The sequence below is a fragment of the Pristiophorus japonicus genome, chromosome 27, assembly GCF_044704955.1.
Source record: "Pristiophorus japonicus isolate sPriJap1 chromosome 27, sPriJap1.hap1, whole genome shotgun sequence".
Lineage (NCBI taxonomy): Eukaryota > Metazoa > Chordata > Chondrichthyes > Pristiophoridae > Pristiophorus > Pristiophorus japonicus.
The window spans coordinates 16,717,541-16,789,077 of NC_092003.1; the positions used below are offsets into that span (position 1 = coordinate 16,717,541).

At 50.3% G+C, this 71,537-nt stretch overlaps 1 protein-coding gene across 1 annotated transcript; it reads right to left on the reverse strand.

The window, feature by feature from the left end:
* Positions 1 to 4,430: 4,430 nt before the first annotated feature.
* On the reverse strand, positions 4,431 to 38,613 carry LOC139239376 (cathepsin L-like). The gene is made up of 12 exons (XM_070868051.1): positions 38,589 to 38,613; positions 34,535 to 34,688; positions 27,645 to 27,711; positions 26,399 to 26,509; positions 20,661 to 20,824; positions 19,336 to 19,432; positions 19,118 to 19,198; positions 16,593 to 16,712; positions 12,464 to 12,528; positions 10,632 to 10,722; positions 8,874 to 8,932; positions 4,431 to 5,295 (listed from the first exon to the last, which is right to left on the reverse strand). The coding sequence occupies exons 2-12, from the start codon at positions 34,634 to 34,636 to the stop codon at positions 5,221 to 5,223; spliced, it is 1,032 nt and encodes a 343-aa protein (XP_070724152.1). The 5' UTR covers positions 34,637 to 34,688; positions 38,589 to 38,613; the 3' UTR covers positions 4,431 to 5,220.
* Between the last annotated feature and the right edge of the window lie 32,924 nt (positions 38,614 to 71,537).

The following is a 71,537-nucleotide window of genomic DNA, read 5'->3' on the forward strand; positions in this document are numbered from 1 at the left end:
GGGAGTCGTTCAGCCCGACTGCCTGCCTCTCTTCCGCGGTTACATCCGAGCCAGGGTGACCCCGGAGATGGAGCACGCGGTGTCCACCGGTACGCTCGCGGCCTTCCGCGAGAGGTGGGCGCCGGAGGGACTGGAGTGCATCATCACCCCCGGCAACCAAATTTTAATTTGATTTTTATGTTTAAAGTTTAATTAGTTATTGTGCTGGGTTTTAGTGTCCCCCTCCCTTTTTAGCTAGGGGCCACTTGTATAATTTGTGGTTTTAGTGCCCCAAAAAACCCACAAAAAAAAAAGGGCACTTGAACAGTGTTAGGAGTGTCCCACTCCCTCCACCGCCCCTTTTAATCAGGGGGCACTTGATTTCATTGCTTTTGTTTTGCAACAAAATAGCTGTAGAGCTGTGTGAATTATTTTTGTTCCCCACCACTTAAATGAGGGGGCATTTGATTTAATTGTTTTCTACAAAAATAGTTGTAGAGCTGTTGACTTTGGGCACCCTGTGCAGAGGGGAGCAGGCAGGTAGGAAGGCCTCCTCGTAGGACTGCTCCTGGGCATGGCCAAGGGGGCCATCAGCCGGTCCAGGCAGCGGGCGGTCGAGGGGGTCGTTCAGCCTGACTGCCTGCCTCTCTTCCGCGGTTACATCCGAGCCAGGGTGACCCTGGAGATGGAGCACGCGGTGTCCACCGGTACGCTCGCGGACTGGAGTGCATCACCCCCGGCAACAGAATTTTAATTTAATTTGGCAAAGTTCTCAGTTAATTTGTAAATTTGAGGGTTCTAGTGCCCTTACCAAAAGGGGGCACTTGATTTAAAGCTATTTTAAAATAGTTGTAGAGCTGTTGAGTTGGGAGTGGCTTAGCCAGTCACGTGATGTTGACTAGACTCAATAAAACCCCGGCCAGTTGGGTCCACGATGAGGCAGGTGGTTGTGAGCCTGGTGGATGAACTGGTAATGTGTAGTGTGATTGTTAAATCAACTAGTTCTTAATAGCAATGTGTTGCTGTGAATTATTAAGCAAAGAACCCATGAAGCAAATACATTATACATCCTTTATCGGCCCTTTCTTCAGACTGCAAACGTTCACCCATTCTAATCTTTTCTCCCAAATGCAATGGAATGAGTGTGGTCCAGACACATTTCATGGTGAGAGGTGTAGGTACATTGTCCCTTGGCATGAACTGTTCTGCGGGACTAGCAGAACCCCTTGAGGCCGGCCATGCAAGTTGCCTGAGTGGCTGACTTCAGACCGTGCTTCAGGGTCTGCAGAGGTTTCCCTTTGCATGGTGTCCCCCGTGGCTCAGTCAGTTTCTCTCCTGTCTTGCCTCTGAGTCACAAGGTCCCAGAATTGTGTCTCAGAAAAGGGAATCATTCCCAGAGGGAATTCCCTCATTTGGGATGAGCACCTGTTTGCATTGCAACAGGGTTACATAGAATTACATAAAAGTTACAGCACCAAAATGGCCATTTATGACCCAACTGGTCCATGCTCCACACGAGCCTCCTCCCACTCCTCTTCACTCTACCAGCATACCCTTCTATTCCTTTCTCCCTCATGTGTTTATCGAGCTTCCCCTTAAATGTATCTATGCTATTCACCTCACCCCCTCCCTGTGGTAACGAGTTACACATGTTGGGGAGGGCATCAAACAGGAAATTAGGGGTGCGTGCAATAAAGGTGCAGCAGTTATAATGGGTGACTTTAATATGCACATAGATTGGGCTGGAACTGGAAGCAATACGGTGGAGGAGGATTTCCTGGAGTACATAAGGGATGGTTTTCTAGACCAATATGTCGAGGAACCAACTAGGGGGGAGGCCATCTTAGACTGGGTGTTGTGTAATGAGAGAGGATTAATTAGCAATCTCGTTGTGTGAGGCCCCTTGGGGAAGAGTGACCATAATATGGTGGAATTCTGCATTAGGATGGAGAATGAAACAGTTAATTCAGAGACCATGGTCCAGAACTTAAAGAAGGGTAACATTGAAGGTATGAGGCGTGAATTGGCTAGGATAGATTGGCGAATGATACTTAAGGGGTTGACTGTGGATGGGCAATGGCAGACATTTAGAGACCGCATGGCTGAAATACAACAATTGTACATTCCTGTCTTGTCTAAAAATAAAAAAGGGAAGGTGGCTCAACCGTGGCTATCCAGGGAAATCAGGGATAGTATTAAAGCCAAGGAAGTGGCATACAAATTGGCCAGAAATAGCAGCGAACCCGGGGACTGGGAAAAATTTAGAACTCAGCAGAGGAGGACAAAGGGTTTGATTAGGGCAGGGAAAATGGAGTACGAGAAGAAGCTTGCAGGGAACATTAAGACAGATTGCAAAAGTTTCTATAGATATGTAAAGAGAAAAAGGTTAGTAAAGACAAACGTAGGTCCCCTGCAGTCAGAACCAGGGGCAGTCATAACGGGGAACAAAGAAATGGCAGACCAATTGAACAAGTACTTTGGTTCGGTATTCACTAAGGAGGACACAAACAACCTTCCGGATATAAAAGGGGTCAGAGGGTCTAGTAAGGAGGAGGAACTGAGGGAAATCCTTATTAGTCGGGAAATTGTGTTGGGGAAATTGATGGGATTGAAGGCCGATAAATCCCCAGGGCCTGATGGACTGCATCCCAGAGTACTTAAGGAGGTGGCCTTGGAAATAGCGGGTGAATTGACAGTCATTTTCCAACATTCCATTGACTCTGGATCAGTTCCTATCGAGTGGAGGGTAGCCAATGTAACCCCACTTTTAAAAAAAGCAGGGAGAGAGAAAACAGGGAATTATCGACCGGTAAGCCTGACATCGGTAGTGGGTAAGATGATGGAATCAATTATTAAGGATGCCATAGCAGTACTTTTGGAAAGAGTTGACATGATAGGTCCAAGTCAACATGGATTTGTGAAAGAGAAATCATGCTTGACAAATCTTCTGGAATTTTTTGAGGATGTTTCCAGTAGAGTGGACAAGGGAGAACCAGTTGATGTGGTATATTTGGACTTTCAGAAGGCTTTCGACAAGGTCCCACACAAAAGATTAATGTGCAAAGTTAAAGCACATGGGATTGGGGGTAGTGTGCTGACATGGATTGAGAACTGGTTGTCAGACAGGAAGCAAAGAGTAGGAGTAAATGGGTACTTTTCAGAATGGCAGGCAGTGACTAGTGGGGTACCGGAAGGTTCTGTGCTGGGGCCTCAGCTGTTTACACTTTACATTAATGATTTAGACGAGGGGATTAAATGTAGTATCTCCAAATTTGCGGATGATACTAAGTTGGGTGGCAGTGTGAGCTGCGAGGAGGATGTTATGAGGCTCCAGAGCGACTTGGATAGGTTAGGTGAGTGGGCAAATGCATGGCAGATGAAGTATAATGTGGATAAATGTGAGGTTATCCACTTTGGTGGTAAAAACAGAGAGACAGACTATTATCTGAATGGTGACAGATTAGGAAAAGGAGAGGTGCAACGAGACCTGGGTGTCATGGTACATCAGTCATTGAAGGTTGGCATGCAGGTACAGCAGGCGGTTAAGAAAGCAAATGGCATGTTGGCCTTCATAGCGAGGGGATTTGAGTACAGGGGCAGGGAGGTGTTGTTACAGTTGTACAGGGCCTTGGTGAGGCCACACCTGGAGTTTTGGTCTCCTAACTTGAGGAAGGGCATTCTTGCTATTGAGGGAGTGCAGCGAAGGTTCACCAGACTGATTCCCGGGATGGTGGGACTGACCTATCAAGAAAGACTGGATCAACTGGGCTTGTATTCACTGGAGTTCAGAAGAATGAGAGGGGACCTCATAGAAACATTTAAAATTCTGATGGGTTTAGACAGGTTAGATGCAGGAAGAATGTTCCCAATGTTGGGGAAGTCCAGAACCAGGGTTCACAGTCTAAAGATAAGGGGTAAGCCATTTAGGACCGAGATGAGGAGAAACTTCTTCACCCAGAGAGTAGTGAACCTGTGGAATTCTTTACCACAGAAAGTTGTTGAGGCCAATTCACTAAATATATTCAAAAAGGAGTTAGATGAAGTCCTTACTACTAGGGGGATCAAGGGGTATGGTGAGAAAGCAGGAAGGGGGTACTGAAGTTGCATGTTCAGCCATGAACTCATTGAATGGCGGTGCAGGCTAGAAGGGCCGAATGGCCTACTCCTGCACCTATTTTTCTATGCTTCATTCTCACCATGGTTTGGGTCTCTTGTTCCGGTTGTTAAAATTAATCCACTCTGTATCACAGGGAGTGGGGTAATGACCACTCCCATGGGCGATCCGGTGTCTTGCTCTGTACCACAGGTGGAGTGGGGTCCCAGGGGTTGTAACGGCTCAATTTCAGGTTTTTGTTTCATTTCCCCATTTCTAAAACTTGCTAAGTCATTAGACAGGGTCAGTTGCTGATGGGGCACCCTGAGATGGTGATCACAAAATACATCCAGTCACGTTGATGTTCATGTTGCTTTATTGTGCTATTGCTAAAGCTAAAAGCCATATCTGGTTGATACAGTCGAGATAAATTGGATAATAGCAATACAATGGAGCAATCCCTTACCAATGAAAAACATTCCAATGGACCAATCCCTTCCCATTGGCCAGTATTCAGATGGACCAATCCCTTCATACTGGGCAGAATTCCAATGGAACAATGCCTTCCTATTGGCTAGAATTGCAATGGACCAATCCCTTCCCATTGACCATGATTCCAATGGACCAGTATCTTCCTATTGGCCAGAATTCCATTGGACCAATCCCTTCTCATTGGCCAGAATTCCAATGGAGCGATCCCTTCCCAATGGAAAGCATTTCAGCCGACCAGTCCCTTTCCCATTTAACCGTAGGATCCTTGATTAAAATCTGGTGGTTAGCAGTAATGGTTAACTCCGTGAGTCAGATTAGCTGTGTGTTACACCACAATTGTTGGTCAACATTTCTGGCTGTACCTACTTGGATCGATGTGCTGATTGGATCAATCACTGGGCTACAGGACTAGTGACAAGTACATTAATCTGGCCTTTAGACAGAGGCTAATGGCGGTGTGACATCTCTCACCAAACTGACCAAGGAACAACATGGGAATGGAGCTGGGAAATGGTTTGGTGGGATCCGAAACATAGATGTTCCCTTCTGCACATGGGGGACTGCGTTAAGCTGCAAGCGTGAATGTCCTCCTGAACGGTAGATGCAGTTGGAGTGCCCAGGACTGCCTGTGTTCCACTGCACCGTTCCCAGCTCTTCTACTTGACCATAGCGGTGGTGGGAAACCTGTTCAACCCACACGCCTGCTCTCCTCGGTAGATGCGGAAGTATCCCTGCCGAATAATAGAGGGTGGAAAAAAAGACTTGCGTGAATATACCTTCTGCCCACTATATAGTGGGGTACCCCCACTGATAACAGGAAATCATATTTTTATATATATATATATATATATATATAGAGAGAGAGGGCACTGCAATCTCGCGCCCATTGGGCAGAATTCCAACGGTCCAATCCCTTCCCATTGGCCAGAATTCCAATGGACCAATCCCTTCCCATTGGGCAGAATTCCAACGGTCCAATCCCTTTCCATTCCACAGGATTCCAATGGTCCAATCCCTTCCCATTCTACAGGATTCTATTGGCCCAATCCTTTCCCAACTATTCCCATTGGATAGAAACAAAGAAAATAGGTGCAGGAGTAGGCCATTCGGCCCTTCGAGCCTGCACCACCATTTAATAAGATCATGGTTGATCATTAGAATTCCAATGGGCCAAACCCTTCCCATTAGTCAGAAATCCAATGGAGTAATCCCTTCCCCGTTTCCCCCTGTGCTTCGGGATTCAACTGGAGGGATTCTCAAAGCTCTGCGGGCTCACTGATTGTGTCCGTACGACCAAGGGTGCTCTCCTCATCAAAGGCTACACATACACTGACAGGAAATTACCGCACTCTTATCAACCAGAAGCACATCCAAGTGGATGCTCGTTCCCTGGGGAGTGACCAGTGTTTGTGTACCACCCCACCACTCTATCACAGAGAAGGCACTCTCTGGGGTGGCTCCCCTGAAACCAGAACTATCCTCTATAGTCAATGAGACCTGTGGAACTTCCTGGGACCAGAGTCATACAAATTTACAGGACTAGGGGGCAAGAGGGGGAAATGGTACTCATTGGCTCCATCTCTCAAAGAGCTGACAGAGTTACGATGGACTGAAAGGCCTCCTTCTGTGCTGGATGATTCTATGTACCTTTACCCTCCAGAGGTGCCACGCAGCAGACTATGGATGCTTTTCAGGTGGCCCAGTCGGTATCTCTCTCACCTCTCAGTCAGAGGGTCGTGGGTTCGAGGCCCACTCCAGAGACTTGAGCCCACAATCCAGGCCGACACTCCCAGTGCCAGTACTGAGGGAGTGCCGCACGGTCGGAGGGGCCGTCATTCGGATGAGACGATAAACCGAGGCCTCATCTGCTCTCTCAGTTGGACATAAAAGATCCCACGGCCACTATTTGGAAGAAGAGCTGGGGAGTTCTTCAGTGTCCTGGGCCAATATTTATCCCTCAAACAACATCTCATTGCTTTTGGTGTGAGCTTGCTGTGCGCAAATTGGCTTTCCCACGTTACAACAGTGACTATGCTTCAAAAATGTACTTCATTGGTTGTGGAGTGCTTTGGGATGTCCTGTGGTCGTGAAAGGCGCTATATAAATGCAAGTCTTTCTTTCGTTGGTGTAATCAGTGTGGTACTGAGCCAAAGAGACCGGAAGGTCCGAATTTGATCTCTGATCGTTGTGCTGTGTTATCCAATCTGAGCAGTCGGGTGCTGCACCTATCCTCAGACCCCCTATGCTCGGGGAAGATCAGTCGAGGGGTCTCACTCTCGGACACCACCCAGTGACCCCTGCCACTACCTGCACTGGTATTGAGTTGGACGGTGATGTCCCCATGGGCGATTAGCCCGCCAAAATTAACTGTAGATGGAGCAGCAGGGTTCACTAGCTCGAGCAGCCAGAACATGGAAATTAGGAGCAGGAGTCGGCCATTCGGCCCCTCGAGCCTGCTCCGCCATTCAATAAGATCACGGCTGATCTTCGACCTCAACTCCACTTTCCCGCCCGATCCCCATATCCCTCGATTCCCTTTGTATCCAAAAATCTATCGACCTCAGCCTTGAATATACTCAACGACTGAGCCTCCACAGCCCTCTGGGGCAGAGAATTCCAAAGATTCACCACCCTCTGAGTGAAGAAATTCCTCCGCATCTCAGTCCTCAATGGCTGACCTCTTACCCTGAGACTGTGTGACCCCTGGTTCTAGACTCTCCAGCCCGGGGGGGAAGCAGCCTCTCAGCATCTGCCCTGTCAATCCTTCTCAGAATCTTACATATTTCAATGAGATCACCTCTCATTCTTCTAAACTCCAGAGAGTGTAGGCAAGTTCTACTCAATCTCTCCTCATAAGACAACCTTCCCATCCCAGGGATCAATCTAGCAAACCTTCGTTGCCCCTCTTGGGTGCCAGGCCGCTGGCCCTGGCTGAAACCCTCCCTGGTGGGCCCAGTGTTTGCCCCTGAAGTGGCTGCAGAGTTTGCAGCGGCCCTGCCCCTTTAACTCAAGGGCGAGACGTTTGATGCGTCAGCGTGGCGCTGGTGATTGGTCGGGGCGGTAGACCCGCTGCGAGGGCACTTCTACCCTGCACCCGGCCGGAACACCGCCCCGTGGACAATAACACTTCAAAGAGTTGAATTTCTCCGGTATCTCCGCCCCAGTCCAAAACCTCTCAAAAACGGTAGGTGCACCCAGTTTGGGGCGGGGTACAATTTTGGCCTCGGAGTCTTCCGAAGAGGCAGGAAAGTAAAGCGGCAAATCATTTTAACCTTCGAGCGGGGTGTAATGACAGCGAATGGACCCGCTGAGAGCTTTGGCTCACAAGGGGCTGCTACAGGAAGACAGTCTGGTTCTTAGCGAGTGGGCTCTGTATTGGGGAAGAGGTGATGGGAGGAGTTGGTAAAAGTCCATTGGCTCTGAGTTCAGCTGGAATGTCCTTGGGCTAAAAGGGCTAAATTACGAGGACAGGTTGCACAGACTTGACTTCTCTGAGATGAGGGACTTCAGTTACGTGGAGAGACGAGAGAAATTGGGTTTATTCTCCTTTGGAAAGAGAAGGTTAAGGGGAGATTTAATCGAGGTGTTCAATATTATGAAGGGTTTTGATAGACTAGATCGGGGAGAAACTGTTCCCAGGGGGCAGGAAGGTCGGTAACCAGAGGGACACAGATTGACGATAATCGGCGATGGAACCAGAGGGGGAGATGGGGAGAATGTTATTACGCAGCGAGTTGTTGTGATCGGGAACGCGCTGCCTGAAAGGGCGGTGGGAGCAGATTCAATAGTGACTTTCAAACGGGAATTGGATGGGGAAAAAATTAAGAGCTATGGGGAAAGAGCAGGGGGGAGTGGGACTGATTGGATCGCTCTGTCACAGAGCCGGCACAGGCTCGATGGGCCCAATGGCCTCCTGCTGTGCTGTATTCTATGATTCTATCTAATTGAGGTGATTAAAATGACTAAAGAAGTTGATGGGTGGGGGCTGCAATCCAGAACAAGCGGCCACAGCCTTAAAATTAGAGCCAAGCCATTCATGGGTGATGTCAGGAAGCGGTTCTTCACACAAAGGGTGGTGGGAATCTGCAACTCTCTTCCCCCAAAATGCTGCCAAGTCTGGGGGCCAGTTGAAAATTTCAAATCTGAGGAGAATAGATTTTTGTTGCGTAAGGTTGTTAAGGGTTATGGAGCCAAGGCGGGTAGATGGGAGTTAGGATACAGATCAGCCATGATCTCATTGAATAGCGGAACAGGCTCGAGAGGCTGAATGGCCTCCTCCTGTTCCGATGTTGCTATAGAGACCACTTACCTGCTCTCCCCAGTTTGCACCCCAACTGTTTTTGATGATCCAGTATGGATGGCTTCTCACTGTAGTAATGAAAGCACAATGACTGAAACCAGAACTCGCACCCGTTAGCTAAAACACGTTGAGCTGATAAAACAATTTCTCCTCAGCCCAGCATCACCCGCTGACGTTTTATCGAGGTCAATTGGGCACGGTAGTAAAGTGGCAATGTTACTGGATGAGTAATCCAGAGGTCTGGACTCATTATCCAGTAGTCGTGAGTTCAAATCCCACCCCGGCATCTGGGGGAATTTAAATTCAATTATTTAAATATATCTGGAATCAAAAAATGCAAGTATTGGTGACCATGACACTACCGGATTGTCGTAAAAGATCTAAAAAACCCATCTGGTTCACTAATGTCCCTTAGGGGAGGAAATCTGCTGCCCACAGAAGGCGGCCATTCGGCCCGTCGAGCCCGTGCCGGCTCTCTGCAAGAGCACTTTAGCCAGTCCCACTCCCCCGCCCTTTCCCCGTAGCCCTGCAGGTCTGCACTCCACCTCTGCCCTCTGACCTTTCCCCTCAGGTACTTCTCCAATTCCCTCGTGAAAGCCACGATTGAGTTCGCCTCCTCCACCACATAGCGAAGCAGAGTTAACGTTTCAGGTCAGTGACCTTTCGTCCGAAGTGGAAAACATAGAAACATCGAAAATAGGTGCAGGAGTAGGCCATTCGGCCCTTCGAGCCTGCACTACCATTCAATGAGTTCATGGCTGAACATGCAAATTCAGTACCCCATTCCTGCTTTCTCACCATACCCCTTGAGCCCCCTCGTAGTAAGGATTACATCTAACTCCTTTTTGAATATATTTAGTGAATTGGCCTCAACAACTTTCTGTGGTAGAGAATTCCACAGGTTCACCACTCTCTGGGTGAAGAAGTTTCTCATCATCTCGGTCCTAAATGGCTTACCCCTTATCCTCAGACTGTGACCCCTGGTTCTGGACTTCCCCGACATTGGGAACATTCTTCCTGCATCTAACCTGTCCAGTCCCATCAGAATTTTGTTGGAGATGTTGGAGATGGAACCGGTTTTTAAGCAAGGCCATTATTTATGTTTCCCAGATGAGGCTATTATTTATGTTTCTATCAAATGGTATGGAGAGAAAGCCGGAAAGGGGTACTGAGGTGAAAGATCAGCCATGATCTTATTGAATGATGGTGCAGGCTCGAAGGGCCGAATGGCCTACTCCTGCACCTATTTTCTACGTTTCTATGTTTCTAAGGGCAGAGGCAGGGAAAGGAGGGAGGGGAGGAAAGAACAAAAGTGACGGTCTGTGATAGGGTGGAAGGCAGGAGAGATTACATGACAAAAGGGGTGATGGTGTGAGGCAAAAGGAGATGGTAATGGGACAAATTAAGAAACAAAAGATGAGTCTAGATAGGGTGTAAATGGCAATAGCAGAATCAGCAACAGCTGCCATCCGGAAAAATGGGGGCAGCGGTTATGATCTCCAATTGTTGAACAGAGGGCTGTGAAGTGCCTCTTCGAAAGATGAGGTACTGTTCTTCGAGCTTCATTGGTGCAATATAGGAGGCTAAGGACAGAGAGGTCAGAGTGGGAGTGGAGCAGAGAATTAAAGGTCATCGACCCAAAACGTTAACTCTGATTCTCTCCACAGACGCTGCCTGACCTGCTAAGTATTCTCAGCATTGTCTGTTTATTTTTCAGATTTCCAGCCTCCGCAGTATTTTGCTCGTCTGTTAATAGTCAGTACTCACCTACACCATAGCCTACAATCAACACCACATGAGTCATCTTATTTGGACGGCATTCAGAGAAAGTAGGGCGAATTATGCCTCTACGGTATCCCTAAAGAAAACAATGAAACAAGTTACAATAGAACATAAGAAATAGGAGCAGGAGTCGACCATTCGGCCCCTCGAGCCTGCTCCACCATTCAATAAGATCATGGCTGATCTGATCATGGACTCAGCTCCACTTCCCCGCCCGCTCCCCATAACCCTCGACTCCCTTATTGCTCAAAAATCTGTCTATCTCCATCTTAAATATATTCAATGACCCAGCCTCCACAGCTCTCTGGGGCAGAGAATTCCACAGATTTACAACCCTCTGAGAGAAGAAATTCCTCCTCATCTCAGTTTTAAATGGGCGGCCCCTTATTCTGAAACTATGCCCCTAGTTCTAGATTCCCCCACGAGGGGAAACATCCTCTCTGCATCTATCCTGTCCAGCCCCCTCAGAATCTTATACGTGTCAATAAGATCACCTCTCATTCTTCTAAACTCCAATGAGTAGAGGGCCCAACCTGTTCAACCTTTCCTCATAAGTCAACTCCTTCATCTCAGGAATCAACCGAGTGAACCTTCTCTGAACTTCTGTTGGGTTCTGTTAGGTACACAGAGGATATTGTCATACATCCTTTATCCACTTGTGGAGCTATGATAGGATATTGTCATTTATGCTGTACCTTTATTACAAGTTCGAGGACTAGAAGGCACCAAGACCTCTGGTTAGAACATGAGAACATAGGAGCAGGAGTAGGCCATTCGGCTCCTCGATAGTCACTCCCTGTGGTAGCGAGTTTCACCTTCTTACCACTCTCTGAATTCTCCTGAATTCCCGATTAGATTTATTAGTGACTATCTTATTTTGATGACCCTTAGTTCTGGACTAATCATAGTGAGAGATTGAGGGAGGAACAATTAATTGAGGGGTGGGGGTAAGGTGCCAACTATGAGCAATGGGTACACTGGTACAATTGCTGAATGACTTTGCGGGCTAGAAATTTGATGGCGTCGCGGCAAAAGGGCACTTGAGCATCCAACATGGCGGGCGCTCATTGTGCACCAGAATTGCGCCGCCCGCCATATTGAATCATAGAATGGTTACAGCACAGAAGGAGGCCATTCGGCCCATCGATGCCCGTACCGGCTCCCTGCAAGAGCACCTCAGCTAGTCCCACACCCCGCCACCCTCTCCCCGTAGCCCTGCAATTTTTTTTCTCCCTTCAGGTACCTATTCAACTCCCTTTTGAAAGCCGCGATTAAGTCTGCCTCCACCGTCCTTTCGAGCAGCGCATTCCAGATCATAAACACCTCTGCCTTGGTGAAGGCGAAAAAAAAAGAGGCGTCCCCGGTCCCTGCTTGAAACAAGCCTGAAGGCCTTTGTAAATGTAATTTGGGGAGCTGGGTTGGGTCGGAAGGGGTTCTAACGTCGGCTTCAGACCCATCACGCAAGATTTGGCTGCCCTGAACACAACTGGCATCAAGGTGACTGCATTCAGGAAAACGAGGCCTACATCTGGCCTAACCAGCGGCCCCTAAAGTAGGAGAGCTTCTCCCGGCCCCACTGCAGCACCGCCGATCATTGCAGCCACCGATTGGCTCTCTCCCAATCGCTTCATCCCCGCTCCCGGTCAGCCCCTCACCCTCCCGATCGCTTCACCCCCTCTACTGGTCCTTCCCTCCCTCACGATTGTTTCCCCCAGCCCCTGATCACTTCCCCCACCCCCCCACCCCCCCTCACTCCCAATCACTGACCCCACCCTCCCTCAACGGAGGGCGGACAATAAATGAACAGAAAGGCTTACTTTCAGAGCTACGCCATTTATGGTGACTGTGATTGGGCCGTTACGAGCCAACCATGCTTTCATTTCTGAAACAGAGAGAGGATAGAATACAAGAGCATCAGGAAGAAGTAAGGCGAGACAATTCAGCCCATCTGCCCTCCCCAATCCCATCAGTCAGGTCTCTTCTAAATCAAGATTTATTTTTACACATCTGCCCCCTCGGGTGGATGTAAAAAATCCCACGACCACAATTGGAAGAAGAGCAGGGGGAGTTCTCCGCGATGTCCTGCGGCCAATATTTATCCCTCAATCAACATCACTAAAACAAATCACCTGGTCATTATCACATTGCTGGTTGTGGGAGCTTGCTGTGCACAAATTGACTGCCGTGTTTCCCACATTACAACAGCGACTACACTTCAAAAAGTACTTCATTTGCTGTGAAGCGTATTTGGGATGTTGTGAAGTTGTGAAAGGCACTGTAGAAATACAATTATTAATTTATTTTTATCTTTCTATATCTATTGATCCCCGCCACAAACTCTGTTCCCTCGCCACTGAATCCATCCTTCACCTGTCTGAGGCTGAACCAAACTGTTTGCAACCTTGGTGTCATATTTGACCCTGAAATGAGCTTTCGACCACATATCCACAGCATAACTACGACCGCCAGTTTCCACCTCCGTAACATCGCCCGTCTCCGCCCTTGCCTCAGCTCATCCGCTGCTGAAGCCCTCATCCATGCCTTGGTTACCTCTAGACTTGATTTTTCCAATGCATTCCTGGCTGGCCGTCTACATTCTACCCTACGAAAACTAGGAAGTGATCCAAAACTCAGATGCCCCGTGTCCCAACTCGCACCAAGTCTTGATCACCCATCACCCCTGTGCTCGGTGACCTACATTGGCTTCCAGTTAAGAAATGCCTCGATTTCAAAATTTTCATCCTTATTCTCAAATCCCTCCATGGCCCTCGCCCCCTCCCTATCTCTGTAATCTTCTCCAGCCCCACAACCCCCAAGATGTCTGCGCTCCTCTAATTCTGCCCTCCTGAGCATCCCTGATTTTAATCGCTCAACCATTGGGGCCGTGTCTTCTGTTGCCTGGGTCCTAAGCTCTGGAGCTCCCTGCCTAAACCTCTCCACCTCTATACCTCTCTTTCATAAGAACATAAGAAATAGGAGCAGGAGTAGGCCATTCGGCCCCTCGAGCCTGCTCCGCCATTCAATAAGATCATGGCTGATCTGATCATGGACTCAGCTCCACTTCCCCGCCCGCTCCCCATAACCCTTTACTCGCTTATCGCTCAAAAATCTGTCTATCTCCACATTAAATATATTCAATGACCCAGCCTCCACAGCTCTCTGGGACAGAGAATTCCACAGATTTACAACCCTCTGAAAGAAGAAATTCCTCCTCATCTCAGTTTTAAATGGGTGGCCCCTTATTCTGAGACTATGTCCCCTAGTTTTAGTTTCCCCTATGAGTGGAAATATCCTCTCTGCATCCACCTTGTCAAGCCCCTTTATTATCTTATATGTTTCGATAAGATCACCTCTTATTCTTCTGAATTCCAATAAGTACAGGCCCAACCTGCTCAACCTATCTTCATAAGTCAACCCCCACATCTCCGGAATCAACCTTGTGAACCTTCTCTGAACTGCCTCCAATGCAAGTATATCCTTCCTTAAATACGGAGACCAAAACTGTACGCAGTACTCCAGGTGTGGCCTCACCAATACCCTGTACAGCTGTAGCAGGACTTCTCTGCTTTTATACTCCATCCCCCTTGCAATAAAGGCCAACATTTCATTTGCTTTCCTGATCACTTGCTGTACCTGCATACTAACTATTTGTGTTTCATGCACAAGGACCCCCAGGTCCCTCTGTACTGCAGCACTTTGCAATTTATCTCCATTTAAATTATGAATTGTTTTTCTATTTCTTCTGCCCAAGTGGATAATCTCACATTTTCCCACATTATACTCTATCTGCCAAATGTTTGCCCACTCACTTAGCCTGTCTATATCCCTTTGCAGATTTTTTGTGTCCTCCTCACACATTGCTTTCCCACCCAGCTTTGTATCATCAGCAAACTTGGCGACATTACACTCAGTCCCTTCATCCAAGTCATTAATATAGATTGTAAATAGTTGAGGCCCCAGCACTGATCCCTGCGGCACCCCACTAGTTAGCGTTTGCCAACCGGAAAATGACTCATTTATCCTGACTCTCTTCTGTTAGTAATCCAATCCTCTATTTATGCTAATATATTACCCGCAACCCCATGAACTTTTATCTTGTGCAGTAACCTTTTATGTGACACCTTATCGAATACCTTCTAGAAATCCAAATACACCACATCCACTGGTTCCCCCTTATCCACCCTGCTCGTTACATCCTCAAAGAGCTCCAGCAAATTTGTCAAACATGATTTCCCTTTCATAAAACCATGCTGACTCCACTTGATTGAATTATGCTTTTCCAAATGTCCCGCTACTGCTTCCTTAATAATGGACTCCAGCATTTTCCCAATGACATGTTAGGCTAACTGGTGTATAGTTTCCTGTTTTTTTTGTCTGCCTCCTTTTTTAAAAAAGAGGTATTACATTTGTGGTTTTCCAATCCGTTGGGACCGCCCCAGAATCCAGGGAATTTTGGTAGATTACAACCAATGCATCCACTATCTCTGCAGCCACTTCTTTTAAGACCCGAGGATGCAAGCCATCAGGTCCAGGGGACTTGTCCGCCTTTAGTCCCATTATATTACCGAGTACTACTTCTTTAGTCATTTAGTCATAGTGATTGTATTAAGTTCCTCCCGCCCTATAGCCCCTTGATTATCCATTATTGGGGTGTTTTTAGTGTCTTCTACCGTGAAAACTGATACAAAATATTTGTTCAACGTCTAAGCCATTTCCCTGTTCTCCATTATTAATTCCCCAGTCTCATCCTCTAGGGGACCAACATTTACTTTAGCCACTCTTTTCCTTTTTATCTACCTGTAGAAACTCTTATTATCTGTTTTTATATTCCGTGCTAATTTACTTTCATAATCTATCTTCCCTCTTTTTATCATTTTTTTAGTCGTTCTTTGCTGGCTTTTAAAAGTTTCCCAATCCTCTGGCCTCCCACTAGTCTTGGCCACATTGTATGCCCTTGTTTTTAATTTGATACCATCCCTTATTTCCTTAATTAGCCACGGCTGGTTATCCTTCTCTTACAGTCTTTCCTTCTCAGTGGGATATATTTTTGTTGCGAGTTATGAAATATCTCCTTAAATGTCTGCCACTATTCATCAACCGTCCCATACTTTAGTCTATTTTCCAGTCCACTTTAGCCAACTCTTCCTTCATACCTTTGTAGTCTCCTTTATTTAAGTTTAGGACACTGGTTTGAGATACAACTTTCTCACCCTCCAACTGAATTTAAAATTCAACCATGCTATGATCACTCATTCCTAGAGGATCCTTTACTAGGAGATCGTTTATTAATCCTGTCTCATTACACAGTACCAGATCTAAGATAGCCTACCCCCCTGGATGGTTCCGTAACGTACTGTTCAAGGAAACTATCCCGGATCTACTCTATAAACTCTTCCTCAAGGCTACCCTGGCCAATTTGCTTTGTCCAATCAATAATAAGGTTAAAATTGCCCATGATTATTGCCGTTCCTTTTTTACAAGCCTCCATTGTATCTTGATTTATACTCCGTCCAACAGAGTAGCTACTGTTAGGGGGCCTACAGACTACACCCACCAGTGACTCTTTCCCCTTATTATTCCTTATCTCCTTATCTCCACCCAAACTGTTTCAACATCTTGATCTTCTGAGTCAATAACGTTTCTCACTAACACACTTCAAGACGCTCCTTAAAACCTACCTCTTTGACCAAGCTTTTGGTCAACTGCGCTCATTTCTACTTATGCGGCTCAGTGTAAACTTTTATCGCATAATACTCCTGTGCAGCGTCTTGGGATGTTTCATTATGTTAAAAGGCGCTATATGAATACAAGTTGTTGTTGTTTCCTCAATCTCGGTTTCCCCCCATAGCTTCGAGTGTGGGGCGTTGGGACGGGCGATGAGGAATCTACCCAGGCGCCTCTCCCCTCCCGCTAAACCTTTGACCTGTGACGGGATCAGCAACTCACCTTGTTCGTGTGGTCGGAGGTTTCGATAGCTCACAATCTGAGCCATGACTTTGGTACGTTTGAAACTGCAGCGACCCTTTGTGGCGGTGTAGGTATAGTCTCTCTCGCGCATTACTCCTCCTGTTAAACAACCAGCAGAATTTGGTTTAAGGGCAGCTAGTCTTTGACTGAATGTCCTACATGTTGGTTAATGTTCAAATCCCTTCATGGCCTCGCCCACTCCCTATCTCTGTTACCTCCTCCAGCCCTACAACGCCACCCCCTCCCCCAACCCCCGAGATCTCTGCGCTCCTCCAATTCTGACCCCTTGATCATCCCCCGATTTCCATCGCTCCACCATTGGCGGCCGTGCCTTCAGCTGCCTGGGCCCCAAGCTCTGGAACTCCCTCCCTAAACCTCTCCGCCTCGCTCTCATCTATGACGCTCCTCAAAACCTACCTTTTTCACCAAGCTTTTGGTCACCTGTCCTAATTTCTCGTGGCTCGGTGTCAAATGTTGTTTGATTTATGTTCCTGTGAAGCACCTCGAGACTTTTTTTTTTTTTAATTCGTTCCGGAATGTGGGCATAGTTGGCAAGGCCCAGCATTTATTGCCCGTCCCTAATTGCCCCTTGAGAAGGTGGTGGTGAGCCGCCTTCTTGAACCGCTGCAGTCCGTGTGGTGAAGGTGCTCCCACAGTGCTGTTAGGGAGGGAGTTCCAGGATTGTGACCCAGCGACGATGAAGGAACGGCCGATATATTTCCAAGTTGGGATGGTGTGTGACTGGGAGGGGAACGTGGAGATGGTGGTGTTCCGGTGCGCCTGCTGCCCTTGTCCTTCGAGGGGGTAGAGGTCACGGGTTTGGGAGGTGCTGCCAAAGAAGCCTTGGCGAGTTGCTGCAGTGCGTCTTGTAGATGGTGCACACTGCAGCCAGGGGGCGCCGGTGGTGGAGGGAGTGAGTGTTGAAAGTGATAAGAACATAAGAAATAGGAACAGGAGTCGGCCATTCGGCCCCTCGAGCCTGCTCCGCCATTCAATAAGATCATGGCTGATCTTATCATGGACTCAGCTCCACTTCCCTGCCCGCTCCCCATAACTCCTTATCCCCTTATTGCTCAAGAAACTGTCTATTTCTGTTTTAAATTTATTCAATGTCACAGCTTCCACAGCTCTCCACATTTTTTAATTTTTTACTTACTTCCCGTTCTGTCACTTTTTTCTCTCTCTCTCTCTTCGACACTGAGTCAGAAGATCATGGGTCCGAGATTCATCCAGAGACTTGAGCATCACAATCTAGGCTGACGCTCCCAGTGCAGTGCTGAGGGAGTGCCACACTGTTAGAGGGGCTGTACTGAGGGAGTGCCGCACTGTTAGAGGGGCTGTACTGAGGGAGTGCCGCACTGTCGGAGGGGCAGTACTGACGGAGCGCCGCACTGTCGGAGGGGCAGTACTGAGGGAGAGCCGCACTGTTAGAGGGGCGGTACTGAGGGAGTGCCGCACTGTCGGAGGGGCAGTACTGAGGGAGCGCCGCACTATTAGAGGGGCAGTACTGAAGGAGTGCCACACTGTCAGAGGGGCAGTACTGACGGAGCGCCGCACTGTCAGAGGGGCAGTACTGAGGGAGCGCCGCACTGTTAGAGGGGCAGTTCTGAGGGAGCGCCGCACTGTAGGAGGGGCAGTACTGATAGAGTGCCGCACTGTCGGAGGGGCGGTACTGAGGGAGTGCCGCACTGTCAGAGGGGCGGTACTGAGGGAGCGCTGCACTGTCAGAGGGGCGGTACTGAGGGTGCGCCGCACTGTCGGAGGTGCAGTACTGAGGGTGTGCCGCACTGTCGGAGGGGCAGTACTGAGGGAACGCCTCACTGTCGGAGGTGCAGTACTGAGGGTGCGCCGCACTGTCGGAGGGGCAGTACTGAGGGAGCGCCGCACTGTCGGAGGGGCAGTACTGAGGGAGTGCCGCACTGTCGGAGGGGCAGTACTGAGGGAGCGCCGCACTGTCGGAGGGGCAGTACTGAGGGAGCACCGCACTGTCGGAGGGGCAGTACTGAGGGAGCGCCGCACTGTCGGAGGGGCAGTACTGAGGGAGCGCCGCACTGTCGGAGGGGCAGTACTGAGGGAGCGCCGCACTGTCGGAGGGGCAGTACTGAGGGAGCGCCGCACTGTCGGAGGGGCAGTACTGAGGGAGCACCGCACTGTCGGAGGGGCAGTACTGAGGGAGCGCCGCACTGTCGGAGGGGCAGTACTGAGGGAGCGCCGCACTGTCGGAGGGGCAGTACTGAGGGAGAGCCGCACTGTCGGAGGGGCAGTACTGAGGGAGCGCCGCACTGTAGGAGGGGCAGTACTGAGGGAGCGCCGCACTGTCGGAGGCGCAGTACTGAGGGAACGCCTCACTGTCGGAGGGGCAGTACTGAGGGAGCGCCGCACTGTCGGAGGGGCAGTACTGAGGGAGCGCTGCACTGTCGGAGGGGCTGTACTGAGCGAGTGCTGCACTGTCGGAGGGGCAGTACCTCCGCAGATAATAGGCACTGTCCGAGGCATTTTCTTACCTAAGCTGATAATAGCGCGGAAGGCGTTGTAAGTGTAGCCTCCTTTGCAGGCATGGTCCCAGGTGTCGCAATCGAGGAGCTCTACATGAGAGGTGAATAAATTGAAGAGATTTTCAGACTCCAAGCATGGTGAAGGGCCCTGAGTCAACTGGGCAACGGAATTCAAAAATGCTGCAATAACACTGAGGACGAGTGTCCGTGGGTTCCCCTCCCGTTACCTTGCTCCGACAGAACCACCAACTTCTTATGGCGGATGTACCACATGGACTCGATGTTGGCGACAGTTCCGAAAGCCCAGCATGATCCACACTTTCTCTGGAGATGCACGAGAAGACGTTAGTCTTTTGGCTGCAAAGGGATTGGCTCTCCCATCCCTATCTCTGTGGCCCCATCCAACCCTGTAACCCACCACGATCTCGCCACCCTCCCTTGCTCTGTGATACCATCCAGCTTTACCGCTCTCCAAGATCTGGTCCACCCCCTCCCTATCTCTGTGACCCTCCAGCCCTGTAACCCACCAAGAACTTGCCCCCTCCCTGTACCTGCCCTGGGAGTGTGTGATGGGACAGTGTAGAGGGAGCTTTACTCTGTATCTAACCCCGTGCTGTACCTGCCATGGGAGTGTTTGATGGGACAGTGTAGAGGGAGCTTTACTCTGTATCTAACCCGCTGTACCTGCCCTGGGAGTGTTTGATGGGACAGTGTAGAGGGAGCTTACTCTGTGTATCTAACCCGTGCTGTACCTGTCCTGGGAGTGTTTGATGGGACAGTGTAGAGGGAGCTTTACTCTGTGTATCTAACCCGTGCTGTACCTGTCCTGGGAGTGTTTGATGGGACAGTGTAGAGGGAGCTTTACTCTGTGTATCTAACCCGTGCTGTACCTGCCCTGGGAGTGTGTGATGGGACAGTGTAGAGGGAGCTTTACTCTGTGTATCTAACCCGTGCTGTACCTGCCCTGGGAGTGTGTGATGGGACAGTGTAGAGGGAGCTTTACTCTGTGTATCTAACCCCGTGTTGTACCTGTCCTGGGAGTGTTTGATGGGACAGTGTAGAGGGAGCTTTACTCTGTATCTAACCCCCTGTACCTGCCCTGGGAGTGTTTGATGGGACAGTGTAGAGGGAGCTTTACTCTGTATCTAACCCTCTGTACCTGCCCTGGGAGTGTTTGATGGGACAGTGCAGAGGGAGCTTTACTCTGTATCTAACCCCCTGTACCTGCCCTGGGAGTGTTTGATGGGACAGTGTAGAGGGAGCTTTACTCTGTATCTAACCCCCTGTACCTGCCCTGGGAGTGTTTGATGGGGCAGTGTAGAGGGAGCTTTACTCTGTATCTACCCGTCCTGTACCTGCCCTGGGAGTGTTTGATGGGACAGTGTAGAGGGAGCTTTACTCTGTATCTAACCCGTGCTGTACCTGCCGTGGAAGTACAGGAATTAGTTTAACACCCCCATCTAACACTTCACCCCTGTGGGACTCCTGTCCCTGTTGGTATCTGGACCTGCTCTAATACGGAGCAATATATTCAGTCTTTGAGTGTGAGTACCTGATTTTTAACTCCCGTCACTGCTCCATGTTTCCGCCAGTCCACGAAACGTGGACCAGTCAAGTTTGTCAGCCGACCATCTTCTTCTGTCCAGTAAGCCTCCTTTGGCCAGAACGAGTTGTTACTCATCGCCGGGTTGAAGTAAAAACCATCAAATTCTTCATCTGGAACAAAAAGCAAATTCCGAAACGGTTCAACTAAATTAACCGGTTTAATCTATGAAGTGGAAGATGGCGGGAGGCCCATAACTCTGGTTGGACATCAACAAGACAAGGGTTGAGGGACTTCAGTTATGTGGGGAGACTGGAAAAGCTGGGCTTGTTCACCTCAGAGCAGAGAAGGTTAAGGCAGAGATTTTCTAGAATGGTACGAGGGATGAAAGGTGATCTTATTGAAACATATCATCATAGGCAGTCCCTCGGAATCGAGGAAGACTTGCTTCCACTCTAAAAGTGAGTTCTCAGGTGACTGAACAGCCCAATACGGGAATTACAGTCTCTGTCACAGGTGGGACAGACAGTGGTTGAGGGAAGGGGAGGGTGGGACAGGTTTGCCGCACGCTCCTTCCGCTGCCTGCGCTTGATTTCTGCACGCTCTCGGCGACGAGACTCGAGGTGCTCGGCGCCCTCCCGGATGCACTTCCTCCACTTAGGGCGGACTGGTCTTTGGCCAACGACTCCCAGGTGCCGGTGGGGATGTTGCACTTTGTCAGGGAGGCTTTGAGGGTGTCCTTCAAGCAATTCCTCTGCCCACCTGGGGCTCGAAGGGCTGATGCTGCTCCCTGCATTTCTCTTGTAGTTGTTGCATGGTGAAGATCATGTCCATTGTACCCCTTAGTGGGTGTAATCCGCATTGCGACTCTGGGAGGATCTCTTCAGCCACAGGGAGAAGACGATTGAGGAGGATTCTTGCAATGATTTTCCCTGTGGCCGACAGCAGGGAGATTCCTCTGCAGTTACCGCAGTCGGACTTGTCCCACTTTTTGAAGATGGTCACGATTACGGTGTCCCTGAGATCTCCTGGCATGCTCTCCTCCTTCCAGCTACAAGAAATGAGGTTGTGTATTCGTGCCGAAAGTGCTTCTCCGCCATGGTTTAGTGCTTTGGCGGGAATTCCATCTGCTCCTGTTGCCTTGTTATTCTTCGGTTGTTAGATGGCCTTTTCTACCTCGTGCCGGGCTGGGGTTGTGCTGAAATGCTAGTGGGTAGTATATTGTGGGATGGAGTTGAGGACAGTCGTGGCGAAGGCAGTCTCTCGGTGAAGGAGATCTTCGAAATGCTCCTTCCAGCGGGCACTGACTGCCTCTGTGTCCTTGATGAGTACCTCACCGTTCTTGGCCAGCAGTGGGGTAGGCCCCTGGGTGCTTGGGCCGTAGGTGGTCTTGACTGCGCTGAGGAATCCTCGCACATCGTGGTCGTCAGATAGCTGCTGGATTTCCTGCGCTTTCTCCACCCACCATCTATTCTTTAGGTCGCGGGTTTTTTGTTGGACCTCGGCCTTCAGCCATCCGTGGAGCTGCTTTCTTGCTCTCGTGTTGGGTTGCGTTTGCCGTTAATTAGCTCCTGATCTCCTGGTCATTCTCGTCGAACCAGTCTTGGTGTTTCCTGGTCGAGTGACTGAGCATCTCTTCACAGGTGCTGATATGGAGGCCTTGAGGGAAGACCAGGCGCTGTGGCACTCTGTGTCCCTGGGTTATCGAGGGTCGCCAGATTGGCAGTGAGGCGCTGACTGAATAGGGCTTTAGCAGGTTATGTGGGGAGACTGGAGAAACTGGGATTGTTCACTCAGAGCAGAGAAGGTTAAAGAGGAGATTTTCTAGCATGATGCTAGGGATGAGAGGTGATCTTATTGAAACATTTAAGAAAACGGGGATTCGACAGGGTAGATGCAGAGAGGATGTTTCCCCTCATGGGGGAATCTGGAACTAGGGGGCATAGTTTCAGAATAAGGCGTCGCCCATTTAAAACGGAGATGAAGAGAAATTTCGTCTGGGGGGAATTAGGGCAGGTGACCAAAAGCTTGGTCAAAGAAGTGGGTGTTAAGGGGCGTCTTAAAGGAGGAGAGAGAGGCGGAGAGGTTTAGGGAGGGAATTCCAGAGCTTGGGGCCCAGGCAGCTGAAGGCATGGCCACCGATGCTGGAGCGATAGAAATCGGGGATGCTCAAGAGGGCAGGATTAGAGGAGCGCAGAGATCTCGGTGGCTGGAGGAGGTTACAGAGATAGGGAGAGAGCGAGGGCCATGGATTGATTTGAATACGAGGGTAAGAATTTTGAAATCGAGGCATTGCCAGACCGGGAGCCAATGTAGATCAGCAAGCACAGGGGGTGATGGGTGAGTGGGACTCGGTGCGAGTTAGGACACGGGGCAGTGAGCACAGGTGTGGGGTGATGGGTGAGTGGGACTCGGTGCAAGTTAGGACACGGGGCAGTGAGCACAGGTGGGGGGTGATGGGTGAGCGGGACTCGGTGCGAGTTAGGACGCGGGGCAGCGAGCACAGGTGGGAGGTGATGGAGTGCCGCACTGTCGGAGGGGCAGTACTGCGGGAGTGCCGCACTGTTGAAGGGGCAGTACTGCGGGAGTGCCGCACTGTCAGAGGGGCAGTACTGCGGGAGTGCCACACTGTCAGAGGTGCGGTACCGAGGGAGCGCCGCACTGTCGGAGAGGCAGTACTGAGGGAGCACGCAACTGTTGGAGGGTGCCGTCTTTCAGATGAGACGTTAAACCGAAGCCCCGTCTGCTCTCTTACTTGGACGTAAAAGATTCCATGGCACTATTGGAAGAAGAGCAGGGGGAGTTCTCCCCGGTGTCCTGGGGCCAATATTTATCCCTCAATCAACATCACTAAAACAGATTATCTGGTCATTATCACATTGCTGTGTGTGGGAGCTTGCTGTGCGCAAATTCGCTGCCACGTTTTCTACATTACAACAGTGACTACACTCCAAAAGCTACTTCATTGGCTGTAAAGCTTTAGGATTTCCTGAAGTGGGGAAAGTCACGACATAATTGCAAGTCTTTATTGTATAGGAACCTGTCGGATTTTGTCCTGTTCTGTGCTGTAGTAAGTGGGTTCTCACATTGCACTGTCTGTGCTCTCCTCTCCTGAAGCCTACGGCTTCAGGCTGAGGTACAGTCCCATACTGTGGGCATTTCCAAGTGACCCTCATTCAAGGAGATAGAATCCCTGCCTTTGATGAAACACCATTTTATACTTAAAGCTTAACGGGGCGAGAGAGTAAGTAATCAGGAAGGCAAATGGAGTGTTGGCCTTTATTGCAAGAGGGATGAAGTATAAAAGCAGAGAAGTCCTGCTACAGCTGTACAGGGTATTGGTGAGGCCACACCTGGAGTACTGTGTACAGTTTTGGTCTCCGTATTTACGAAGGGATATACTTGCATTGGAGGCAGTTCAGAGAAGGTTCACTCGGTTGATTCTGGGGATGAGGGGGTTATCTTATGAGGAAAGGTTGAGCAGGTTGGGCCTCTACTCATTGGAGTTTAGAAGAATGAGAGGTGATCTTATTGAAACATATAAGATTCTGAGAGGGCTGGACAGGGTAGATGCAGAGAGGATGTTTCCCCTCGTGGGGGAATTTAGAACTACGGGCCTTGGTTTCAGAATAAGGGATCGCGCGTTTAAAACTGAGATGAGGAGGAATTTCTTCTCTCAGAGGGTTATGAATCTTTGAAATTCTCTGCCCCAGAGAGCTGTGGAGGCTGGGTCATTGAATATATTTAAGGTGGAGATAGACAGATTTTTGAGCGATAAGGGAGTTGAGGGTTATGGGGAGCGGGCGGGGAAGTGGAGCTGAGTCCATGATCAGATCTGCCATGATCTTGTTGAATGGCGGAGCAGGCTCGAGGGGCCGAATGGCCGACTCCTGCTCCTATTTCTTATGTTCTTATGTTAGATACAAGATTAAATGGAAGAGGGTTAGAAGAGAGGACAGGAGACTTCTTCACACACACACACACACAGAGTTGTGAGGCAGTGGCAGTCATTCCCGGGGTTAGTGGCTGAGGCAGAAACTGTGTCAACATTCAAGATCAGATCAAAGAGGAGGGGCAGTGGCGGGGTGGGTGGGGGGGGGGCGACGGTTGAAGGGATATGGGAACAGGGCAGGTAAATGTGATGGAGATTATCACACTGGGGAGGGTACAGAGCGATTTACGAGGATGTTGCCTGGACTGGAGAATTTTAGCGATGAGGAAAGATTGGATAGGCTGGGTCTGTTTTCTTTGGAACAGAGGAGGCTGAGGGGAGACCTGATTGAGGTGTGTAAAATTATGAGGGGCCTGGATAGGACGGACCTGTTTCCCTTGGCAGAGGGGTCAACAACCAGGGGGCACAGATTTAAAGTAATAGGGGGGAGGTTTAGAGGGGATTTGAGGGGAAATGTCTTCACCCAGAGGGTGGTGGGGGTCTGGGGCAGAACTCACTGCCTGAAAGGGTGGTAGAGGCAGAAACCCTCACCACATTTAAACAGTACTTGGATGTGCACTTGTAACCTCCAGGGCTACGGACCGAGAGCTATAAAGTGTGATTAGGCCGGGTAGCTCTTGGTTGGCCGGCGTGGACACGATGGGCCGAATGGCCTCCTGTGCCGTAAATTTCTATGATTTGCTTGCATGGACGGTAAACACCAGCACGGGCTGGTTAGGTTGAATGGCCTGTTTCAGTCTTATACCCTCACTGTGTTTCTATGTGTTTAAATATGTATATATATCTTTATTCGTCGTAGCAAATACAAGAATTTGACTCCATCCCATGTGTAAGAACGTGACAGCATTTTTTTTATTTGTTCATTCACGGGAGCTGGCAAAGGCCCAGCATTTATTGCCCGTCCCTAATTGCCCCTTGAGAAGGTGGTGGTGAGCCGCCTTCTTGAACCGCTGCAGTCCGTGTGGTGATGGTGCCCCCACACAGTGCCAACTTTGTCATAGTGGTTGTGTATAACTGAGTGTCTCGCTGGGCCATTTCAGAGGGCAGTTAAGAGTAAACCACATTGCTATGGGTCTGGAGTCACATATAGGCCAGACCGGGTAAGGACAGCCGATTTCCTTCCCTAAAGGGACATTCATGAACCAGTTGGGTTTTTTTCGACAACCCGGTAGTTTCATGGTCACCATTACTGATACTAGCTTTTTATTCCAGATGTATTTAATTAACTGAATTTAAATTCCCCAGATTTGAACTCGTGTCTCCTGATCATCAGTCCAGGCCTCTGTAACATATACTACCATACCCCGTATGTTACTTGACCACAGCTGTAGACCCCTATTGCCAATTTTGGGGTCGCCCATTTAAAATGGAAACAAGGAGGAATTTCTTCTCTCAGAGGGCCGTGGATCTTTGGAATTTTCCACCCCAGAGCGTTGTGGAGGCTTGGTTATTGAATATATTTAAGGTGGAAATAGACATAGATTTTTGAACTATAAGGGGAGTCAAGGGTTATGAGGAGAGGGCGGAGAAGTGGAGCTGAGTCCATGATCAGATCAGCCGTGATCTTATTGAATGGCGGAGCAGGCTCGAGGGGCCGAATGGCCTACTCCTGCTCCTATTTCTTATGCTCTTATTCCAGGCTAGGTCAGGTCTCCTAACACAGATCAGTGCCCAGGCGTTGGCCTATCGTGGTCAGTACGGCTCATCATTGCACGTGGCACTGTCCCTTGCCCAGCATGGCACCGGGAGAGATCCCTCCAGTAAGTCCTGCCACTGAGCCCATTTTTGCCCTTACCTGACATGTCGCTGAATTTATTCATTCCATACACGGCAGTCCCTCTGTCTTGTTCCTGCATCCTTTTGGCTTTCTCCATATTCTCCACGAAGATGTTGAACCGGTTCTCCTCTACAATCACATCAAGATCAAGAGAAAAAAGTGTCAGCGTGGGCGGCTGGGGTGGCCAAATTAACTTATCTATCGGTGAGAGTTTAAAACGGATCCAATCATACACCGTTCCCTCAATTTCCATTTCCATCGGCCTCCCCAACAGTTGTTTCACCTTCTCTCCCAATGGCGTGAATAACGCCAGGGAACCTTTCCTTAGATTCTAGCGGCCCTCCAATACCTCACTCCCGCACTCTATCACGTGCGAGTCCTTGCAGTGAGGGTCAGCGGCCAATGTCAAGACGCATGAGCCAAGTTGTGGTCCCAGTGGACCGTTCAGACACATGCACTTCCCAGCAGGGGCCGGGAGTGGGAACACTGGGCGCTGGGAACAGGAATGGGAACCTTGGCAAAAGGGGATCAGGAGCGTGAACACTGAGGTAGGGATCAAGAGTGGGAACACTGGGAAATAAGGATCAGGAGTGGGAACGCTGGGAGGTAGGGATCAGGAGTGGGGACACTGGGAGATAGGGATCAGGAGTGGGAACACTGAGAGGTAGGGATCAAGAGCGTGAACACTGGAAGATAGGGATCGGGAGTGGAAACACTCGGAGATAGGGATCAGGAGTAGGACCACTGGGAGATAGGGATCAGGAAACTGAATGCTGGGTGATAGGGATCAGGAATGGGAACACTGGGAGCAGGAGTGGGAACACTGTGAGTTAGGGATCAGGAGTGGGAACACTGGGTGATAGGGATCAGGAACATGAACACTGGGAGATAGGGATCAGGAAACTGAATGCTGGGTGATAGGGATCAGGAATGGGAACACTGGGAGCAGGAGTGGGAACACTGTGAGTTAGGGATCAGGAGTGGGAACACTGGGTGATAGGGATCAGGAGTGGGAACACTGGGAGATAGGGAACAGGAACGGGAACACTGGGAGATAGGGATCAGGAGTGGGAACACTGGGAGATAGGGATCAGGAGTGGGAACGCTCGGTGATATTTAATTTCCCAACCCCAAGCTCAATGAAACCAGTGGCTATGCTGTCTCAGCCTGCCCGCGATGCGTTAATTAAGCACAGGTCAGGGGTCAAACTGGGGCCTTCCTGCTTCATGGAGGGATGACTGAATAGAGTAGGTGGGACTCTTACCTTCAAGGTCTTCATAGTCCTTGTTGTACATCGCTTTAAACTTCTCGAATTGGGACCTCATCTGTACCTGGGGCAATGGAACAAAGAGCAATCAGTTCCCAGTCAGAGAATCCTGTCAGTCGTGGCTCAATGGGACCACTCTTGCCTCTGGGTCAGAAGAACACTCCAGTGCAGTGTTGAGGGGATGCCACATTGTGGGAAGGGTCAGTACTGAGGGAGTTCTGCACTGAGGGAGTTCCGCACTGTCGGAAGGGCAGTACTGAGGGAGTGCCACACTGTCGGAGGGGCAGTGCTGAGGGAGTGCCGCACTGTCGGAAGGGCAGTGCTGAGGGAGTGCCACACTGTCAGAGGGGCAGTACTGAGGGAGCGCCACACTGTCAGAGGGTCAGTACTGAGAGAGTGCCGCACTGTCGGAGGGGCAGTGCTGAGGGAGTGCCGCACTGTCGGAAGGGCAGTGATGAGGGAGTGCCGCACTGTCGGAAGCGCAGTGCTGAGGGAGTGCCGCACTGTCAGAGGGGCAGTACTGAGGGAGCGCCACACTGTCGGAGGGTCAGTACTGAGAGAGTGCCGCACTGTCGGAGGGGCAGTGCTGAGGGAGTGCCGCACTGTCGGAGGGGCAGTACTGAGGGAGCGCCGCACTGTCGGACGGGCAGTACTGAGGGAGCGCCGCACTGTCGGAGGGGCAGTACTGAGGGAGCGCCGCACTGTCGGAGGAGCAGTACTGAGGGAGCGCCGCACTGTCGGAGGGGCAGTACTGAGGGAGCGCCGCACTGTCGGAGGGGCAGTACTGAGGGAGCGCCGCACTGTCAGAGGGGCAGTACTGAGGGAGCGCTGTACTGTCTGAGGTGCCATGTGTTTCGGATGAGACACTAAACCGAGGCCCCGTCTGCCCTCTCAGGTGGGTGTAAAAGATCCCACGGGCACTATTGGAAGAAGAGCAGGGGAGTTCTCTTCGGTGTCCTAGGCCAATATTTATCCCTCAACCAACATCACTGAAACAGATTATCTGGTCATTATCACATTGCTGTTTGTGGGAGCTTGCTGTGCGTAAATTGCCTGCTGCGATTCCTACATTAGAACAGTGACTACACTCCAAACATACTTTGATTGTTGTGAAACACTTTGGGACGTCCTGAGATTGTGAAAGGCACTGTAGAAATGCAAGTCTTTCTTGAAGACCCTAACCTTTAAACTGAACCAATGTCCTGAATGTTACCTGTTCCCCCATGGGCTGGGCGCAGTAATGCCGGGCCATGTGATCAGGTCGGCTCCTAGTTGTCACCCCGGTTACGCCAAGTTAATCGGCCTCCATGACCCCTCGAATAAAGGGGGCGGGAGGGAGCTTCAGCTGTCTTTCTGTTATTTTGTTCAGAAGCCAGTGTAAAGCCCAACTGACTGGGGTTTTATTGAGTCTTGTGAACATCACATGACTGGCTAAGCCACTCACAATCCAACAGCTCTACAAACCAGTGAGCATACTCACACGTGCATACATTACACATTTGAACCCACAACCTTCTGACCCAGAGGCGAGAGTGCTACTCACTGAGCCACGGCTGACACATTACTCCACATACACAAGGAATTTTCTCAGGTACTCTGGGTGCAAGTGTTTAATATTCAGACTCAATGACGCTGGGCCTATTTGCTGTCCCAAAGCGCTTTACAGCCAATGAAGTACTTTTTGAAGTGTAGTTCACTGTTGTAATGTGGGAAATGCGACAGCCAATTTGCACACAGGAAGCCCCCACAAACAGCAATGTGATAATCATTGGATCATCTGTTTTGTTATGTTGGTTGAGGGATAAATATTGACCCCAAGGACACCAGGGAGAACTCCCCTTGCTCTCCGTCCAATAGAGACTGTGGGATCTTTTGTATCCATCTGAGAGGGCAGATGGGTCCTTGCTTTAACGTCTCATCTGAATGTCGGCACCACCGACAGTGCAGTGCTCCCTCAGTACTGCCATCCAACAGTGCAGCACTCCCTCAGTACTGCCTCTCCGACAGTGCAGCGCTCCCTCAGTACTGCCCCTCGACAGTGCTGGGCTCCCTCAGCACTGCCCCTCCAACAGTGCGGCGCTCCCTCAGTCCTGCCCCTCCGTTAGTACGGAGCTCCATCAGTACTGCCCCTCCAACAGTGCGGCGCTCCCTCAGTACTGCCCCTCCGTTAGTACGGAGCTCCATCAGCACTGCCCCTCCAACAGTGCGGCGCTCCCTCAGTACTGCCCCTCCGTTAGTACGGAGCTCCATCAGTACTGCCCCTCCAACAGTGCAGGGCTCCCTCAGGACAGCCCCTCCGACAGTGCGGCACTCCCTCAGTACTGCCCCTCCAACAGTGCAGCACTCCCTCAGCACAGCCCCTCCGTTAGTACGGAGCTCCATCAGTACTGCCCCTTCAACAGTGCAGGGCTCCCTCAGGACAGCCCCTCCAACAGTGCGGCACTCCCTCAGTACTGCCCCTCCGACAGTGCGGCACTCCCTCAGTACTGCCCCTCCGACAGTGCGGCACTCCCTCAGTACAGCCCCTCCGACAGTGCGGCGCTCCCTCGGTCCTGCACTGGGAGTGTCAGTCTAGATTTTTGTGTATCAAGTCTCTGGAGTTGGACTTTATAATGTATTTGCTTCATGGGTTCTTTGCTTAAGAATTTATAACAACACATTGCTACTAAGAGCTAATTGGTTTATTATCAAAGGTTTAACAATCACACTACACATTACCGGTTCATCCACCAGGCTCACAACTGCATACCTCATCGTGGATGACCTATACTCAACTGACAGGTTTTATTGAGTCTTGTGAATATCATGTGACTGGCTAAGCCACTCACAATCCAACAGCTCTACAAACCTATGAGCCATACTCACACGTGCATACATTACAGACTTGAACCCACAACCTTCTGACCCAGAGACGAGAGTGCTACTCACTGAACCACAGCTGACACATTACTTCACATACACAATGAAAGGGGAGAGATGCCTTTCAGGCTCATTGATGTTGCCCTATTCTTTAGATGCAGGGGAGCAGGCGGGGAAGTGGAGTTGAGACCAGGATCAGACCAGCCATGATCGTATTGAATGACGGAGCAGGCTCGAGGGGCCAAATGGCCGACTCCTCCTATTTCTTATGTTCTTATGCTGCTGTCTTGTGGCCCCCTCCATCCCAAACAGCTCGTAATGTTCATTGCTGGGGTGGGTGAGAAAAACTTTGGGGCTATTTTCCAGGAAAAGCTGTGGAAATCTCCTATCCAACTCCCCTAAGCAAGCTCCAAGAAACCACAACTACGCACAAACATAGAAAATAGGTGCCGGAGTAGGCCATTCGGCCCTTTGAACCTGAACCACCATTCAATATGATCATGGCTAATCATGCAACTTCAGTACCCCATTCCTGCTTTCTCTCCGTACCCCTTGATCCCTTTAGCCGTAAGGGCCACATCTAAATCCCTTTTAAATATATCTAACGAACTGGCCTCAACAACTTTCTGTGGTAGAGAATTCCACAGGTTAACAATTCTCTGAGTGAAGAAGTTTCTCCTCATCTCAGTTCTAAATGGCTTACCCCTTATCCTTAGACTGTGACCCCTGGTTCTGGACTTCTCCAACATAAGGAACATTCTTCCTGCATCTAACCTATGTTTCGATGAGATCCCCTCACATTCTTCTAAATTCCAGTGAATATAAGCCTAGTCATCCAGTCTTTCTTCATATGTCAGTCCTGCCATCCCGGGAATCAGTCTGGTGAATCTTTGCTGCACTCCCTCAATACCAAAAATGTCCTTCCTCAGATTAGGAGACCAAAACTGTACACAATATTCAAGGTGAGGCCTCACCAAGGCTCTGTACAACTGCAATAAGACCTCCCTGCTCCTATACTCAAATCTCCTAGCTATGAATGCCAACATACCATTTGCCTTCTTCACTGCCTGCTGTACCTGCATGCCAACTTTCAATGACTGATGTACCATGACACTCAGGTCTCGTTGCACCCCCCCTTTTCCTGGACAGCAGCCATCATTGGACATACTAAAATTTACACGCTCAATGACCCTGAAATTCCAATGTCCCGGGTCTGTACGAAGTTTCTACGGACCCGGGAAGGCATCGGATAAAACGCAATGCACATGCGCTGAAAACAGGCTTTTCCAATCTGTCAAGTTTCTGGCTTGACAGATGCAACGCAGAGCGGGAGCGAGGACACTTGCAGGGCAAGATTTCCGATATTTATGGATATCTTGCCCAGCAAATGTCCTCAAAAATCTTGCGCCTGAAAAAGCAGGCGTATAGTCTACTGTTACAGGCGCAAGTGTTTAAAAATACACACAAACATTTTAAAATAAAGTTATAAAAACACATTTCATTGTTAAAAACCCTCCCCACTATGCTAAGTTTATTTTAAGGCTTAATTTAAAAAACTTTTTAAAAAGTCGGGAAATTTTATTTTTATAATAACTTTAATTTAAATGAATGTTAATAAGTAGTTTATTTTCTATTTTTTATTGTGTTTTGGGTGTTGGGGGGGGGGGTGTTTCTCATTCATAGTAATAGGCGTTCTGGACTTACGGAACTATTACTATGAATGAGAATCTATACTACACCTGATTGGCTGCTGTCTGCAGCTTCCGGCCTGCGCACGTCCCCACGTGCATGCGCTGTGACACGCAGTCACGGGAGGCCTCAGGCTCGGAAGTTCCAATGGGCAGCAACAGGTAAGTGCGCATCTTTTTTCTCTTTTTCTGTCGTTTGCCTGCGGGAAGAGCTCGAACGGAATTTCAGGGCCAATATATTCCAGTTCCCTTAAGAACATAGGCCAGATATAGCAATAACAAAGAGACTTGCGCTTCTATAGCGCCTTTCACAGCCTCAGGGCATCTCAAAGCGCTTTATAGCCAATGAATCACTTCCGAAGTGCAGTCACTGTTGTAATGTGGGAAACGCGGCAGCCACCTTGCGCACAGCAAGCTCCCACAAACAGCAATGTGATAATGACCAGATGATGTGTTTTTAGTGACATTGGTTGAGGGATAAATATTGTGGAGTGTCCATTGACACCACTGTGCCAGCCAATGAGTGGGGGGTGGGGCGGGACTTACAGCAGGACTCACAGCCAGCAGTATAGTTTGCAGCAAACAGAGGCTAGTTAAGCAAAGCCTCCAGGACCTGCAGAAAACAGAACTCATGATTGAAACTACAGCAAAGTCTCCCGATCAAAGCAGGCTAGGGCAGTGAATGGAGGATAGTTACAGAACACAAATCATGTGCGTAAAATCAATCCCAATCCCTTACAACAGGCGTGATTGACGGGGGAATTACCCAATCATCTCCATGCTGGGAGGGCCTTGTGGTATCACTGCATGCAGTATAAATACTGGGCCAGCCTAGCGGGGAGAACTTCCCTGCTGCTCTTCCAATAGCAGCCGTGGGATCTTTTACATCCACCCGAGAGGCCAGACAGGGGCGACCAGATCAGGATTTATGGACCACTTGCTAGGCCACATGTAGGCCTGGCTTTCCTGATTTTGCGCACGGGTGTCAAAAATTTCATATGCAAAGAGGCCTGAAGTCTGTTGCAAGTGTGGGCCGATTCCTTGGCCTTTACCAATATGGCGGGCGGTGCACTTCCTGCTCGCAGTGAGCGTGCGCTTCCTGCCCGCCATATTCGAGGGCGTTTAGCGCCCGCTTTCTGTAACTAGTGGGGTGCCGCAGGGATCGGTGCTGGGGCCTCAACTATTTACAATCTATATTAATGACTTGGATGAAGGGACCGAGTGTAATGTAGCCAAGTTTGCTGATGATACAAAGTTGGGTGGGAAAGCAAGTTGTGAGGAGGACACAAAGAATCTGCAAAGGAAATATAGACAGGCTCAGTGAGCGGGCAAACATTTGGCAGATGGAGTATAATGTGGGAAAATGTGAGGTTATCCACTTTGGTAGGAAAATAAAAAAGCAAATTATGATTTAAATAGGGAGAGATTACAAAATGCAGCTGTACAGAGGGATCTGGGGATCCTTGTACATGAATCACAAAAGGTTAGTATGAAGGTACAGCAAGTAATTAGGAAGGCAAATGGAATGTTGGTCTTTATTGCAAGGGGGAATAGAGTATAAGAGCAGAGAAGTCTTGTTACACCTGTACAGGGCATTGGTGAGTACTGCATACAGTTTTGGTCTCGGTATTTAAGGAAGGATATACTTGTCGTAATATCTCTTTATGTGGCTCGGTGTCAAATTTTGTCTGATAACATCCTGTGGGACGTTTTACTATGTTATAGGAGCTATATACATGCAAGTTGTGGTTGCATTTGCAAAAGCAGTTTTGGTCTCCTTATTTAAGGAGGGATACACTTGCATTGGAGGCAGTTCAGAGAAGGTTCACGAGATTGATACCTGAGATGAGGGGGTTGACTTATGAAGAAAGGTTGAGCAGGTTAGGCCTGTACTCACTGGAGTTTAGAAGAATGAGAGGTGATCTTATTGAAACATATAAGATTCTGAGGGGGCTCGACAAGGTGGATGCAGAGAGAATGTTTCCACTGATGGGGGAAACTAGAACTCAGGGGTATAATCTCAGAATAAGGGGCCGCCCATTTAAAACTGAGATGAGGAGGAATTTCTTCTCTCAGAGGGTTTTAAATCTGTGGAATTCCCTGCCCCAGAGAGCTGTGGAGGCTGGGTCATTGAATATATTTAAGGTGGAGATAGACAGATTTTTGAGCGATAAGGGAGTAAAGGGTTATGGGGAGCGGGCGGGGAAGTGGAGCTGAGTCCATGATCAGATCAGTCATGATCTTAGTGAATGGCAGAGCAGGCTCGAGGGGCCGAATGGCCGACTCCTGCTCCTATTTCTTATGTTCACTGCCAAAGTTCTAGGCGGTTTGAGTACTCACTCTGTCTTCATCTTCATCTTCCAAATAAGGTCCTTGGTTTATAGCCTCTGACTGTAAGAGGCTGCAGGTGATGGTGAGGCAGACTATAGCGAGTCTGAACATGGTGTGAGGGGTCGGAGCTAGCCACACAGATCGTTCAAGAGAGAAATCTTTCCTGGGAACATGAAACAGAATATGTTTTAGTAACGTGAAAAGGGGGTCTCAGATTCAACAAACCTGCTCCTCTAATCAGATCACTTCCAGCTGCAGAATATTCAGCCGTGACTCAGTTGGTATCTCTCCCTCATCTCTGGGTCTGAAGGTCATGGGTTCAAGTCCCACTCAGAGACTTGAACACAAAATTCGAGGCTGACACTCCCAGTGCGGTACTGAGGGAGTGCTGCACTGTCGGAGGGGCGGTACTGAGGGAGCGCCGCACTGTCGGAGGGGCAGTACTGAGGGAGCGCCGCACTGTCGGAGGGGCAGTACTGAGGGAGCGCCGCATTATCGGAGGGGCAGTACTGAAGGAGTGCTACACTGTCGGAGGGGCAGTACTGAGGGAGTGCCGCACTGTCGGAGGGGCAGTACTGAGGGAGCGCCGCACTGTCGGAAGGGCAGTACTGATGGAGTGCCGCACTGTCGGAGGGGCAGTACTGAGGGAGTGCCGCACTGTCGGAGGGGCAGTACTGAAGGAGCGCCGCACTGTCGGAGGAGCAGTACTGAGGGAGCGCCGCACTGTCGGAGGGGCAGTACTGAGGGAGCGCCGCACTGTCGGAAGGGCAGTACTGATGGAGTGCCGCACTGTCGGAGGGGCAGTACTGAGGGACCGCTGCACTGTCAGAGGGCCAGTACTGAGGGAGCGCCGCACTGTCGGAGGGGCAGTACTGAGGGAGCGCCACACTGTTGGAGGGGCAGTACTGAGGGAGCGCCACACTGTCGGAGGGGCAGTACTGAGGGAGCGCGCACTGTCGGAAGGGCAGTACTGATGGAGTGCCGCACTGTCGGAGGGGCAGTACTGAAGGAGCGCCGCACTGTCAGAGGAGCAGTACAACAGTGGAATGTTAACCTAGATTATGGTCGCAAGTGTCTACAGTGAGGCTGGAACCCACCAACCTCTGGCGCGGAGGAGAGAGAGTGTTACCGACTGAGCCAAGCTGACACTAGGCTCAGACCATAGAATCATAGAAAATTATGACACAGAAGGAGGCCATTCAACCCATCATGTCAGTGCCGGCCGATATGAGCTATCCCGCCTAATCCCACCTTCAAGCACTGGGTCCGAAGCCCTGTAGGTTACGGTACTTCCCAAGTACCTTTTAAATGCGATGATAATCTGTCTCTACCATCCTTTCAGGCAGTGAGTTCCAGATCCCACCACCCTCTGATCCTTCTACCAATTACTTTAAATCTGTGCCCCCTGGTTGTTGACCCCTCTGCCAAGGGAAACAGGTCCGTCCTATCCACTCTATCCAGGCCCCTCATAATTTTATACACCTCAATCAGGTCTCCCCTCGTAAATCTCCTCTGTACCCTCTCCAGTGCAATCACATCTTTCCTGTAATGTGGTGACCAGAACTGCACGCAGTACTCCAGCTGTGGCCTAACCAATGTTGTACACAGTTAAAGCATAACCCCCCTGCTCTTGTATTCTGTGCCTTGACTAATAAAGGCAAGTATTCCGGAAGCCTTCTGAACTACTTTATCTACCTTGCCTGCCACCTTCAGGGATCTGTGGACATATACTCCAAGGTCCCTCTGTTCATCCACCTCTCAATGTCCTACCATTTAATGTGTATTCCTTTGCCTTGTTAGCCCTCCCTAGACCTACCTCACACTTACCTGGATTGAATTCCATTTGCCACTGTTCTGCCCACCTGATCAGTTGATTGATATCTTCCTGCAGTCTGCAGCTTTCTTCCTCATTATCAACCACACGGCCGATTTTAGTGTCATCTGCAAACTTCTTAATCGTACCCCCAACATTCAACTCCAAGTCATTGATGTATACCACACAAAGCAAGGGATCCAGCACTGAGCCCTGCAGAACCCCCCTGGAAACACCCTTCCAGTCACAAAAACGCTTTATCCATTTTCAAGGCTGTTAAGCCCCTTAATACTTCCCTCTCTCACTATATTTATTTCATCTAATATCTCTCACTCCTCCTCCCTCATTGCAAAGTCTGCACGCCCCTCTCTTTTGTGAAAACAGATGCAAAGTATTCATTAAAAACCACACCAAGTCTTCCGCCTCCACACACAGATTACCTTTATATCTCTAATAGGCCCCACTCTCTCTCTCTCGTTATCCTCTTGCTCTTAATAATGAAACATCTTTGGGTTTTCCTGATTTTACTTGCCAACATTCTTCCATGCTCTCTCTTTGCTTTCCTGATATCTTTTTTAATTGCACCCCTGCACTTCTTATACTCCTAGGGTAAGCCTCCCTTTACCTTACCCTGTATGTCCCTTGACATCCAGGGGGCTCGAGGTTTGTTAGCCCCACCCTTCTTCTTTAAGGGAACATACTTGCTCTGTACCCTCAGGATCTCCTCCTTGAATGCCTCCCACTGCTCTGACACTGATTTACCATCAAGTAGCCGTTTCCAGTCCACTTTGGCCAAATCCCATCTCAGCTCAGCAAAATTGGCTTTTCCCCAATTGAGAAAATTTTTTCCTGGTCCACCTTTGTCCTTTTCCATAACAACCCTAAATCTTACTGAATTACGATCACTGGCCCCAAAATGTTCTCCCACTGATACCCCCTCCATCTGCCCCTCTTCATTCCCCCAAAACAAGTCCAGAACCGCCTCCTCCCTTGTTGGGCTTGTTACGTACTGGCTAAAGAAGTTCTCCTGAATGCATTTTAGGAATTCCGCACCCTCTGTACCATTCACACTGTCTTTTTCCCAGTTAATATTCGGGTAGTTGAAATCCCCCACTATTACAGCTCTATAGTTTTTGCACTTTGCAGCAATTTGCCGACATATTTGTTCTTCTATCTCACTCTGACTGTTTGAGATTCTGTAGTACACTCCCGGTAGTGTGATCACCCATTTTTTGTTCTTCAATTCGACCATATGGTCTCATTTGATGACCCCTCTAACATATCATCCCTTCTCACATCTGTAATTGTTTCTTTAATTAATACTGTGACCCCCCCCTCCTTTTTTACTCCCTTCCCTATCCCGTCTGAAAAGCCTGTAACCAGGAATGTTGAGCTGCCATACCTGCCCCTCTTTCAGCCTTGTCTCAGTTATAGCTATAATATCGTACCCCCAAGTGTCTATCTGTGCTCTCAGCTCATCTGCCTTATTCCATATACTCCTTGCATTGAAGTATATACCATTTAGTGGTGCCAAACTCCCTCGTTGTCTATTTACCAGCCCTTGTTTCCTCTGTCTTCCAAATTCACTTTCTACTTTTCTGCTGTCCAATTCCAGCTTTGCTTCTCTCCCCACTGAATCTATTCTCCAGTTCCCATCCCCCTTGCCAAGCTAGTTTAAACCCTCCCCAACAGCACGAGCAAACCCTCCCGCGAGATAATGGTCCCGGCTCTGCTGAGGTGCAACCCACCCGGCTTGTACAGGTCCCACCTCCCCCAGAAACGGTCCCAATGCCTCAGGAGTCTAAAGCCCTCCCGCCTGCACCCTCTCTCCAGCCATGCATTCATCTGCTTTATCCTCCTACTTCTGTACTCATTAGCACGTGGCACCGGCAGTAACCCGGAGATTACTACTTTTAATCTCTCTCCTAGCTCCCAAAACCCTTCCTGCAGGACCTCATCCCTTTTTCTACCTATGTCATTGGTACCGATGTGGACCACGACCTCTGGCTGTTCACCCTCTCCCCCCAGAATGTCCTGCAGCTGCTCGGTGACATCCTTGACCCTGGCACCATACCATCCCGAAGTCAAGTCTGCCGCGAAAAAGATACGAGGCTATGCAATGGTCAGGGGGCTTCACGTCAGTCCTGAGCCGACAGCCAGGCAAACTGGTTGTGGACTGATGCACATTCCATTCCCCCAGCCCACCCCTCACCCTCCTGCTTGTCCATCTGCCCCAGGCCACTCACTCACCAGTGCTCCTTCAGTCAGCTCCCGGCAGCTTCGATGGACTGGTGGAACTTACCGGATCTTTTATAGCCTAATGAGCATGGGCCCTCCCTCCCACCCCCTCCAACCCCATTCAGTCGACTGACCAATGGAGAGTTGCAGACACAGAAGGTCGTCACAGCATTGGACACTGGGGGAAAAAAACAGCCAGGCCGTTAAAAATTTGCATTATCATTTTGAAAAAAATGCTCAGCCATCTTCCTCATTTTTTAACTGCACTTTCTCCACGTTCCTTTGGACTCCTGCTCCTTGTGTCAGTGACACAGGGTCCCCTCAGAGTTCACCACGTAAGCCATCGTTAGTTGGATTTTGCGCGAACAACTTTGCCTCAGAATTACCAAGAATAAAGTTAACAATTAGTTTGATGGAACAAAGAACTCGCATTTCTACAGCGCATTTCAGGACCTCCGGATGTCCCAAAGCGCATCACTGCCAATGAAGTCATTATTGGAGCGTAGTCACTGTTATAATGTAGCAAATGCAGCAAGCTCCCACAAACAGCAATGTGATGAACAGATAATCTGTTTTAGTGATGTTGGTTCAGGGATGAATATTGGCTCCAGGACACCGGGGAGAACTCCCCTGCTCTTCTTCTAATAGTGCCCTGGGATCTTTTACACCCACCCGAGGGGGCAGACAGGGCCTCGATTGATCGTCTCATTCAAAAGACGGCACCTCCCGACAGTGCGGCGCTCCCTCAGTACTGCCCCTCCGATAGTGCGACGCTCCCTCAGTACTGCCCCTCCGACAGTGCGGCGCTCCCTCAGTACTGCCCCTCCGACAGTGCGGCGCTCTCTCAGTACTGCCCCTCCGACAGTGCGGCGCTCCCTCAGTACTGACCCTCCGATAGTGCAGCGCTCCCTCAGTACTGCCCCTCGGACAGTGCGGCGCTCTCTAAGTACTGCCCCTCCGACAGTGCGCCGCTCCCTCAGTACTGACCCTCCGACAGTGCGGCGCTCCTTCAGTATTGCCTCTGGTGGAGGATACCCGGTACTGCAGCAGCAAGTTGGCCAGGTGAAGGCTGTGCCTCGAACCTGGAGATCAATGTCTGGACGACAGGCCCTAGCCCAGGCCCAGTTGGGGACCTCGGATGAGATGAGAGACATTCTGCCCATTCTGTCCCGCTGGTGCAAAGTATCCATGTCATCCCCCCTCCACACTCGGCCAATCGGATGCAGCCTGCCACCTCCTCACCGATGTCCTCTTTCAGCAGGGAACTGGAGGAGGACGAGCCGTTCTTTCATGTCCCCTCCGTCATCGAGGAGCTCAGCAGCAAGAGGGTCCTCACCACCGAGCTGGTCCCTGGCTTCCCTTTGGATAAGGCTGAGGGATTGGATCAGGAGACCAGGAATGAGGTAACAGATATTCTGGCTTGTACTTGGGAGCGCGAGTGTATTGGAACATGGGAACTTAGCAACAGCAAAGAGGCCATTCAGCCCCTCGAGCCTGTTACACAGGAACAGGAGGAGGCCATTCAGCCCCTCAAGCCTGTTACTCAGGAACAGGAGGAGGCCATTCAGTCCTTCGAGCCTGTTACACAGGATCAGGAGGAGGCCATTCAGCCACTCGAGCCTGTTACACAGGAACAGGAGGAGGCCATTCAGTCCCTCGAGCCTGTTACACAGGAACAGGAGGAGGCCAATCAACCTCTCGAGACTGTTACATTAGGAACAGGAGGAGGCCCTTCAGCCCCTCGAGCCTGTTACACAGGAACAGGAGGAGGCCATTCAGTCCCTCGAGCCTGTTACACAGTAACAGGAGGAGGCCAATCAACCCCTCGAGGCTGTTACATTAGGAACAGGAGGAGGCCCTTCAGCCCCTCGAGCCTGTTACACAGGAACAGGAGGAGGCCATTCAGCCCCTCGAGCCTGTTACACAGGAACAGGAGAAGACCATTCAGCCCATCGAGCCTGTTACATTAGGAACAGGAGAAAGCCATTCAGCCCCTTGAGCCTGTTACATTAGGAACAGGAGAAAGCCATTCAGCCCCTCGGAGCCTGTTACATTAGGAACAGGAGGAGGCCATTCAGCCCCTCAAGACTGTTACATTAGGAACAGGAGGAGGCCATTCAGCCCCTCAAGACTGTTACATTAGGAACAGGAGAAGGCTGTTAAGCTCCTTGAGCCTGCTACATTGGAACAGGAGGAGGCCATTCAGCCCCTCGAGCATGTTACATAGGAACAGGAGGAGGCCATTCCGCCCCTCGAGCCTGTTACACAGGAAAAGGAGGAGGCCATTCAGCCCCTCGAGCCTGTTACATTAGGAACAGGAGAAGGCCATTCAGCCCCTCGAGCCTGTTACACAGGAAAAGGAGGAGGCCATTCAGCCCCTCAAACCTGTTACATTAGGAACAGGAGAAGGCCATTCAGCCCTTCGAGCCGGTTACATTAGGAACAGGAGGAGGCCATTCAGGCTTCGAGCTGGTTACATTAGGAACAGGAGAAGGCCATTCAGGCTTCGAGCTGGTTACATTAGGAACAGGAGGAGGCCATTCAGCCCCTCGAACCTGTTGCACAGGAAAAGGAGGAGGCCATTCAGCGCCTCAAACCTGTTACATTAGGAACAGGAGAAGGCCATTCAGCCCCTCGAGCCTGTTACATTAGGAACAGGAGGAGGCCATTCAGCCCCTCGAGCCTGTTACATAGGAACAGGAGGAGGCCATTCAGCCCCTCGAACCTGTTGCACAGGAAAAGGAGGAGGCCATTCAGCCCCTCAAACCTGTTACATTAGGAACAGGAGAAGGCCATTCAGCCCTTCGAGCCGGTTACATTAGGAACAGGAGGAGGCCATTCAGGCTTCGAGCTGGTTACATTAGGAACAGGAGAAGGCCATTCAGCCCCTCGAGCGTGTTACATAGGAACAGGAGGAGGCCATTCAGCCCCTCGAACCTGTTGCACAGGAAAAGGAGGAGGCCATTCAGCCCCTCAAGCCTGTTACATTAGGAACAGGAGGAGGCCATTCAGCCCCTCGAGCCTGTTACACAGGAAAAGGAGGAGGCCATTCAGCCCCTTGAGCCTGTTACATTAGGACAGGAGGAGGCCAATCAACCTCTCGAGGCTGTTCCATTAGGAACAGGAGGAGACCATTCAGCCCCTCGAGCCAGTTACATTACGAACAGGAGGAGGCCATTCAGCCCCTCAAGCCTGTTACACAGAAACAGGAGGAGGCCATTCAGCCCCTCGAGCCTGTTACATAGGAACAAGAGGAGGCCATTCAGCCCCTCGAGCCTGTTACACAGGAAAAGGAGGAGGACATTCAGCCCCTCAAGCCTGTTACATTAGGAACAGGAAAAGGCCATTCAGCCCTTCGAGCCAGTTACATTAGGAACAGGAGGAGGCCATTCAGCCCCTCGAGCGTGTTACATAGGAACAGGAGGAGGCCATTCAGCCCCTCGAGCCTGTTACACAGGAAAAGGAGGAAGCCATTCAGCCCCTCGAGCTTGTTACATTAGGAACAGGAGAAGGCCATTCAGCCCCTCGAGCATGTTACATAGCAACAGGAGGAGGCCATTCAGCCCCTCGAGCGTGTTACATAGGAACAGGAGGAGGCCATTCAGCCCCTCGAGCCTGTTACACAGGAAAAGGAGGAGGCCATTCAGCCCATCGAGCCTGTTACATCAGGAACAGGAGGAGGCCATTCAGCCCCTCAAGCCAGTTACATTAGGAACAGGAGGAGGCCATTCAGCCCCTCGAGCCTGTTACATTAGGAACAGGAGGAGGCCATTCAGCCCCTCGAGCCTGTTACATTAGGAACAGGAGAAAGCCATTCAGCCCTTCGAGCCAGTTACATTAGGAACAGGAGGAGGCCATTCAGCCCATCGAGCCTGTTACATTAGGAACAGGAGGAGGCCATTCAGCCACTCGAGCCTGTTACATAGGAACAGGAGAAGGCCATTCAGCCCTTCAAGCCTGCTACAGGAGGAACAGGAGAAGGCCGTTAAACTCCTTGAGCCAGCTACATTGGAACAGGAGGAGGCCATTCAACCCCTCGAGCCTGTTACATTAGGAACAGGAGGAGGCCATTCAGCCCCTCGAGCCTGTTACACAGGAACAGGAGGATGCCATTCAGCCCCTCGAGCCTGTTACATTAGGAACAGGATGAGGCCATTTAGCCTGTCGAGCATGTTACATTAGGAACAAGAAGAGGCCATTCAGCCCCTCGAACCTGTTACACAGGAACAGGAGGAGGCCATTCAATCCCTGAAGTCTGGTACATTAGGAACAAGAGGAGGCCTTTAAGCTACTTGAACCTGTTACATTGGAACAGGAGGAGGCCATTCAGCCCCTCGAGCCTGTTACATAGGAACAGGAGGAGGTCATTCAGCCCCTCGAGCCTATTACGTTAGGAACAGGTGGAGGCCATTCAGCCCCTCGAGTCTCTTATATAGGAACAGGCATAGGCCATTCAGCCCCTTAAGCCTGTATCATTGTAACAGTAGGAGGCCATTCAGCCCCTCAAGCCTGTTACACAGGAACAGGAGAAGGCCATTCAGCCCATCGAACCTGTTACATTAGGAACAGGAGGCGACCATTCAGCCCCTCGAGCCTGTTACACAGGAACAGGAAGAGGCTATTCAGCACCTCGAGCCTGTTACATTAGGAACAGGAGGAGGCCAATCAGCCCCTCGAGCCTGTTACATTAGGAACAGGAGGAGGCCATTCAGGCTTCGAGCTGGTTACATTAGGAACAGGAGGAGGCCATTCAGCCCCTCAAGCGTGTTACATAGGAACTGGAGGAGGCCATTCAGCCCCTCGAGCCTGTTACATTAGGAACAGGAGGAGGCCATTCAGCCCCTCAAGCCTGTTACATTAGGAACAGGAGGAGGCCAATCAACCTCTCGAGGCTGTTCCATTAGGAACAGGAAAAGGCCATTCAGCCCCTCAAGCCAGTTACATTACGAACAGGAGGAGGCCATTCAGCCCCTCGAGTCTGTTACATTAGGAACAGGAGGTGGCCATTCAGGCTTCGAGCTGGTTACATTAGGAACAGGAGGAGGCCATTCAGCCCCTCAAGCGTGTTACATAGGAACTGGAGGAGACCATTCAGTCCCTCGAGCCTGTTACATTAGGAACAGGAGGAGGCCATTCAGCCCCTCAAGCCTGTTACATTAGGAACAGGAGGAGGCCATTCAGCCCCTCGAGCCTGTTACATTAGGAACAGGAGGAGGCCATTCAGCCCGTCGAGCCTGTTACACAGGAACAGGAGGAGGCTATTCAGCCCGTCGAGCCTGTTACACAGGAACAGGAGGAGGCCATTCAGCCCCTCGAGCCTGTTACACAGAAACAGGAGGAGGCCATTCATCCCCTCAAGCCTGTTACATTAGGAACAGGAGAAGGCCATTCAGCCCTTCAAGCCTGCTACAGTAGGAACAGGAGGAGGCCGTTAAACTCCTTGAGCCAGCTACATTGGAACAGGAGGAGGCCATTCAGCCCCTCGAGCCTGTTACATTAGGAACAGGGGGAGGCCATTCAGCCCCTCGAGCCTGTTACATTAGGAACAGGAGGAGGCCATTCAGCCCCTCGAGCCTGTTACATTAGGAACAGGAGGAGGCCATTCAGCCCCTCGAGCCTGTTACATTAGGAACAGGAGGAGGCCATTCAGCCCCTCGAGCCTGTTACATTAGGAACAGGAGGAGGCCATTCAGCCCCTCGGAGCCTGTTACACTAGAAATGGGAGGAGGCCATTCAGCCACTCGAGCCTGTTACATAGGAACAGGAGGAGGCCATTCAGCCCCTCGAGCCTGTTACATAGGAACAAGAGGAATCCATTCAGCCCCTCGAGCCTTACATTAGGAACAGGAGGAGGCCATTCAGTCCCTCGAGCTTGTTACATAGGAACAGGAGAAAGCGATTCAGCCCTTCGAGCCAGTTACATTAGGAACAGGAGGAGGCCATTCAGCCCATCGAGCCAGTTACATTAGGAACAGGAGGAGGCCATTCAGCCCATCGAACCAGTTACATTAGGAACAGGAGGAGGCCATTCAGCCCCTCGAGCCTGTTACATTAGGAACAGGAGGAGGCCATTCAGCCACTCGAGCCTGTTACATAGGAACAGGAGAAGGCCATTCAGCCCTTCAAGCCTGCTACAGTAGGAACAGGAGGAGGACGTTAAACTCCTTGAGCCAGCTACATTGGAACAGGAGGAGGCCATTCAACCCCTCGAGCCTGTTACATTAGGAACAGGGGGAGGCCATTCAGCCCCTCGAGCCTGTTACATTAGGAACAGGAGGAGGCCATTCAGCCCCTCGGAGCCTGTTACACTAGAAATGGGAGGAGGCCATTCAGCCACTCGAGCCTGTTACATAGGAACAGGAGGAGGCCATTCAGCCCCTCGAGCCTGTTACATAGGAACAAGAGGAATCCATTCAGCCCCTTGAGCCTGTTACATTAGGAACAGGAGGAGGCCATTCAGTCCCTCGAGCTTGTTACATAGGAACAGGAGAAAGCCATTCAGCCCTTCGAGCCAGTTACATTAGGAACAGGAGGAGGCCATTCAGCCCCTCGAGCCTGTTACATTAGGAACAGGAGGAGGCCATTCAGCCACTCGAGCCTGTTACATAGGAACAGGAGAAGGCCATTCAGCCCTTCAAGCCTGCTACAGTAGGAACAGGAGGAGGCCGTTAAACTCCTTGAGCCAGCTACATTGGAACAGGAGGAGGCCATTCAACCCCTCGAGCCTGTTACATTAGGAACAGGGGGAGGCCATTCAGCCCCTCGAGCCTGTTACATTAGGAACAGGAGGAGGCCATTCAGCCCCTCGGAGCCTGTTACACTAGAAATGGGAGGAGGCCATTCAGCCACTCGAGCCTGTTACACAGGAACAGGAGGAGGCCATTCAATCCCTGAAGTCTGGTACATTAGGAACAAGAGGAGGCCTTTAAGCTACTTGAACCTGTTACATTGGAACAGGAGGAGGCCATTCAGCCCCTCGAGCCTGTTACATAGGAACAGGAGGAGGCCATTCAGCCCCTCGAGTCTCTTATATCGGAACAGGCATTGGCCATTCAGCCCCTTGAGCCTGTATCATTGTAACAGTAGGAGGCCATTCAGCCCCTCAAGCCTGTTACACAGGAACAGGAGAAGGCCATTCAGTCCCTCGAGCCTGTTAAATTGGATCAGGCGGAGTCCAGTCGGCCCCTCGAGCTTGTTACACAGGAACAGGGGGATGCCATTCAGCCCCTCGAGCCTGTTACATTAGGAACAGGAGGTGGCCGTTCAGCCCCTCGAGCCTATTACACAGGAACAGGAGGAGGCCGTTCAGCCCATCGAGCCTGTTAAATTAAGAACAAGAGGAGGCCGTTCAGCCCCTCGAGCCTGTTACATTAGGAACAGGAGGAGGCCATTCAGTCCCTCGAGCCTGTTACATTAGGAACAGGAGGAGGCCATTCAGCCCCTCGAGCCTGTTACACAGGAACAGGAGGAGGCCATTCAGCCCCTCGAGCCTGTTACATTAAGAACAAGAGGAGGCCGTTCAGCCCCTCGAGCCTGTTACATTAGGAACAGGAGGAGGCCATTCCGCCCCTTGAACCTGTATCATTGGAACAGTAGGAGGTGATTCAACCCCTCAAACCTGTTACAAAGGAACAGAAGGAGGCCATTCAGCCCCTCGAGCCTGTTACAAAGGAACAAGAGGAGACCATTCAGTCCCTTGAGCCTGTTACATAGGAACAGGAGGAGGCCGTTCAGCCCCTCGAGCCTGTTATATTAGGAACAGGAGGAGGCCATTCAGCCCCTCGAGCCTGTTACATAGGAACAGGAGGAGGCCATTCAGTCCCTCGAGCCTGTTACATTAGGAACAGGAGGAGGCCATTCAGTCCCTCGAGCCTGTTACATTAGGAACAGGAGGAGGCCATTCAGCCCCTCGAGCCTGTTACACAGGAACAGGAGGAGGCCATTCAGCCCCTCGAGCCTGTTACATTAGGAACAAGAGGAGGCCGTTCAGCCCCTCGAGCCTGTTATATTAGGAACAGGAGGAGGCCGTTCAGCCCCTCGCACTGGTTACATCAGCTCATGGCTGATATCTGAATGCTTTGAATTTGAATGCTTATACATATTTCTTCATACCCTTACCCAACAAAAATCTCTCCATCTCAGCCTTGAAAGCTCCCATTGACCCCCAGCATCCACAGCCTTTTTGGGTATAGAGAGCTCCCGATTCCCAGCACCCTTTGCGTGAAGAAGTGCTTACTGACAGCACCCCTGAACGGCCGGGCTCTGATTTTATGATTGTGGCGTAAACTATCATTGTGGCGGTGGGACAATTACCCAACCCCTATTATATCTATAAAGTTTACAGTTACAAGGTTAAAGCCCTGCTTTCGCACCACGTATTAACGCTGTGATACTACGGCCTTCATAAGGCTCAAATCTGTTAACGGCATATCGTGTCTGACTAACCAGAGAGGGTTGATGAGAGTAGCGTGGTTGATGCGTATATGGACTTTCAAAAGACGTTTGATAAAGTGCCGCATAAAGAGAAAAGCTTGCATTTATATTGCACCTTTCATGACCACCAGATATCCCAATGTCCCCAAACACCGGGGAGAACTACCCCTGCTCTTCTTCAAAATATTACCATGGGATCTTTTACCTCCGCCTGAGAGGGCAGATGGGACCTCGGTTTAATGTCCCATCCGAAAACGGCACCTCCAACAGTGCAGCTCTCCCTCAGTGCTGCTCCTTCAATGGTGCAGCACTCCCTCAGTACTGCCCCTCCGACAGTGCGACGCTCCCTCAGTACTGCCTCTCTGGCAGTGCAGCACTCCCTCAGTGCTGCCCCTCCGACAATGCTGCACTCCCTCAGTACTGCCCCTCCGACAATGCTGCACTCCCTCAGTACTGCCCCTCCGACAATGCAGCACTCCCTCAGTACTGCCCCTCCGATAATGCAGCACTCCCTCAGTACTGCCCCTCCGATAATGCAGCACTCCCTCAGTACTGCCCCTCTGACAATGCTGCACTCCCTCAGTACTGCCCCTCCGACAATGCTGCACTCCCTCAGTACTGCCCCTCTGACAATGCTGCACTCCCTCAGTACTGCCCCTCCGATAATGCAGCACTCCCTCAGTACTGACCCTCCGACAATGCTGCACTCCCTCAGTACTGCCCCTCCGACAATGCTGCACTCCCTTAGTACTGCCCCTCCGACAATGCTGCACTCCCTCAGTACTGCCCCTCCGACAATGCTGCACTCCCTCAGTACTGCCCCTCCGATAATGCAGCACTCCCTCAGTACTGCCCCTCCGATAATGCAGCACTCCCTCAGTACTGCCCCTCTGACAATGCTGCACTCCCTCAGTACTGACCCTCTGACAATGCTGCACTCCCTCAGTACTGCCCCTCTGATAATGCAGCACTCCCTCAGTACTGACCCTCCGACAATGCTGCACTCCCTCAGTACTGCCCCTCCGACAATGCTGCACTCCCTTAGTACTGCCCCTCCGACAATGCTGCACTCCCTCAGTACTGCCCCTCCGATAATGCAGCACTCCCTCAGTACTGCCCCTCCGATAATGCAGCACTCCCTCAGTACTGCCCCTCCGACAATGCTGCACTCCCTCAGTACTGACCCTCCGACAATGCTGCACTCCCTCAGTACTGCCCCTCCGACAATGCTGCACTCCCTCAGTACTGCCCCTCCGACAATGCTGCACTCCCTCAGTACTGCCCCTACGATAATGCAGCACTCCCTCAGTACTGCCCCTCTGACAATGCTGCACTCCCTCAGTACTGACCCTCCGACAATGCTGCACTCCCTCAGTACTGCCCCCCCGACAGTGCTGCACTCCCTCAGTACTGCCCCCCCCGACAGTGCAGCACTCCCTCAGTACTGCCCCTCCGACAATGCTGCACTCCCTCAGTACTGCCCCCCCGACAGTGCTGCACTCCCTCAGTACTGCCCCCCCCGACAGTGCAGCACTCCCTCAGTACTGCCCCTCCGACAATGCTGCACTCCCTCAGTACTGCCCCCCCGACAGTGCAGCGTTCCCTCAGCACTACACTGGAATGTCAGCTTAGATTTTTGTGCTCAAGTCCCAAAACCTTCTGATTCAGACGGCAAGTGTGCTACCCACTGAGCCACAGCTGACACTGGAATCACGTGATGTTAAAGGGATGATAGTAACCTGGGTACAGGATTGGCTAAGGGAAAGGAGGCAGAGAGTAGCAGTGACTGGAGGGATGTATACAATGGGGTCTCCCAGGGGTCGGTATTAGAACCATTGCTTTTCCTGTTATATATAAATGATCAGGACTTGGGTATAGGGAGCACAATTTTGAAGTTTGCCGACGATACAAAGCTTGGCAAAATACTATATAGTGAGGAGGATAGTCGCAGACTGCAGGAGGACGCAGGCAGACTGCTGAAGTGGGCAGATAGGTGGCAGATGCAGTTTTATGTCGATAAGTGTGAAGTAATGCACTTTGGGAGGGACAACATGTAGAGCCGGTATAAACTAAACGGTACTATTTCAGGGGGGTGTAAGAGCAAGAGGACCTTGAGGTGCATATTCACAAATCACTGAAGCTGGCAAGACAAGTTGAGAAAGCAGTTAAGAAACTGTTTGGAATAATTGGCTTTGTAAATAGGGGCAAGAATACAAAATCAAGGAAGTTACGCTAAACCTTTACAAACCCCTGGTTAGGCCCCAGCTGGAGTATTGTGTCCAATTCTGGGCCCCGCACTTTAGGAAGGGTGTGACGGCCTTGGAGAGGGTGCAGAGGAGGTTTACCAGAATGGTCCCAGGGATGAGGGACTTCAGTTACATGGAGAGACTGGAGAAGCTGGGGTTGTTCCCCTTAGAGCAGTGAAGGTTAAGGGAGCACAAAAGCCAAATACTGCGGAGGCTGGAATCTGAAATAAAAACAGCGACTGCTGCAAATCTCAGCGGGTCAGGCAGCGTCTGTGGAAAGAGAAACAGAGTTAACATCTCGGGTCGATGACCCTTCGTCAGAACTGGCAAAAGTTCTAAATGTAACAGGTCCTGAAGGAAGTACAAGGGCCCTGAAAGGAAGAAGGAAGAAGAGAAGAAAAGGGAAGGTCTGTGATAGGGTGGAAGGCAGGAGAGATTTGAGAGACAAAGGGGATGATGGGCTGAATTGAGATGGTAATGGGACAAGTTATGAAACAAAAAATGAGTCTAGATAGGGTGTGAATGATAGAATCACCACCAGCTACCGTGGGGAACAGAGAGAAACAAAATAAAAATGTATAAAAAGGGGAGGGGGGAGCTTTTGTTAAAAAAAAAGGGAGGAGAGGGAACAAAATGTGGGGAGAGATTATGGTCTGAAATTGTTGAACTCGATGTTGAGACCAGAAGGCTGTAAAGTGCCTAAACGAAAGATGAGGTGCTGTTCCTCGAGCTTGCGTTGAGCTTCATTGGAACAGTGTCGGAGGCCGAGGATGGAGAGGTCAGAGTGGGAGTGGAGCGGGGAATTAAAGTGACAGGTGACCGGAAGCTCAGGGTCACACTCGCGGACTGAACGGAGGTGCTCCGCAAAGCGGTCACCCAATCTACGCTTGGTCTCCCCAATGTAGAGGAGACCACATTGTGAGCGGCGAATACAGAATACTGAATTGAAAGAAGTACAAGTAAATCGCTGTTTCACCTGGAAGGAGTATTTGGGGCCCTGAATAGTGGGAAGGGAGGGGGTAAAAGGGCAGCTGTTGCATCTCCTTTGCTTGCACAGGAAGGTGCCGTGGGAAGGGGAGCGGGTGCTGGGGGTGACTGAGGAATGGACCAGGGGGTCGCGGAGGGAGCGGTCCCTTCAGAATGCTGAGAGGGGAGGGGAGGATGTGATTGGTGGTGAGATCACGCTGGAGGTGGTGGAAATGGCGGTGGATGATCCGTTGAACGTGGAGGCTGGTGGGGTGAAAGGTGAGGACAAGGGGAACCCTTTCGTGGTTCTGAGAGGGAGGAGAGGGGGTGAGAGCAGAGGGGAGGTTGAATAAAGGTGTTCAAAATCATATGTGGTTTTGATAGAGTAGATAGAGAGAAACGGTTCCCACTGGCAGGAGGGTGAGTAACCAGAAGAGACAGCTTTAAAATAATAGGCAAAAGAAAAGAAAAAAAAGGGAATACAAGGACCTCGATGCCAAGTCATCTGCAGAGCAAGTGTGAGCCAGTTTTTGTGGAATGGAGATAAACGTTAGCTTGATTTGCTGGGAGATAGCCTCCCTGTGGTTTGCAGTACTCTGAGGCAGCAGATGCCAGTCTGATAAATTGATGTTGAGCAGCAATGAAACATCTACATTATCACGCTGAATGATCTTCATAAACCAGCAAGAACCTGCGGTTTTTTGAAAGGAACAAAATAACAGGAAGGCTTCTTCTGGCAAAGTCTATCGCTCCATCTTTGCAAATACTGGTCTCTGGGTTAAGAAGAAAGAACGTGCGTTTCTATCGCGCCTTTCATGGCCTTTGGAGTTCACAAAGTAGTCACTGTTGTAATGTAGGGAGACCCGCTAGCCAAATTGCGCACAGCAAGCTCCCAGAAACAGCAATGAGATAATGACCAGATCATCTGTTTTAGTGATGTTGGTTCAGGTTTAAATATTGGCCCCAGGTCACTGGGGATAACTTCCCTGCTCGTCTTCCAATAGTGGCCGTGGGATCTTTTACATCCACCCGAGAGAGCAGAAGGGGACTTCAGTTTAACATCTTATCCAAAAAACGGTACCTCCAACAGTGCAGCTCTCCCTCAGTACTGCCCCTCCGACAGTGCGAGGCTCCCTCAGTACTGCGCCTCCGACAGTGCAGCGCTCCCACAGTACTGCCCCTCCGACAGTGCAGTTCTCTCTCAGTACTGCCCCTCCGACAGTGCAGCGCTCCCTCAGTACTGCCCCTCCGACAGTGCAGCGCTCCCACAGTACTGCCCCTCCGACAGTGCAGCGCTCCCTCAGTACTGCCCCTCCGACAGTGCAGCGCTCCCACAGTACTGCCCCTCCGACAGTTGGGCACTCCTTCAATACTGCCCCTCTGACAGTGCGGCACTCTGTCAGTACTGCCCCTTCGACAGTTGGGCACTCCTTCAATACTGCCGCTTCGACAGTGCGGCGCTCCCTCAGTACCGCCCCTCCGACAGTGCGGCGCTCCCTCAGTACTGCCCCTCCGACAGTGCAGTTCTCTCTCAGTACTGCCCCTCCGACAGTGCAGCGCTCCCTCAGTACTGCCCCTCCGACAGTGCGGCGTTCCCACAGTACTGCCCCTCCGACAGTTGTGCACTCCTTCAATACTGCCTCTCTGACAGTGCGACACTCTCTCAGTACTGCCCCTCCGACAGTGCGGTGCTCCCTCAGTACTGCTCCTCCGACAGTGCTGTACTCCCTGAGTACTTCCCCTCCGACAATGCAGCGCTCCCTCAGTACTGCCCCTCCGACAGTGCAGCGCTCCCTCAGTACCGCCCCTTGGACAATGCGGCGCTCTCTCAGTACTGCCCCTCCGACAATGCAGCGCTCCCTCAGTACTGCCCCTCCGACAGTGCAGCGCTCCCTCAGTACCGCCCCTTGGACAATGCGGCGCTCCCTCAGTACTGCCCCTCCGACAGTGCGGCGCTCCCTCAGTACCGCCCCTTGGACAATGCGGCGCTCTCTCAGTACTGCCCCTCCGACAGTGCGGCGCTCCCTCAGTACTGCCCCTCCAACAGTGCAGCGCTCCCTCAGTACCGCCCCTTGGACAATGCGGCGCTCCCTCAGTACCGCCCCTTGGACAATGCGGCGCTCCCTCAGTACTGCCCCTCCGACAGTGCGGCGCTCCCTCAGTACCGCTCCTCCGACAATGCAGCGCTCCCTCAGTACCGCCCCTTGGACAATGCGTGCTCCCTCAGTACTGCCCCTCCGACAGTGCAGCGCTCCCTCAGTACTGCCCCTCCGACAGTGCAGCGCTCCCTCAGTACTGCCCCTCCGACAGTGCAGCGCTCCCTCAGTACTGCCCCTCCGACAGTGCGGCACTCCCTCAGTACTGCCCCTCCGACAGTGCGGCGCTCCCTCAGTACCGCCCCTCTGACAGTGCGGCACTCCCTCAGTACTGCCCCTTGGACAATGCGGCGCTCCCTCAGTTGTCGAAATCTCGACCTCAGAAAAGAATGACTCCGACACTTACAGCTCCGATGGAAGTTTCCCTTTTAATTTACTTGCTCGCAAGGGGTAGGTTTCACTCAGTCAAGGGCTAAATGAACACCTCCGCAATGGTACAGCTTCACAAGATATTTATACAGTAAAACCCAAGTTCTGGCCTCTCCCTGTGTATTGCTCTGTCTCACAGTCAGTGAATACAGATAAAGAGTTAATTACTATATCCTGGTCCTGAAATGGTATCCAGATATTTCCTTTTGTCAGGGTTATCAGAAAGCCAAACGGCCATTACTCCATGAGTCATAGGTAATGGGCTATCACCTGTCTTGTATTGTATCAGGATTATCCAATTTCCTGGTCAGTTTACCTGTTTGCTTCAAATGGATGAGGTAAAGGAAAGAGATAATGGCTAGAAGATAAGGGTGGGGTGACATGGAACTCCTGTAGTGTAGACAATAGGAGAGCACCATGGGGGGTTACTTGTCTCAGCATGACTTGTCTCCTAGCTGTCTGATAACCATCAGCCATCTAACAGCAGGTTTAGCTGTTTAAAATAAGCTGGCTGCTAAAATGCAGAAAGTTCTGGAAGGGCCAGGACTCCATTTTAATCAAAAGGCACACAAATACCGTTTGGTATCAGCTTAGATAAAAATACATTTCCACATTCCCCCATTTTGTCCTTCACAAGGACAACTCAATCCATTCTGATCTTGTACAGTCTCTCCATTTCCATTTCTACACAAGAGCCTTCAGCAGTTGTTGCTACCATAACTCTAGCCGTGGTCTCGGTAGGTAACATAGTTTCTCCAACCCTGGCACAGCAACACTTAATGACGACAAATAATAGATACAGGGCGAAGACTATCAGCAGGAATATGATCAAACCCTGTACCACAGATTTCCCCAGGGCTCCCAACCATCCTGATGTTTTCAGCTAGACTGCCGATATCTTCTGATTTATCTGGGATATATGTACAGCATTCTTCACCTATTAATGCGCATGTCCCTCCCTCCTTGGCTAGGAGATAATCTAAGGCCATACGATTTTGGAGAGCCACTGTTCGAATAGCTACCATTTCGTCATTTATCCCTTCAAAGGCTTGGGAAGTTGCGTTGGCTACTGATTCTACTAAGTTAGCCAGTTCCCGTAACTGCCATTCGGTCGATGCTATTCCATAGGGTGGCACCATTACCTTGAATATTCCGTTAAGCCACGTCAAATCCCGTTTAAATCTGTGGCTTCCATAGGCCTCCCTTAGAGTCCTTACTGATCTGATAAGGGGTACCACATATCCTAAGTAACAGGACCCTGTCCAGTTGGCTGGTAACCATGGGTAGGCTATATGGCCACAAATAAAGTAGGTGCAATTATAGGACGTCAGCTCCTGGTCCTTTCGCACTGTCCCTACTCGAGTGGTCTCACCTTCCCACCCTTCACCTGGGGCTTTGTTATGGACCGTTGTCCAGCCAACGGTTGCTATCTTTCTCTCAGTCGGATTAGTTGTGGCTTGCCATTTAGTCATTTGGGAACACTTGCTGCGTCCCATTTCTGGTCCTTTTGTCTCATTACTCACTAGGCATATTATACCCTCAGGATTTCTTATTCTGGGAGTAATGCTTAGGAAGGGAGGCTGATGGTTATTATCATAATTGGGCTGGTACCATCCCTGGAAGGCTGTAAGTTTATACCCTGCCGACCTCCATTCTGTTTGCTCCTTCGTTTCTGGCCCCTTAGTTAGTTTTGTCCTGTTTTGCACTGTCAACCATTCTACCATTTCTGATTCGTTAAAGGGGACAGATCTCAGGGGAATACCCCCCCTGGAGTGGACAGGTACATGGGAACATATCCAGCAACTCGACAAGTTTCTTTCTTGAGCATACCTATGACTCAGTGCCATAAATACGTTTACGTGCAATTCCCTTCGGTGGTGGGTCTGTACCCCTGGTGTAATCAATAATGCGAAGTAAAACCCTGTCAAGCCCAGCACCATCAGTCCCCATAGTCCATACAGTTCCTTATTCAGTCTTCCTTTTTCTGTTCCTCTGATTCCTTCGTCCCTTCCTCCTGGTCGGGTGCCCGTTTGCAATGGGATGCGTGGATCCATGTTGGTCTTTCCTTTACCTTGATTGCAGTATTGGTCGCCAGCAAGACCTGGTATGGTCCTTCGAATCTTGGCTGTAGACTGCTTTTCCTTTTAAAAATCTTGATGTAAACGAATTCCCCTGGCTCCAGGTTATGACACTTCCCTTCCGCTGGCTTGACTTGGGCTTCCTTTACCTGTGAATGAAAGCTGGAAATACATTTGGTTAGTGCAATACAATAATTCAACATATTTTCCTCCATTTTGTGGATGTCCATCTGTTTTGCAGTAAATGGTGCTGTAAAAGGTAGTCGTTGGGGACGTCCCATAACTATCTCATGTGGTGACAAGCCTGTTGTTCTGTTGGTTGCAGATCGCATTACCATCAAAGCTAAGGGCAGCAGTTCTGTCCATTTCAGTCCAGTGTCATTGCATAGTTTTGCCAGCTTATTTTTAAGCATTCCATTATATCTTTCAACAAGTCCAGCTGATTGTGGATGATAACTGCAATGAAAACGTTGATTAATCTGTAAAGCTTTACACATTTCTCTTATGACAGTTCCCGTGAAATGTGACCCGTTATCACTGGAAAGCTTAGCAGGGATTCCGAAGCGCGGTACAATTTCTTTTAACAAACATTTAGCAACAGTAGTGGCATCGGCCTTTTTACATGGAAAGGCTTCAATCCATCTAGAGAACACATCTACAATAACTAATACATACTTGAATCCCATACACATTGGTAATTCAATAAAATCCATTTGTAAATGTACAAAAGGCCCGACTGGATTTGGGTGGGAGGCAGATTCTACTTTTTCCGTCTTACCCGGATTCATTGTCTGACAGGTAACACAATTTTCACAGATTTGTTTTGCAATTGCCGAAATACCTGGTGCATACCAAGTTGCCAAAATATAATCTGCCAATCCCCCTTTGCCTGCGTGTGAATGTATGAACACATCGGGCAATCCATGGAAGTAAGGATCTAGGGGCCACCACGCGGCCGTCATGGTGAACCCATATTCCTTCTGGATTTTTATAACATTGATCCTTCGTCCAGGTCACCACCTCCTCCGTACTGGCCTGTGTCTGAAAGGCCAGCACGTCATTAATAGTGGGTGGCGGGTCTGAGCAATTATTTTTCCTTAGTGGGAACAATGACACCTGCATCCCCCCTTTCGACAGAGCTGCTGACTTAGCTGCATTATCAGCTCTACAGTGTAGATATTAACTGTGTGTCCTTCAGCCAGAATACAGGCTCGAGTTAACGCAAACAATTCGGCTTGTTGGGCTGAAAAGGAGTCTGGAAGAGAGGCTGTTTCGACAACATTAAACTGAGTTACAATTGCATAAGCTGGTCTAGGTTGGCCCCTATCATTTCGTAGGGCTGATCCGTCAACATAGTACATTAGATCAGGGTTACACATTGGTACATCTGTTAGATTGATATGTGGTTTAGTCACTAATTCGGTTACCATTTCACATGAATGGGGTTCACCGTCGTCTTCCGTGGGGAGTAGAGTGGCTGGATTTAAGGTAGTACATCTTTTGATGACAAGGTTCGGATTTGATAACAGTTCGACCTCGTATTTAGTGGTTCTTGCGGAGGTTAGGTGTTGGGTGGCACATTTAGTAAGTAAAATCTCGACAGAGTGTGGGATATACAAAATGGTCTGATGATTTAGAGTTATTGGCTGAGCCTGTTGCATAGCATAATAAGCTGCTGCCAACAAAGGAAGACATCCTGGTAGTCCGCGTGCCACTGGGTCTAGTTGGGTACTGAAATATGCTACCGGTCGCTGCCTGTCCCCATGTAACTGAGTCAAAACAGATTGTGCAAAACCCGACTTGTGATGCACAAATAAGTTGAATAGCTTAGTGTAATCTGGTAATTCCCAAGGCTGGTGCTGAAGTGAGGGACTGCTTAAGGTTCTGGAAAGCATTCCGGGATACTTCATTCCACATCCTTTAAGCATTGTGAGAATATAGTAGATTCATTCACAGCTCGTAGGTCATGGACAAACCTTCATTTGTGTGGGCTTCTGAACTGGACAAATCTGTGTGTTACACGGACTTCTCATTTATGCTTATAGTGATTCACAGATCACAGAATGTAAAGTACTTGTTTTCTAATTTTATTAAAAGGCTTCCAAACCCAAGATTTTTCCAATACACTCAAAATGTTGATCAAGGAGATCACCTGAAATATCTCAAAATCCCAATTCAACTGTTTTACTGCCACTCTTTATCAAAAAAATCCTCTTACTGAGCTAGAAGCTTTTGTACCAAGAATTTACACCAAGGACAATGAGAGTGTACTCCCCCAGCCTGCACCTCGAGAGACCCACAAAGGCTTTTTAAAAAAAAAAAAGCATTACAACTTTTAACCACCGGGACCATGTCTCAACAAACCCATCCTTTGTGCATTTCCTAGCTCCGTAACCTCTCATCCGAATAAATCCACACCTGCGCTTCTAACTTAAAATGTTTTAAACTTCCCACATACAGGACAACACTATGAAGGGTTAAAAAACTTCACTTTGTCTGAAAAAGTGGGCGGAGCTAAAACAAACAGGCAGCTCCACAACTTTTCCAAACAGGTTTCCAGACACAAGGAAAAAAGACAGAAGCACTCTCATTCAAAGACAAGACATTCACGCACTCTCATTCAAAGACAAGACATTCACAAGTCTCTCTCCATTCAATAAAGCTTTTTCTTTTGCTAGCTTCATTTTTTTTTTGAATCCATAAGTCACTATCAGGTTCTCTTTTTTTTTCATTTGATTTACTTCCTCTGTCAATTTTACATGGGCTTGAAGAATCGCAACCCAGGCCTTTTCTATTACTTTCCTTTTTTTTTTTACCTGGATCTCTGTTTATAAGACATTCCTCTAGACACGTTGTTCTCTCTAAATTAAATGAACCATCGGGTGGAAATGGTCTGTTTTCACCCTTAGTCCACTTTACTGGTTTTTGTTTCTTTGGTCAATTGAAGACTGACCACAATTCTGGAGCCTGACATAGGCTGGTGTGCCTTTTGTGGTGTTTTAACTTGCTCCGGCACCTATTCTGGATGATTTAAGATTTTACCACAGTTTCTGATCTCACAATCCTTTCGGCCAACCGAGTTCTCTACGCCCACTTCTCCTGGCCGTTACGTGGCCTGAAAAGGCTCTTAATTCGGGCTCAGTCTGGGTGTGTGAGATATGTTGGCACGAACCAACCGTAGTTGATCAATCAGTTACTGTTTCTTTTCTTAATCAATCCTTGTGGTTTTTTTTTTTCGAATCACAATTTTCCCTAGTGACTCTTCCCGTTTCTCTAATGGCAATGACTCACAAAGGTATTGCAACCAACAGTAATACAAGGACAACAAACAATATTCCCGTGAGTACACAAATCATAACCTCTAAACAAATTCTCAGTCTGCGTTGTACGCCACTACAGACCGAGTCCTTAACTTATCCTAATAACAGCTGATAAAACTGAAGGTTCCGTACCCAAACTCTTTGATCGATTGCGCTCTTTTTTTTTTAATAGTCTTATCACATAAGAACCCCTTCCGAATTAAAAACAATAAAAATCTTATCACATAAGAACCTTCGATCGATTATTAGCGCTTTCTTTTTTTCTTTTCTTTTAATAGTCTTATCACATAAGAACCCCTTCCGAATTAAAAACAATAAAAATCTTATCACATAAGAACCTGGAACCCTTTTCGATCGACTAGCGCTTCCTTACCTACTGAAACCTTCCCCGGGCTGTCTCGAGATTTTTTCCAGAACCTGTTCTCTTCTGCTGGCGAGCTGAGAAAGAAATGGTTATAAAAAAAATACCTTTAACTTTTAAATGCCGAGTCTTGTAGATGCAGTACCTCAGCTGTGGACAACAGATTACATCTGCGATTCAACAGTGAAGAAACCTCTTGTGAGCAAAGGCTCACCTTGTTTGGCCACCGAAGCCTTTCACTGGAGAGGCACTATGCCTGTATCCGTTTTACTCACAGAACAGAGAGTATGCATCTCGGTGGAACCTCCAATAACTGTCGAAATCTCGACCTCAGAAAAGAATGACTCCGACACTTACAGCTCCGATGGAATTTTAATTTACTTGCTCGCAAGGGGTAGGTTTCACTCAGTCAAGGGCTAAACGAAACCTCCGCAATGGTACAGCTTCACAAGATATTTATACAGTAAAACCCAAGTTCTGGCCTCTCCCTGTGTATTGCTCTGTCTCACAGTCAGTGAATACAGATAAAGAGTTAATTACTATATCCTGGTCCTGAAATGGTATCCAGATATTTCCTTTTGTCAGGGTTATCAGAAAGCCAAACGGCCATTACTCCATGAGTCATAGGTAATGGGCTATCACCTGTCTTGTATTGTATCAGGATTATCCAATTTCCTGGTCAGTTTACCTGTTTGCTTCAAATGGATGAGGTAAAGGAAAGAGATAATGGCTAGAAGATAAGGGTGGGGTGACATGGAACTCCTGTAGTGTAGACAATAGGAGAGCACCATGGGGGGTTACTTGTCTCAGCATGACTTGTCTCCTAGCTGTCTGATAACCATCAGCCATCTAACAGCAGGTTTAGCTGTTTAAAATAAGCTGGCTGCTAAAATGCAGAAAGTTCTGGAAGGGCCAGGACTCCATTTTAATCAAAAGGCACACAAATACCGTTTGGTATCAGCTTAGATAAAAATACATTTCCACACAGTACTGCACTGACTGCCACTACAGTCGTGTAATGGGAAAGGCTGCGGGTGGGGATTTGGGGTGGGGCTGGTGTAAAGTCCTGACCCTGCAGTACAGACTTACACGAGACACATGCTGAAGTCAAGGTCACTCTGGACCTGCACCTTTATTTCACAACTCTCGAGTGCTACACTTGCCTGAGACCTGCCTTTATATACCTGTGTGGAACAGGTACGCAGTGTTTCCTGCAAGTGCACCCTGGTAGTAAAGTATGCTTGTGGTTACAGGTCATATCTAGTTACAGTCATGTATAGCATGGTAAGATACAGTTATGTACAGTAGTGTGAGATACATGACATCACCCTCCCCCAAGGTCTTATTGTCTTTATAGATTCAGTCTCTCAGGTGGTCTACGCTTTCGCGTGGAGCGTCTTAGTTATGGTTCAGTTGTTTGCCTTGGTGCCTGTTTTTCTTTTGGTGTGATTGCTGGTATCTCGCCTGGGCTGTCTGTTTCGTTCAGTATGATTGCTGGTATCCACCTGGGCTGTCTGTTGAGACTGCCCTTTCCTCAGGTTGTTCCCGCTGTCTGTGCACCAGGTGTGGTGTGAGTTCCACATTGTAGTCTGCCTCTGGTTCTGCAGTGTTGTTGGTGAATCTACTGTTTACTTGGTCTACATGCCTCCGGCAGGTTTGGCCATTGTCCATTTGTACAACCAGTAGCCTTTTTCCTTCCTTGCCTGTTACTGTCCCTGCAAGCCATTTGGGACCCCTGCCATAGTTTAGCACAAACACTTTGTCCCCTATCTCATTCCACCTCCCCCTCGAATTTCGGTCATGGTACTCAGTTAGCTTCCGGCGCTTTGCCTCAACAATTTCATGCATGTCTGGGAGGATTAACGAGAGCCTAATCTTTAAGGTCCGTTTCATCAATAGTTGCGCGGGGGGAACCCCAGTCAACGAATGCGGACGAGGTCTGTATGCCAGCAGCAGTCGCGACAGGCGGCTCTGCAGCGTGGGACCTTGGATTTTAAGCATGCCTTGTTTAATGATCTGCACTGCTCGCTCTGCCTGGCCATTGGAGGCCGGCTTGAACGGTGCCGTCTTAACGTGATTTATGCCGTGGTCAACTATAAAATCTTGAAACTCTGCGCTGGTGAAGCACGGACCATTATCACTGACCAATATGTCAGGAATTCCGTGCGTTGCAAACATGGTTCTAAGGCTCTCCACAGTGGTGGAGGTGGTGCTCGAGTTTAAAATGGTGCACTCGATCCACTTTGAAAATGCATCAACGACTACGAGGAACATTTTGCCCATGAATGGGCCCGCAAAATCTACATGCACCCGCGACCACGGTTTGGTGGGCCAGGGCCAGGGGCTTAGGGAGGCCTCCCTGGGGGCATTACTGAGTTGGGCACAAATGGTGCACCGCCAGACACAGAGCTCCAAGTCTGCATCAATGCCAGGCCACCAGACGTGGGATCTGGCTGTGGCCTTCATAAGGACGATCCCCGGGTGCTTGCGGTGGAGCTCCCGGACAAACGCCTCTCTGCCTCGCAAGGACATAACTACTCAGCTGCCCCACATCAGGCAGTCTGCCTGTAGTGATAGTTCATGCATGCGCCTATGGAAAGGTTTGATCTCCTCGGGGCAGGCATCGCGAGCCTCTGCCCAGTCACCAGTTAAAACACATCTTTTGACTAAGGATAACGTGGGGTCGCTGGTCGTCCAGGCTCTGATTTGGCTGGCCGTCATGGGCGAACCTGTAGATTCAAAGGCATTGATTGCCATGACCATCTCACAGTCCTGTTCGTCGGACCCTTCCGTGGTCGCCAGGGCTGGCCTGCTAAGCGCGTCGGCACAGTTGTCTGTGCCTGGTCTGTGCCTTATTGTGTAGTCGTAAGACGCCAGCATGAGTGCCCACCGTTGAATTCGCGCCGAGGCATTGGCGTTTATTGCCTTGCACTCGGATAGCAGCGACGTGAGGGGTTTGTGGTTGGTTTCTAACGCGAACTTGGCCCCGATAAGGTATTGGTGCATCTTTTTGACACCGTACACGCACGCGAGCGCCTCCTTCTCCACCATACCGTACTCGCGCTCCGCCCGCGAAAGTGACCTGGAGGCATAAGCTATGGGTTGTAATTTACCCGCATCATTGACATGTTGTAAAACACACCCGACCCCGTACGCTGATGCATCACATGTAAGAACTAGCTTTTTACCTGGGTCAAAAAAGGCTAAAACACTGTTGGAACATAGAAGGTTGCGTGCCTTATTGAAGGCGCGTTCCTGGGCGTCCCCCCAAAACCAATCGCACCCCTTTCTGAGTAGCACGTGGAGAGGCTCCAACAGCGTGCTCAAGTTCTGCATAAAGTTCCCAAAGTAATTGAGTAACCCGAGAAAGGCGCGCAGTTCTGAGACATTCCGGGGCCTGGGTGCCAGACGAATTGCTTCTGTTTTGGACTCTGTGTTGGGCGGATTCCATCAGCGGCAATCCTTCTGCCCAAAAATTCAACCTCGGGTGCGAGAAACAGACACTTGGATTTCTTAATTTTTAGGCCTACCCGATCCAATCGACTTCCTCCAAATTGCAGAGATGGGAGTCGGTGTCCCTGCCCGTGATGAGTATGTCATCTTGAAACACAACCGTCCCCGGGATGGACTTGAGCAGACTCTCCACCTGATTTAAAATCACTCAAAATTACTTTTTTTTAAAAAACTATACTGAACCATTGAATAGTTTTATTGCTGCACACGAATCAGTTTCTTAGTAAATTAAATATTTTTTGAGATGAAAAACTGGAATATAGCAGCTGCCGACCTGATGCCGAATGGGCATCGATTGTACATAAAATGGCTTCAATGTGTGTTGATGGTGGTGAGTAACTTAGACTCTTCGGTCAGTTCTTGCGTCATATACGCAGATGTGAGATCTAGTTTCGAGAAAAGTTTTCCTCCAGCCAACGTGGCAAATAGGTCCTCCGCTCTGGGCAGCGGGTATTGGTCCTGTAGGGAGACTCTGTTTATGGTAGACTTGTAATCCCCACAGATTCGTACGGATCCATCAGGCTTCATGACTGGGACGATGGAACTTGCCCAGTCACTAAATTCCACGGGTGAGATAATGCCTTCCCGCAGAAGCCAGTCCAGCTCGTGTTCAATCTTTCCCCTCATCACATAAGGCACAGCTCTAGCCTTGTGATGGACCGGTCTAGCATCCTGTGTGATGTAGATTTTAACTTTAGCCCCTTTGAAGGTGCCCACACCTGACTGAAAGAGATGTTCAAATCGACTTAGAACTGTTGAGCAGGAGGTCCGTTCCTCTGACGACATGGCGTGAACATCATCCCATTTCCAATTTAGTTTTGCCAGCCAGCTTCTCCCCAACAGTGCAAGGAGATCTCCGAGGACAATCCACAGGGGAAGTCGGTTCACCGTCCCTTTGTGTGTGACTGAGAGCATGGCGCTGCCAAGAACTGGTACGATTTCTTTTGTATAGGTCCTTAGTTTGGTGTCGACCCTTGTGAGTTTTGGTCTGTTGCTTTTGTGCGGCCACAGCTGTTCAAATTGTTGGATGCTCATGAGAGATTGACTAGCTCCCGTGTCCAGTTCCATGTTGACAGGTATCCCGTTGAGTAGGACCCTCATCATTATTGGAGGCGTCTTGTTGTAAGAACAGTGGACATTGATCGTGTTGACCCGCTGTACCCCGGCATCCCGGACACTGTCCCCACCGTCTTCTGGTCCGCTTTCCGACCCTTCCGATTCGTATACCAGCCGAGCTGCTGTTTTTCTGCACATGCGGGCCTGATGCCCTGTATATTTGCAGTTTCTGCAAACAGCATGCTGAAATCGACACCCCCTTGATGAGTGCCTTCCCCCACATCTCCAGCACAGACCGCTTCCATTGTTTCCGAAGGATGAGCTGCGTCTGGCTGATCTCTCTTGAGCTTCTCTCAGTCTGTAGTTGATTGCTCACAGTGTGGGTTGATGAGGTGTGACTCTTAGTTCATGTGGCCCTTGATGGCTTCTGGCGCCACTGCCTGCTGTTGAAGACCTGCTCTCCTGCCTTTGTCTGTGTGTGGGGGTAGCGGCTCGTTTCACGCTGTGAACCCCTTGTTCAGAGGTTTCGTTAGTTGTCGTACCCGCAGTATAGATCAACCTCGTTTCTTCCTCTCCTGCCAAGAATGTCTGTGCGATCAATGCTGCTGCCTCTAGGTTCAAGTTCTTGGTCTCTATGAGCTTTTGGAATATGCCTGCATGGCCTATTCCTTCAATAAAAAAGTCTCTCAGTACTTCTCTCCTTAGTTCATCGGAGAACTCACATAAACTCGCCAACCTCCGAAGTTCCGCCACAAAGTCGGGTATGCTCTGGCCCACACAGCGTCTGTAGTTGTAGAACCTGTGTCTGGCCATGTGTAGGCTGCTCGCTGGCTTCAGGTGGTCTCTCACCAGTGTGCTCAACTCTTCAAACGACTTGCTTGCTGGTTTCTCGGGTGCCAGCAGGTCCTTCATTAAGGCGTATGTTTTCGAGCCACAGCTGGTCAAGAGATGGGCTCTTCTCTTGTCTGCCTTATCGTCGCCCAACCAGTCTTTGGTCACAAAGTTTTGCTGGAGCCTTTCTGTAAAGTCCTCCCAATTGCCTCCAGCATTGTATTTCTCATCTGAGCCATTGGTAGCCATTCTGTGGATTCTGTGATCCCGTAACTCGTTGCCACTGTAAAGTCCTGACCCTGCAGTACAGACTTACACGAGGCACATGCTGAAGTCAAGGTCACTCTGGACCTGCACCTTTATTTCACAGCTCTCGAGTGCCACACTTGCCTGACACCTGCCTTTATATACCTGTGTGGAACAGGTACGCAATGTCTCCTGCAAGTGCACCCCTGGTGGTAAAGTATGCTTGTGGTTACAGGTCATATCTAGTTACAGTCATGTATAGCATGGTAAGATATAGTTTTATACAGTAGTGTGAGATACATGACAGCTGGGCGTGTATATTGGGAGAGAACATTATCACTGGACACCAGAATGCAGCCAAAACAACCAGAATTTCTGTTTCAATGCTTGAGGAACAGCTATTCTTCTGCTGAGTTAAGGCTGTTAGCAACACTCCTAGGGAGCTATCTCACCAATAACAAGTTGCATTTAAAAAGCACCGTTAACGTAGTAAAACATCCCTAGGTACTTCACAGGAGCGTTATTGAACAAAATTTGTGTGTAGAAAAGTTTCCTAACTTTACTCCTGAAAGGCCTGGCTCTAATTTTTAGACTGTGCCCCTAGTCCTCGGCTCCCCAATCAGCGGGAAACGTTTCTCTCTACTTACCCTAACTGTTCCCCTTAATATCTTGGAAACTTTGGTCAGATTCCCCCCCCTTAACCCTCTCAATTCCAGGGAATACAACCCTCGTTTGTGTAATCTCTCCTCATAACTGAACCCCTGAAGTCCGGGTATCATTCTGGGAAACCTACGCTGCACTCCCTCCAAGCCCAATATATCGTCCCTAAGGTATGGTGCCCAGAACTGCTCCCAGTGCTCTGTGGTCTAACCAGGGCTTTGTACAGCTGCAGCATAACTTCTACCCCCTTGTATTCTAGTGCTCTCATCATCATAGGCAGTCCTTCATATCGAGGATGACTTGCTCCCACGCCAAAAAGCGATGAGTTCACAGATGTTTCAATGAAGGACCTGATATTCCAGATCCCGAACTACATCCTGAAGGGTGGAAGATGCCTGTGGGTGGGTTTTTTTTAACGTGGGGTGACCGTTGCACACCAGCCACCACACGGGGCTTGACAGAGCGAGGTCTTGGTCCAGGGGCAAGGGTTAACCAGGACAACTGGAGACCAGCTCTGCTGCACGGACCTAGTGCCCGCACACACATCGCACAGTGTGGGCTGGGCCCGTGCTGCCCCTGGGCCCTCGCCTCTCCTGGGCCCAGTACCCCTCATTCACCACAGCTCTGCCACGACCTCTCGCGACTCCTCCGCCATAAACATTCACCTCATCTCGCCACAAACACTCGCCGCTCCTCCGCCCCGACCCTCCCGCTCCTCCGTGCCTGGGCCCTGCCGATGTTCCTGCCCACGCTCCAAAACGGCGACCAGGGTTTTGATGACGTCACCCAGTCGCCCATCTCAAAATCGTCGCACACTTGGAGCAGCGCGGGCTGGAGGTTGAAGTGGTAAGCCGCTCCAGCTCTTTATACTTGCCGACCTGCGGAGCTGTTCGCTCACGGGTCGGGGGCGGGGGGGGGGCGGGGGCGGCCAGGATGTCCCAGGGCCTGTCGCTCCAGCTCTTTATACTTACCGACCTGCGGAGCTGTTCTCTCACAGGTCAGGGGGGCCACAATGTCCCAGGGCCCGCCGCTCCAGCTCTTTATACTTGCCGACCTGCAGAGCTGTTCTCTCACGGGTCGGGGGTGGGGGGGGGGTCGGGGGGCCACGAAGTCCCAGGGCCCGCCGCTCCAGCTCTTTTATAGTGCGGGTGCTCGAGTACCACAGTGTCAGCTGTGGCTCAGATAGCATATTCTCCTCTCAGTCAGAAGGTTGTGGGTTCAAATCCCACTCCACGGAACTTGAGTCCATGAATCTAGGCTGACATTCTACTGCACTGTCGGAGGGGCAGTGCTGAGGGAGTGCTGCCCTGTCGGAGGGGCGGTGCTGAGGGAGTGCTGCCCTGTCGGAGGGGCGGTGCTGAGGGAGTGCCGCACTGTCGGAGGGGCGGTGCTGAGGGAGCGCTGCACTGTCGGAGGGGCAGTGCTGAGAGAGTGCTGCCCTGTCGGAGGGGCAGTACTGAGGGAGTGCTGCCCTGTCGGAGGGGCAGTGCTGAGAGAGTGCTGCACTGTCGGAGGGGCAGTGCTGAGAGAGTGCTGCCCTGTCGGAGGGGCAGTACTGAGAGAGTGCTGCCCTGTCGGAGGGGCAGTGCTGAGAGAGTGCTGCCCTGTCGGAGGGGCAGTACTGAGAGAGTGCTGCCCTGTCGGAGGGGCGGTGCTGAGGGAGCGCCGCACTGTCGGAGGGGCAGTGCTGAGAGAGTGCTGCCCTGTCGGAGGTGCCGTCTTTCGAGCGAGACGTTAAACCGAGGCCCCGTCTGCCCTCTCAAGTGGACGTAAAAGATCCCATGGCACTATTTCAAAGAAGAGCAGGGGAGTTCTCCCCGGTGTCCTGGGGCCAATATTTATCCCTCAATCAACATAACAAAAAAAGCTTATCTGTTCATTATCAATTGCTGTGTGCGAGAGCTTGCTGTGCGCAAATTGGCTGCCGTGTTTCCCACAATCCCACAGTGACCACACTCCAAAAGTACTTTATTGGCTATAAGGCGCTTTGAGGCGCAGTATAAATGCAAGTCTTTCTTTATATAAAGGCCATCATTGCATTAGTCTTTTTGATTATTTTCTGGACCTGTATATGACATTTTAATGATCGATGTACCTGGACTGTCCCGCACCTCCCCCGCACCCCCGCAAGTCTCCTTGGACCTCAGAGTGGCCACTTAAAAGTCAACCACGTCGGTGTGGGGCGTGGAGTCACATGTAGGCCCAGACCTGGTGAGGATGATAGCTTTCATTCCCCAAACGGCATTAGGGAACCGATTTTACCCCAACTTCATGGTCACATTTACTGATGCCAGCTGTTTATTTCAGGGAGTTGAATATGGGGGGATTTGAACTTACGCTCTCTGGATTACAGTCCCAGTAACATACCACCTTACCCACTGTGCCATCCAGCCCCCTCAACATGGAGCACAGTGACAGACATTGATATTCAAAATCTTCACTGGCCTGTGGCAGATGCAGATAATCTCTTAATCTTCGAAACTCAAGGGAATACAAGCATAGTCTGTGCAACCTGTCCTCATAATTTAATCTCTTTAGCCCCAGCTCAGCCGTGGCTCAGTTGATAAGCACTTTCTCCCTCTTAAGGCAAAAGGTTGTGGGTTCAAGTCCCACTCCAGAGACTTAAGCACAAAAATCTAGGCTGCTACTCCCAGAGCAGTACTGAGGGAGTGCCGCACTGTCGGAGGGACAGTACTGAGGGAGTGCCGCACTGTCGGAGGGGCAGTACTGAGGGAGCGCCGCACTGTCGGAGGGGCAGTACTGAGGGAGTGCCGCACTGTCGGAGGGGCAGTACTGAGGGAGCGCCGCAATGTCAGAGGGGGAGTGCTGCACTGTCGGAGGTGCAGTATTAAGGGAGTGCCGCACTGTCGGAGGGGCAGTACTGAGGGAGTGCTGCACTGTTGGAGGGGGAGTGCTGCACTGTCGGAGGGGGAGTGCTGCACTGTCGGAGGAGCAGTACTGAGGGAGCGCCGCACTGTCGGAGGGGAAGTACTGAGGGAGCGCTGCACTGTCGGAGGGGCAGTATTGAGGGAGTGCCGCGCTGTCGGAGGGGCAGTACTGAGGGAGTGCTGCACTGTTGGAGGAGGAGTGCTGCACTGTCGGAGGGGCAGTACTGAGGGAGCGCCGCACTGTCAGAGGGGCAGTACTGAGGGAGCGCCGCACTGTCGGAGGGGAAGTACTGAGGGAGCGCTGCACTGTCGGAGGGGCAGCACTGAGGGAGCACCGCACTGTCGGAGGGGCAGTACTGAGAGGGTGCCGTCTTTCGGGCGAGAGGTTAAATCTGTAGCCCTGTCTGCCTTCTCAAATGGACGTAAAAGATCCCATGGCACTATTGGAAGAAGAGCAGGGGAGTTCTCCCCGGTATCCTGGGGCCAATATTTAACCCTCAACCAACATTACTGAACAAACCGATGATCTGGCCATTGTCACACTGCACTGTGGGAGCTTGCTGTGCGCTAATTGAGCTGCCGCGTTTCCCACATTACAACAGCGACCACATTTCAAAAAGTGCTGTAACGTGCTTTGGGACATCCTGAGGTGGTGCAAGTCTTTCTTTTCTGTATCATTCTGAGATGTGGGGCCTGTAATTCAGTACGGCAACAGACAGTGCGCCTGTCAAACCTTTGTTGCCATCTTAGACATTTATTTGGTCTGTACGAGTTTGTGAGGCCTTTTTTACTTTGTCTTTAAACCCTCCTCTTCCCTCCGCTTAGCGCCTGCCTTGCTCTCTTATCTGGTGGTCGCGTTGAGTAATTGGCAGGCAGGATGTCCAGATCGAAGAGCTGCTGGCATGTGGTAGATAGCAAAAATTATATTGCTTTATCGTAGCCTTAAAGGGACACTGTGCCAACGAACATTAGCAAACCCATGTTTGTTTGAGGGGATTAAGAAGTAGGTCGCAGTTTAAGAAATAGAGGCAAGGTGGGTTACCTACTGACCTTTACCACATTACAACAGTGACTATACCAAAAGTACTTCATTGGCTGTAAAAGGCTTTGAGCCATCCGGTGGCCATGAAAGGCGCTATATAAATGCAAGTCTTTTTTCCTTTTTCTTTCACTCCATCATCATCATTATCGTTAGCAGTCCCTCGGAATCGAGGAAGACTTGCTTCCACTCTTAACACGAGTTCTCAGGTGGCTGTACAGTCCAATTACAGGAATTACAGTCTCTGTCACAGGTGGGACAGACAGTGCTTGAGGGAAGGGGAGGGTGGGACTGGTTTGCCGCACGCTCCTTCCGCTGTCTGCACTTGATTTCTGCATGCTCTCGGCGACGAGACTCGAGATGCTCAGCGCCCTCCCGGATGCACTTCCTCCACTTAGGGCGGTCTTTGGCCAGTGACTCCGAGGTGTTGGTGGGGATGTTGCACTTTATCAGGGAGGCTTTGTGGATGAACTTGTAACGTTTCCTCTGCCCACCTTTGGCCCGTTTGCCGTGAAGTAGTTCCGAGTAGAGCGCTTGCTTTGGGAGTCTCGCGTCTGGCTTGCGAACAATGTGGCCTGCCCAGCGGGGCTGGTCGAGTGTGGTCAGTGCTTCGATGCTGGGGATGTTGGCCTGGTCGAGGACGCTAATGTTGGTGCGTCCGTCCTCCCAGGGGATTTGTAGGATCTTGCGGAGACATCGTTGGTGATATTTCTCCAGCGACTTGAGGTGTCTGCTGTACATGGTCCATGTCTCTGAGCCATACAGGTGTGCGGGTATCACTACAGCCCTGTAGACCATGAGCTTGGTGGCAGTTTTGAGGGCCTGGTCTTCAAACACTCTCTTCCTCAGGCGGCCGAAGGCTGCACTGGCGCACTGGAGGCGATGTTGGATCTCATCATCAATGTCTGCTCTTGTTGCTAGGCGGCTGCCAAGATATGGGAAGTGGTCCACGTTGTCCAGGGCCACGTCATGGATCTTGATGACTGGAGGACAGTGCTGAGCGGTAAGGACAGGCTGGTGGAGAACCTTTGTCTTACTGATGTTTAGCATAAGGTCCATGCTTTCGGACGCCTCAGTATATACGTCGACTATGTCCTGGAGTTCAGCCACTATATGTTTGGACTGCCCGCTCCGCTTGACCGTTAGATGCGGGCTTAAACGGAGCAGACCTGACATGCTTGATGCCATTGCAGGTCATAAACTCGTTGAATTTCAAGTTGGTGAAACACGGTCCATTGTCACTGACAAGGACGTCAGGCAAGCCCTGGGTGGTGAACATGGCCCGGAGGCTTTCAATGGTGGCTGTGGACGTGCAGAATGACATGATTACGCATTCAATCTGTCATATATTTAGCCATCTTGCAATGATATAGTCATGTAACTGTAACTCATGTACACTGTGCCTGTACCCTAGAAATGCACACCCTGACCACAGGGGGTGAACTTGCGGGAGACACTCCTCACCTGGGTTTCCAGGTATAAAAGGGGAGGTCCCACCCAGGGTTAGTACTCCTGGGTCCTGTGAATAAAGGTGAAGGTCACAGAGTGACCGTGTCTGATATATATATGCCTTGTGTGAGTTTGTAGCAAGGTGCAGGAACACTACATTTGGTGACGAGAAACGGGAATCACTGAACCACGAGGATGGCCACCGGTGGCACAGAGGACCGTTACTGTGTGGGCGAGGACTGGGATGACTTTGTGGAAAGACTCCAGCAGAGCTTTGTCACAAAGGACTGGCTGGAAGAGAACGGCTGCCAAGTGGAGGGCGCATCTACTGACCAGCTGTGGTCCACAGACGTATGCATCTACTGACCAGCTGTGGTCCACAGACGTATGCATCTACTGACCAGCTGTGGTCCACAGACGTATGCATCTACTGACCAGCTGTGGTCCACAGACGTATGCGCTGATGAAAGACCTGCTCGCACCCCAAAAGCCAGCGGACAAGTCCTTTGAAGAGCTCAGACAGCTGATCAGTGAGCATCTCAAGCCGGCGCCGGGAGGGACAAAATGTCTCGGACTTCGTGGTGGAACTGCGGCGCTTGGCCAGTCTCTGTAAGTTCTCTGATGCCTGCAGGGGGGCGATGTTAAGGGACTTTTTCACCGAGGGCATTAATCATGCCGGCATTTTCAGGAAGCTCATAAAGACTAAGGACTTGACTTTAGAAGGGGCGGCGTTGATAGCTCAGACCTTTATGGCAGGGGAAGAGGAGACCAAGCTAATTTATGCGCGCAGCCCTGGTCCAAATGTGGCGACGGACCAGGGAGTTAACATGGTGAACGCGGCTCGGGACCCCGCAGGCAGGCAAGGGCATTTCGAAACCGCCCAGGCAGCAACAGGCTCTATGGTGGGCCCGCAACAAGGACAATGGAAATGGGATCGGCAATTCACGCCATCTCGAGGAACAATGCGTCCCGCGATGGGACCATTAATACCCACCATCAGAGTGCTTAGAAACAACCAAATGGGCAATCAGAGAGGAATGCCTGGTAATAGTCCTTTTGTTAACAGCAATCTCAATCTCAGCTCATGCTGGAGGTGCGGGGGCAGACAGACTGCGAAAAGCTGCAGGTTCCAGCAAAATACCTGTAGGATTTGTAATGTCAAGGGACACTTGGCCACGATGTGCAAAAAGGCAGTAGCGAGGCTAATCTGCGAGACAGAGGAACCAGACGAGGGGTCTGCAATGCAGGATGAGACCTGGGGTAAAGCCTAGATGCTGACGTTCAGCGAGTTCATGTGGCTGACATCCACAGCTCATACACTAAAACGCCAACCATGATGATGAAAGTCTT

Bases quoted from the DNA above. Each gene is read 5' to 3' on its own strand.
- LOC139239376 (XM_070868051.1), bottom strand. From the start codon at position 34,636: ATGTTCAGACTCGCTATAGTCTGCCTCACCATCACCTGCAGCCTCTTA. The intron at 27,712-34,534 runs GTGAGTACTCAA...CCATTGCCCCAG, and splicing joins AAGATGAAGATGAAGACAGA to GTACAGATGAGGTCCCAATT. The intron at 26,510-27,644 runs GTAAGAGTCCCA...ATGTGATTGTAG, and splicing joins GGACTATGAAGACCTTGAAG to AGGAGAACCGGTTCAACATC.